The 60,948-nt window shown below is 45.8% G+C and overlaps 2 protein-coding genes and 1 long non-coding RNA gene across 4 annotated transcripts; 1 reads left to right on the top strand and 2 right to left on the bottom strand.

Moving 5' to 3' along the window:
* Nucleotides 1-4,439: 4,439 nt before the first annotated feature.
* On the bottom strand, nt 4,440-8,308 carry LOC307063949. 2 transcript variants are annotated; one of them, XR_013811260.1, is made up of 5 exons: nt 8,235-8,308; nt 7,426-7,535; nt 5,934-5,998; nt 5,529-5,609; nt 4,440-4,684 (listed from the first exon to the last, which is right to left on the bottom strand). It is a non-coding gene; the product is annotated as an uncharacterized lncRNA (long non-coding RNA). The 2 variants fall into 2 exon arrangements; XR_013811261.1 differs by lacking the exon at nt 8,235-8,308 and adding an exon at nt 7,889-8,011.
* A 2,257-nt stretch (nt 8,309-10,565) lies between these two features.
* On the top strand, nt 10,566-35,198 carry ZNFX1 (zinc finger NFX1-type containing 1; the record flags this gene model as incomplete). Its single annotated transcript, XM_079720195.1, has 13 exons — nt 10,566-10,644; nt 15,059-16,864; nt 21,249-21,380; nt 22,829-22,977; nt 23,507-23,656; nt 24,971-25,085; nt 26,161-26,411; nt 27,876-28,015; nt 29,029-29,183; nt 29,562-29,707; nt 31,130-31,240; nt 31,585-31,680; nt 32,760-35,198. The coding sequence occupies exons 1-13, from the start codon at nt 10,584-10,586 to the stop codon at nt 35,196-35,198; spliced, it is 5,751 nt and encodes a 1,916-aa protein (XP_079576321.1). The 5' UTR covers nt 10,566-10,583.
* A 3,622-nt stretch (nt 35,199-38,820) lies between these two features.
* Nucleotides 38,821-58,119, bottom strand: DDX27 (DEAD-box helicase 27; the record flags this gene model as incomplete). Its single annotated transcript, XM_079719581.1, has 20 exons — nt 58,003-58,119; nt 55,829-55,975; nt 54,607-54,666; nt 54,163-54,328; nt 53,052-53,095; nt 52,843-52,929; nt 52,085-52,190; nt 50,461-50,634; nt 49,638-49,788; nt 47,097-47,196; nt 46,836-46,977; nt 45,783-45,936; nt 44,701-44,782; nt 44,411-44,588; nt 42,797-42,903; nt 42,488-42,590; nt 40,811-40,905; nt 40,592-40,715; nt 39,981-40,068; nt 38,821-38,899 (listed from the first exon to the last, which is right to left on the bottom strand). Exons 1-20 carry the CDS (start codon nt 58,093-58,095, stop codon nt 38,821-38,823), a joined length of 2,280 nt encoding a protein of 759 aa, XP_079575707.1. The 5' UTR covers nt 58,096-58,119.
* Nucleotides 58,120-60,948: the final 2,829 nt, after the last annotated feature.

The following is a 60,948-nucleotide window of genomic DNA, read 5'->3' as shown; positions in this document are numbered from 1 at the left end:
CTGGTAGGCATTTGGGGCCACTTCTGACCTCAGAGGTGTCTCACCAACAAGGAAGTCAAAAGCATTGAACTGGACTTCCCTGGTGGCCCAGTGGTTGAGAATCCGCCTGCCAATGCAGGAGACACAGGTTCGATCCCTGGTCGGGGAAGATCCCACCTGCCGCAGAGCAACTAAACCCATGTGCCACAACTGCTGAAGCCTGAGCGCCTAGAGCCGTGCTCCACAACAAGAGAAGCTACCACAATGAGAAGCCCATGCACCGCAATGAAGAGTAGCCCCCTCTTGCCAAAACTAGAGAAAGCCCACGGGCAGCAACGAAGAGCCAACGCAACCAAAACATAAATAAATAAAATAATTAATAAATAAATAAAAGCATTTGAACTTTTCAGAACCGGAAACTGGCTCCCTCCTGTATCCGTCAGACTGCATTTCAGTAAGAGGCTGCAATTAAGCCAAGGGTTACAAACTCAAGAGCCAGACTGACAGGGTTCGAGTCCTGGCTCTACTACTTACTAACTGTGTGACTTTAGACAAGTCATTTTATCTCTCTGAGACTGTCCCTTCAACTGTCAAATGAGGTTAACAATACAATCTGCCTCATATGGTTGTTGGAAGAATAATGTTTTATTACATTTGAAGAACTGTAATTAACACACAGTAATGGCTCAATAAATGTTAGCCATTGTTAATATTATTACTACAGGGGCTGGTATATTAAAAGAGGGAAATACACCATTGTGGGGAACTAGAAAGCACATGACCTGCCTAAAAACACATACATACATACATATTAATACATATATGCAGGGGGCTTCCCTGGTGGCGCAGTGGTTGAGAGTCCACCTGCCGATGCAGGGGACATGGGTTCGAGCCCCGGTCCGGGAAGATCCCACATGCCGCGGAGTGGCTGGGCCCGTGAGCCATGGCCGCTGAGCCTGCGCGTCCGGAGCCTGTGCTCCGCAATGGGAGAAGCCACAACAGTGAGAGGCCCGAGTACTGCAAAAAAAACCCAAACAAACATATATGCATAAAACGTTATTCAGCCACAGCTAATTATCAGGCAGGAAAATGGGTCTACTATAATCAGATCTTCCAATTTTCCATAAGAAGCCACAGTGACCTCCTTTCTATGCTCCAAACACAAAACCCAACAAGCAGGTTTTTGCCTCAAAGCCTTTGCACTGGAGCGTTCATTTCCCACTGATACTCACACCACTCACTCCCTGATCTCGTTCAGCTCTGTACTCAAATGTCCACCTTTACATTTCCATTTCTTTTCCGTTTCTATTCCTTTTCCTCACTTTAGTTTTCTCCATTGCACTTATTAAATAACATATTACACTATATTATTTTTTATTGTTTCTCTCTCCACTAGCAATGTCATGTCCCATGTAGGCAAGAATGTTTTTTTTCACTATTGTATCCTCAGCACCTAGAACAGAGCCTGATACAAGGTAGATACTCGATAAATATTTATGGAATGAATCATGTCAATGCATTTTCTTTAAGAAACATTTTGTGGACTCAATATGTCTTCAGGTTACCAGGTTGAGTGCTGGTTCAAGGACTCATTTAGTCAGTTTTGCCTCTTTGAGCACCTACTACGTGCAAGGAACAGCTTTAGAAACTGCAGGGGATACAAAGAACTGAAAACACTTCTTGTTCTGGTAAAAGGCAGTTAAGTTGGAGAGAGAAAAGGAGTCAAATAAGTCAGAGTTTGTGACCTGATTCTGTCTCATATAGAGACTGAATTTCCTCATCCGTGCAATAAGAGTGAGAATCATGCTAGTTCTCACCTCACAAGGCTGTTGTGATGAGTAACAAAGTGTGCCAGTCAAGGGCTTCCCGGGCGGCACAGTGGTTAAGAATCCGCCTGCCAATGCAGGGGACATGGGTTCGAGCCCTGGTCTGGGAAGATCCCACATGCTGCAGAGCAACTAAGCCCATGCACCACAACTACTGAGCCCGCGTGCCACAACTGCTGAAGCCCGTGTGCCTAGAGCCTGTGCTCCACAAGAGAAGCCACTGCAGTGAGAAGCCCACGCACTGCAAGTAAAGCCCACACGCAGCAACGAAAACGCAAGAAAAAAAAAAAGAATAAAATAAATTTTCAAAAAAGGTGTGCCAGTCAAGTACCTTAGCAGTCCTGCCACAAGGCAAGTCTCTGATTCACTTTTTTTTTTTAAGTATTTATTTATTTTGCCGGATCTTAGTTGCGGCACACTGGATCTTTGTTGCAGCATGCAGGATCTTTAGTTGCGGGATCGCAGCATGCAGCCTTCTTCGTTGCGGCGTGCGGACTCTTAGCTGCAGCATGCATGTGGGGTCTAGTTCCCTGACCAGGGATCAAACCCGGGCCCCCTGCATTGGGAGCACGGGAGTCTTACCCACTAGACCACCAGGGAAGTCCCAGATTCATTCTTTCATTTAATATTTATTGAATGGCCTACCACGTGCCAGGATCTGTGCCGCGTGCCATGGAGGGGCCACAAAGGAGGGACAGCTGCTATCTACACTATCTATCTATCTCTTGTGGTATCTACCATGGAGTCATGGTCTAATGTAGGGAGACAGATGACAAGTATATATGCTACATAGACATACACATATAATGTATGTATACCGTATATGCATAGGCACTATTTATTAGGCAGTGAAAAATAATACGAAGAAAAATATAAGGAAATAGAAAGTGATGGGGAAGATTGTTTTAGATAGGTTCCCAGAGAAGGTGACATTTAAGTAAACCAAGGGAACCATGCAAAGATCTGGCGGGGCTAGGCCTGGTCATTCATTCCAGGTTGGAGTGCACCTAAAGTGATGGAGGACAGTTAGAACTGTGTGACTGAAAGAGAAGGGGGGAGATGAGGTCAGAGGTTAAGGGAGAGGAAGATGGTCCAGGCCATTGAGTCCAGCTTTTACTGTGTGAGGTGGGGAGACACAGGAGGGTTGAGCAGGACAGTGCTGTGATCTCTGGTTTTCAAGGGCACTCTGGCTGCATATATGAGAATTAGATCTCAGGGAGCAAAGGTGGAAGTACAGACCAGTAATCAAAGCTTAGATGATGGTGGCTTGGATCTGGAAGATGGTAGCAATGGAGGTGGGAAAAGGGCTGAATGTCAGGTGTATTTTAAAGGTAAACCGGGAATTCCCTGGGGGTCCAGTGGCTTCTGGGGTCTGGGTTCAATCCTTGGTTGGAGAACTAAAATCCCGCATGCTGCATGGCACAGCCAAAAAAAAAAAAAAAAAAAAAGGTAAACCAACATGGGGAATGGAGCAAAATGTCGAGGATAACTATTTCTGGCCTGAGCACCTAGAGTGACAGTGTTGTTGACACCTGGAATAGAAATGGTTGTGGGAGCTGCAGCCTTGGTGGGAGGGGGTCAGTTCAGGTTTAGACATGTTAAGTTGAATGCATGAAGGGAAGGAAAGAATGGAAATGTTGCATCCACACATAGAACTTTGAAGGTCCTGTCAAGAAATCACTGTTAGTGATGCTCAAGGTGTCAAGGTCATTATAGAGTGCTTTCGATTATGGTGTTTTGCATTATTTATTGCTGGGTAAATTACCACCAAAACTCAGTGACTTGAGGGAATTCCCTGGCGGTCCGGGGCCCCAGGTTCAATTCCTGGTCAGGGAAGTAAGGTCCCACAAGGCGTGCAGCAGGGCCAAAAAAAAAAAAAACTTAGTGACTAGAAACACACTTAACCTCATTTTCTGTAGTTCAGGAGCCCAGGCAGTTTAGGTGCGTCCCATTTCAGGGCCTCTCACAGGTATCATGGTGTCAGCAAGGTTTCTAGTCACCAAATACCAGGGAAGGATCTGCCCCCGAACTCAGTGGTTGGCAGGACTCAGTTCCCTGCACCATATTGGCTGGAAGACAATCTCAATTCCTCACTAGCTTGTTTCACTAAAGTGAGCAAGCCAAGGAATAAGACAGGAAGGGAACTAGGCAAGAGGATGTCAACAAGTCTTTTATAATCCAATATCAGAAGTAATACCCCTCTTGGACTTCCCTGGTGCAGCAGTGGTTAAGACTCCGAGCTTCCACTGCAGGGGTATCAGGCCGTGGTGTGTGGCAAAAAGAAAAAAAAAAAATACCCCTCTAGCTAGTTTTCTATTCACCGGATGCACTAGGTCCACACACTCAAGGGACCTGGAGTCAACATCAGGAATCAGATTAGAAAGCACAAAGTCAAAAAAAAACACAATGGAATCCTATCTTCCTAAGATTAGCCAGATCAAGTATCTGGGGACAGAGTAGGGAAGTTAAAGTGAAACCAGATTAGCCCTATGTCACTAGTCTGTTTGGAACTTTCCATGTTTAAACATTAAAATTTCAAGTTTAATATTAAAAGCTCTCTCTGCCCCTAGAGCTTTTTACCTCAAGCATCATTTGGTTCAAGGTCTCTATCTCCAATGACCAAATACAACAGTATTTTGATTCAAAGGATTTTATTTTCTTTCTCCAGATAGGAAGGGTACAAAGTTAGAAATTTTTACCTCAGTTTAATATAATACTTGATTCTTCAAAACAGCCAGAGGCTTTTCAGCTCTGGACACTCAGGTTACACAGCAACCTTATGAGACTGATTCAACTGGAACCTTCATGCTTTCTCGGTAAAGAACAGGGTCATCTTTTTCCAAGAGACCTTGCATTCCAACTCCACAGTTGAGAAACTCCTTAAAAGAAAAAAGATACATCACCATCAGGACTTCATTCTGATGTAAACTGATATAAACAGCTATGTGTTTGGGATGTGGGAGTATCTAGTCTTCAGGAACTAGGTGGATGTAGAGTCAAGTACCAGACCAAGGAGAGACTTCCAACCTCTTGAGTCTGGCACCTCACTGAAGTCTGTGTCAAAATGTTCATCATCGATCTACAGCTTTTCTAGGTACAGTAAATAGAGGTAAGGGAGACAAACCCAGGACCACACCAAAAGTTACGTTGATTCTAGAGGGACTTAACACAAATGAAGCTCATGCAAAAGTTACTTTAGGGACAAATGGGGGCATCTGAAATATAAAGTGGACAAGCAGACATTAGGGATACAAAGTGTTATTTGTTTAAAAAGAAAGGAGGCAGGAGATAGAGATCGCCTGTCTCCTTGGCTTGTTCACTGTGATGCAGCAAGCCATTGTGTTCCTTACCCACGGGGTAAGGAACTGAGGTTGGCCTCCAGCTAACAGTGTGAAGAATTCAACCTTTCAAAAAAAAATTACAACCAATTTCAATCTCAACTCAAAAGATGGCTTGGAGCTCCTCATCCTGTATTATCTGCCAAGGCAGAATTAACTTTTCATTTAATTTTCCCCCCTTTCTTAGGGAAAGACCTGGTAGTACCAATAGGTCAACAGTCCTGCCAAGGACACAATTTTCCCCTCCTGTTTTACCCAACTTGGAAATGGGTACTCAGGTTACTCCCAAGTGGGCAAACCCCACACCTCTCTATCCTGAGCACATTTAGTAATCATTTTACTAAGGAGGGGTTAACACCTAGGTAACAATTTGCAGAAACCTCACCTGTTACAGGACAGACTGAACCAAGCTGAGATCAGGCTGCAATCAACCTACTTACGCCCCGACGCACAAAGGGCTCCGGTCCTGTAGGAAGTTAACAGATGAAGCCAAGATAAATGACTTGAGTGATGGAAGAGGGAAAAAAACCCATAGGACAAGCCCAATTCCCACTAAAAAAAACCCCACAGAGAGTAGTCTGTTGGTGATTAACCAGAAAACAGATAAACAGAAGTTATCTTTGTGGCCAATGCATCAGACAAAACTGGCTAATAGTTCAGTTAGATCAACAGGGTCGATCTGACGGGGAAAAAAGTTAAGTCATCAGCTGCAATGGCCATGAGTCACAGGAAGTAGAAAGCAATGGGGATAACCTCTTTAAAAGAAAAGCAGTTAATGGACGTGACTTACCAATTCTCTCCCAGTCCTGGATCCATCATGGTCCATTCAAAGTCTGCTTTCTGCCAACAGTGAACCTGAGATGAAAACGGAAACATGACCGCCAGTCAGCTAGACACCCAAAGGAGTGCGGGACAGAGGAGATGCTCAAGCTGGCATATCAGACAGAAACTGGCTTAGAGAAGTTAGATCAACATGGTCGATCTGTCGGGGAAAAAAGTTCAGTCATCACTTATGCCAACAGGAAGCTTTTGGGCTCTACGGAAAGAACCCTGGGGCCTTCCCTGGTGGTGCAGTAGTTAAGAATCCGCCTGCCAATGCAGGGGACATGGGTTCGAGCCCTGGTTCGGGAAGATCCCACATGCCGCGGAGCAACTAAGCCCATGTGCCACAACTACCGAGCCTGTGCTCTAGAGCCCACGAGCCACAACTACTAAAGCCCACACGCCTAGAGCCTGAGCACCGCAACGAAGAGCAGCCCCCGCTAGCCCCAACTAGAGAAAGCCTGTGCGCAGCAATGAACACCCAATGAAAGGAGGAAAGGAGGAAAGGAGGGAAGGAGGGAGGGAGGGAGGGAGAAAAAAAGAAAGAACCCTGAACTAGGAATAAGATTTGGTTCGTCTGTTTCTCTACCTTCGACTTCATGCAGTTATTTCAGCACTTCTGTGTCCTGTTCTCGGCAGTAAGATAGTAGCTAAGACAAACACTTCTGCCTTCTGTGCTTACATTTGATAGAGGCCAGCGTGGCTGGCAAGAATTGTGGGGAAATGGCTGGCTTTTACTTAGGTGACTGCAGGGTTTTGACTATGTGTTAGGATGTTACACTTTAATGCAAGATGTCATCACTTAAAACGCGACTTAATACTCTGGGACAGCAAGGTTTAAGGAACACTTCGTCCAAGAAGTCCCACCCTTAAAGTGGCATTTCTGGACTCCGTTGAGTTAGGGAGTTGGGAATTAAAGCAAACAGGCCAACAGAAACACATTTGGCTTTCCTTAAAAATATCATCACACCTAAATAGGAAGGAAATCTAAAAAGAGGGGATATATGTATTCATGTAACTGATTCACTTTGCTGTACAGCAGAAACTAACACAACACTGTAAAGCAACTCTACACCAATAAAAATTTTTAAAAAATGTCATCACATTATCCATCCACTTGGAAGCTTAAGTATAAAAGAAAGCTGTTTATTAAGAAACAAGTGAAGGAATGGCATCTGAAAATGTGCCTTAAGGAGCATTACAAAGACATTTAAAAATTAACACCTATTCACTTTCAAGAGATAATTCACTTATTCCACTTTGTAATAAGTCTAATAGGTATGTTTCTGTGAATTATAATAAAACCAAGCACCCAGAACACCTCAAAGAAAACCTAGTAACTAAAATATGCTAATTGGCTGCCCTTAATCATCTTTTCTTTCCCTCCAAGCTCGCCTAGCAAACTAAGAGGTTGCTCAGAGCACGCGTTTCCTACAATAGGCCAAAAGACAAATGCTTACTCCAGAGGTCAGGAGATTGAAGGTTGTTCATGTCTACACGTGGTTTCCTTGAAGGCCCAGCAGGGACCCCTTCCTCCAAGGTCCATTCTGTACGCTGTGATCGCGCAAACCTGCGAACCAACAAAGAAAGGTCATCAAGCGCCATCTTCCCACAGTCGGAAGAGAACATGGCAGCGCCTTTTGAGGCCGGTGTCTCAGAACTAACTGGCAAGTATTCAAAGACATCAGCATTGTCGATCTGATGGGGAAAAAAGTGAAGTCATCATTTACACCAGCCGAGGACTCCTCAGGCCCGAGCACAAGGCGCGGGCTTTTCCAGCTCTAACTGATCTCCCTAAAGGCGCTGAGGCCTATTTAGAATCAGAGCAGAGACAGCCACGAGGAGAGGGGGCCACCGGTAGGGGCGACCGCACAAAAAAGGGAACAAGAGGCACAGAGATCTCGAAATGAGGTTTCCACTCACCACATACAGTAGTAAACCCTGGTTGCCGGGATGGGACGACACGGGAGGAGAAACAGAGGAGCTAAGCTGAAGAAGAGACAGCGCCGAAGACGCAAAAGAACAAGCAGCCCCAAAGCCACCCTTATATAACCAGAGGGGACTCACGCCTGCGCACTGGACCCGAGGCGCTTCCTTCCCCCCTCCCCGACCCGCGCCGCGCGAGGCCCTCTGGGAAATGTAGTCGCCGCGCCGCCTAGGCGGAGGAGGCCTAATGGTTGTCAAGGCCACAGTAGCCCCGCCCCTTCCCGGTACACACGAGGCCACCCGGGCTCGTCGGCCTCGCCGCCATGTCGCGCTTTACACGCACCAAGCTGTCCGCCTGGTCCCCGCTCCTTTGGGGACGGCTGAGGCCTGCAACGGCTTCGGGTGCCGTTAAGCCGCCCCCCGCATTCCCCTCCCCTCAGCGGCGCCGGCCCAAGCCCGCCTGCCCCGCCGCCGCCGCCGCGGGGAGCTGAGGCGACGCCCGCGGGTCCACCCGCCTCTGCCGGGCCTAAGGGCGGGGGCGCCGGCTGCGCCAGGGCCCGGCCCCCTCGCTCGCCGCCCCAGGCCCCCTCCTGCTCCCCTCCCTCCTCCTCCGGGCCGGCCCCTCGCCCCGCCCAGTGTCTGCGGGGAAAGGAAACCGAAAGTACGGTGCGCCGGGCGGGGCCGCTGACCTGCTTGGGCCCGAGTCCGAGCACCAGTCGGCGGCGGCGGCGGCAGAGAGAGGACGCGCCGGAGCCCGGTGAGCGACCCCCGCCCCGCGCCCCGGCCACGCATCTGCTCCCGCCCGCCGCGACCCCCGGCGGCCGCCCCTCCACTGCCACTTTTGCCCCGACGCCCGCCTCAGCGCCCCCGCCACCTCCTCAGCCCCCGCGCCCCCATCACCCGCTTCAGCACCCGTCACCGCCTCAGTACCCGTCACCTTCTCAGCGCCCCCATCACTCACCTGAGCCCCTGGCCCCTCTCCTCAGCGCCCCTCTTAGCCCCCTCAGCGCCTCCATCACCACCTCCGCCTCCAGCCTCATCACCTAGCTCGCCTCTGTCCCCCCATCTCCACCCTCATTTTCTGCCACAGCTCCCCCTTCGTCTTCCAGCGTCCTCACCTCCCATCATCACCTCATTCATCCCCATCCTCTACAACCACCCTCCGCACCTAGACTCCCCACTCCTACTTCCAGGCCCTCATCACTTTAGCAAACAGCCCCCAGCTGAGCTCCGCCCCACCCTCTCCTTGAGGCCCCCAAACCTCTTCCACCGTCCCCCACCTCCCCAGCGGCTCCCCGCTTCAGCTTTGCCCTGGCACCTTCTTCACGGCCGCACACAGCCCTGGCTCTCCCTTGGCCCTACAGTATCTCCATCAGGACCTGCTGGGCGCCTGGGTGCCAGGGACTCCTCCATCCTTTCTTATACTCTCTCAGGACCCTGGAGACTTCCCCCTGAAACCCAGCTCTAACCTCCTTCATCCCATCCTGGTAATTAATATTCCTCTCTAATTTAACCACTACAGCAGCTTGACCGTCACTGATTTTCTGCATCCTGCCCTTTTAGGCCTTGATTCCCAAAGAAACCCGCTCTATTCTGCTTTTGTGGTAGCATTTCCTGTTCCTCTCTGCTCCTCCCTTTCCTTGCCTTTCTTTTTTCTTTCTGTTTCTTTTATCCCAGAAAATTTGTGAGTTTCTGTTCAACAAGAGGAAGAAGGAATTTTCCTCTGAGCATTTTTTTCTAATTAAACAAACAAAAAACCCTCTAAATATTGAACCTGTGCCATGAGAGCTGGGTTTGATAAGATGAGGGATGAGATTCACCAAAAATATTCCCAGCAGGAAGGAAAGGGACTCCTTTCCTTCCTGCTGACTCCTTTCTCTGATGAGGGTAAAAGCTACTCCTCATGTAATGCCAGATCTATTCACAGTTTCCAACTATGAATGTTTTAAAACGCAGTGAAAGGGACAGTCGAAAAAGTCCCTTTGCTGAGGACTCTCAGCCACTCTTTCCCTAGCCCCTTACATCCTGTAGATGCTAAGCCACCTGGTTATTGAAACATGTAGTTTCTTTCTCTTGATTCAGTAGAGCGGAGGGCTTAATCAGTTTGGCTGTGTTCCAAGGAGTAGTATAGGGATAACTGCTCACTAATTATTTATGTACTATAGAGTACTGTAAGCTATAGAGTATTATATAGTATAAATGCTGGATGGAATGGTAAATACATGGTTTGGGGGTTAATAAAAATGTACTTCTTCCTGTCCTGGCAACAATATTTGTTTGCTTTATAGGAGAGGAAAATGAAACCTAGCAACTGATTAAGTATCTTGGCTAAAGGCATAAACCAAACAGGAGTTTTGAATGGGAATTGATGACACTCCCTTAACCCCAAGAAAGTACAAGGATAAAGGGAAGGGGGAATTTGATCCTTTGAAATTTGATCCTAAATTGTGAATTTAGTGTTTTGTATTGAGCATTCGCAGAGTTGAACACTTGTGCACATGATTAAAATCTATGTTTGACTCTTAATTTACGAATCATTAAGATGTAGAGGTAGAAAGGATTAGCTTGATACGATTTGGGGTTTTTTCCTACTGGATGCTGTATTTCAAAAGGCACTGCTAACTGTCAACCTGTGCAGACTTCCAGACAACTGAAAGTAACGTGAACGTGGAAGAAATCAGGTGACTCAGACATGGAGGACCGAAGACCTTGTCCGGAGGCCCGGCCCAGGAATCCTCATATTAACCACAGAGGTGAGCGAGGGTTTCTACCTTCAGATGATCCCAGACTGATGATGGTTCCACTTACGATTTTTTGACTTTACAAGATGGTCCAAAAGCAATATGCATTCAGTAGAAACCATACCTCAAATTTTGAATTTTGAACTTTTCCTGGGTAAGATACTGTCTTGTGATGTTGGGCAGCGGCAGTGAGCCGCAGCTCCCGGTCAGCCACTCTGCCCCAAGGATAAACAACTAATACACTTACAACCATTCTGTACCCAGACAACCATCCTGTTCTTTTAGTACATTAATCAGTAAATTACATGAGATATTCAACACTTTGTTACAAAATAAGCTTTGTGTTAGATGAGTTTGCCCAACGGTAGGCTAATGTAAGTGTTCTGCGCATATGTTAAGGTAGGCTTGGCTATGATGTTTGATAGATTAGGTTTATTAAATGCTTTCTTTTTTTTCTTTTTCTTTTTTTTTTTTTTTGCGGTACGCGGGCCTCTCACTGTTGTGGCCGCTCCCCTTGCGGAGCACAGGCTCCGGACGCACAGGCTCAGCGGCCACGGCTCACGGGCCCAGCCGCTCCGTGGCATGTGGGATCCTCCCGGACCGGGGCACGAACCCGTGTCCCCTGCATCGGCAAGTGGACTCTCAACCACTGCGCCACCAGGGAAGCCCTTAAATGCTTTTTCAACTTAATGTTTTCAACCTACAGTGGGTTTATTGGGAAGTAACCCAGTTGTAAGTTGAAGAAAATCTGTAATGGGAAGGAAATTGAGTTACTTATGAATGAGCAGGCCCACCAAAATAGATTGCATCTCTCAAGTAAAGAATGGTTTATTCCTGGGAATTCCCAGATGGCCCAGTGGTTAGGACTTGATGCTTTCGCTGCCATGGCCCAGGTTCAATCCCTGGTTGGGGAACTAAGGTCCTGCAAGCCGCACAGCATTGCCAAAAAAAAAAAAAAAAAGAATGGTTTATTCCCTAGCTACAACATGAATTACTCTGAGACTAGACGACCGTCCCCTTTCCTTAAGAGAGCTTCTAAATGGGTGCAGTTCACTTTAGCAAAGGTAGTGTTGAGGTGTCAGAAATGGAAATAACTGTTCTTTGGGTTTTTAAAATATTTATTTATTTGGCTGCGCCAGATCTTAGTTGCAGCATGTTGGATCTCGTTCCCTGACCAGGATCGAACCTGGGCCCCCTGCATTGGGAGCGCAGAGTCTTAGCCACTGGACCACCAGGGAAGTCCCTGGAAGTAACTGGTTTAGAGCAGCATTATCCAGTAGAAACATAATGCAAGCCAAAAACTTAATTTTTAATTTTCTAGTAGCATCATTAAAAACAAAAAGAAACAGGTGACATACATTTTAAAAACTTAATTTAATAAAATTTGGTATTTGTCTTATTTAAGCCAATATATCCAAATAATATCATTTTATTATAATTGAATATATTTTACTATTATAGTACTTTTCTTGGAGTTTTTTTTCTTTCCAGTTTTATTGAAATATAATTGACATACAGCACTGTGTAAGTTTAAGGTGTACAGCATAAATGATTTGACTTACATGTATCATGAAATGATTACTGAAATAAGTTTAGTGAACATCTGTCAACTCATATAGATACAAAATGAAAGAAATAGAAAAAAACTTTTTCCTTGTGATGAGAATTCTTAGGATTTACTCTCTCAACAACTTTCCTATATAATATATAATGGTGTTAATTACATTCATCAGGTTGTACCTTATATCCCTAGTACTTATCTATCTTATAACTGGAAATTTGTACCTTTTGACTCCTTCATCCATTTCCCCCTCCCCCAGCTCCTTGCCTCGGGAAACCACAAATCTGATCTCCTTTTCTATGACTTTGTTTTTGAAGTATAATTGACCTACAACATTATGTTAGTTCCTGTTACACAACATAATGATTCAGTATTTCTGTATATTTCAAAATAATCACAATAAGTGATTATTGTTACACAATCTGTTACCATACAAAGATATAACATAATTATTGACTATATGCCCCACACTGTACAATTCATACCCATGATGCATTTATTTTGCAACTGTAAGTTTGTACCTCTTAATTTGCCTCATCTATTTATCTTCTCCCCCTACCTCCCTCCCCTCTGGTAACCACCTATTTATTTTCTGTATCTATAACTCTGTTTCTGTTTTTTTGTGTTTGTTCATTTCTTTGGTTTTTTAGATTCCACATATAAGTAAAATCATACAGTATTTGTCTTTCTTTGTCTTATTTAGCATAATGCCCTCTAGGTCCATCCATGTTGTTGCAGGTGGTAAGATTTCATTCTTTTATGGATGAGTAGTATTCCGTTTTATATATATATGTATGTATATATGTATGTGTATATACGTGTGTGTGTGTGTTTGTGTACACCCCACATCTTCTTTATTCATTCCTCTGTTGATGGGCACTTAGGCTGCTTCTGTATCTTGGCTATTGTAAATAATGCCGCAGTGAACATAGGGGTGCACATACCTTTTCTAATTAGTGTTCATAGTACTTTAATAATTTTAATATTTGTATTGACTCCCACCAAATATTCAAATATTATCATTTTAAGATGTTATCAATATAAAAAAATTTAATGAGGTGTTTAACATTTTTTGCTGTTAAGTCTTTAAAATTCCATGTGTCATTTTACACATCTTAATTCAGACTAGTCATATTTAAGATGCTTAATAACTACACATAGCTAGTTGCCATGTATTTGATAGCACATGTCTAGAGTCCTAGGCACCAAAGGAAAGTTAGTTCTGAAAGTATCACTCTACTGTAGTGATTATTCTGTTTGCTCAGAACTTTCTAAAACGAAACTAAACTGAATGGATTCTTGCCTTTCCCTAAGTTTGCAACATGTCTTCTGAGTTTCAGTCATGGAACGAATGAGGAAGAACTGTCGAACTTTATTTTATGAGCTACGTGAATGTTGAAAGGATGAGAAATGATACAATTTTCCATTCTTCCAAAACACTGAGTCTTCTAATCAGATCAGATTATCAAAAGTAGGACTTTCTTATGATGTCTTGGGAGTTTGAAAAGTAAATATAAAAGTAACAATTATAAAAATTTAAAGCTCAGTATTACAGTATTTATATTTTACCAAATTTTCCTTTATCTTGTCACATTAAAATTTTCTCTACAATGTACAAAACAAGGAAACGTACATTAGTGGATTTAGGATCTGACGGCATGAAATGGTACAATCATCTTGAATATGGTGTGCATGTGAAACTTTCATAACATTTGTTATCATCCAATCATGGCGTACAGTCTTATTTTGTTTATTTGTTTTTAAAATCTCCAAGTCATTCTGCTAAGTGGGGTCAGCTCTAGAATCAGTTTTAGAGAAAAGGAAATTGAAAGAAAAAGAGCTTGGGTATGTTGGCCAAGGTCACTTATGAAATGTGTGGCAGATCAAGGAAGACAAATTCAGCTTCAGCCACAGGATGATGTTAGCTTTCCTTTGTGTGCTGGGTATGTCTCCTCCCTCTCCCCACACCTCCCTGTGTGAGGCTTGGGAATAGATAAGTACTAGGTCGATGAACTCGTGCTGCAGAAAGGAGGAAAAGTTATTTTTCATTTTTCAGCCTCCTGAATCAAAGTTTGAGTTTCATTTCTCAGTTTTCTGAAATAGAACTTGAGTTTTATTTTTCAGTTTCCTTCACAATCTATTATTTGGCTCAAAAACATCTTGGTAAAGGAAGCCCTACCTTCCCCCTTTGCCATCTGATGCTGAGGAATGTTCAAAAAGCATTTCCCTTTATGGTTTTATCCCATTTGACGTCTCTGTTGCCTATGACCTAATTGTTTAGGGGCAGAACCAATGGCCCTAGAAATCAATAGGGTATTCCCAATAAAAAATTATTAGTATTTCTGCTAGTAATTAACATTAATGAGAGCTTTTTATATGTCAGGTAGTATACTAAGCATTTTATAAACATTTAATCTTTACAGCAACCCAGATGGTGAAGCTTAGAGAAATTATGCAACTTAGCCAAGGTTATACAGTAAGGAAGTACCTAGACCAAGGTTTGAACCAGATCTGTTTAGCTGTGAAACTCATGCTCTCACTGTTTTTCGGCACTGGCAAGAGACTGAAAGCAATGAGATGACCTTTTTGAGCCTCTGAAATAATCCCAGCTTGTGAGGATTAAACGAGTAGTTATCCTCCATCATGTATTAGGCACTCAACAAATGTTTATTTTTTCTTTTGCGCCCTTTGAAAAAACAATATTTTCGTAATATATACAGCAAACATTATAAACTAGTTTATATTTATCACGACTTGGTCGGAAACCTTTTTTCTCTCCAAATAAAACCTAAGCTCCTTAGTTGTTTTGGAAAATGAAAGTATGTTCATATCATTGTGCTTACCCAAAATTCCCATTGTGTTTAGGGCCTATGGATGGAGAATTACCACCAAGAGCTAGAAATCAGGCCGATAATCCACCAGCCAGTGCTCTCAGAGGAGGAGCCAACCAGCCCGGAAGGCATCCTAGGGCCAACAACCATCCTGTTCCTCACTGGCAAAGAGAAGAGAGGTTTGGGGCTGTGGGCAGGAACCCACATCAGGGCAGGAGAAGCCAGGAGGGGCGTGCCAGTGATGAACCTAGAGGCCAAAGACATGGTCAGGAAAATGACACCAGGTGGAGAGGTGGCAACCAGGAGGGAAGGAACCGCAGACCACCACGATCTGATGAAAACTTTCAGCAGTGGCGGAGCCCCCACCAAAAGCCTGCAGAACAGCCACAGCAGGTGAAGAAACTGGGCTACAAGTTCCTAGAAAGTCTTCTGCAGAAAGATCCCTCTGAGGTGGTCATCACACTTGCCACAAGTTTAGGACTGAAGGAGCTCTTGTCTCATTCTTCTATGAAGTCCAACTTCCTTGAGCTCATCTGCCAAGTTCTTCGGAAGGCTTGCAGTTCCAAAATGGACCGCCACAGCATTCTCCATGTTCTGGGCATATTGAAGAATTCCAGATTCCTCAAAGTCTGCTTGCCGGTTTATGTGGTAGGGATGATCACTGAATCCAGCCCCCATGTTCGAAACCAGTATCCAGAACACATTAGCAACATCATCTCCCTCCTCCAGGACCTTGTAAGTGTCTTCCCTGCCAGCTCTGTGCAGGAAACTTCCATGCTCATTTCTCTCCTGCCAGCTTCTCTTAATGCTTTGAGAGCCTCTGGTGTTGACATAGAAGAGACAGAGAAGAACCTAGAAAAGGTCCAGACCATCATCGAACATCTGCAGGAAAAGAGACGAGAGGGCACTTTAAGAGTGGACACCTACACTCTTGTGCAGCCTGAGGCAGAAGACCATGTTGAGAGCTACCGGACCATGCCCATTTACCCCACTTACAATGAAGTGCACTTGGATGAGAGGCCATTCCTTCGCCCCAACATCATTTCTGGAAAATACGACAGCACTGCTATCTATCTGGATACCCACTTCCGACTCCTGCGAGAGGATTTTGTCAGACCCCTGCGAGAGGGCATTTTGGAACTTCTCCAAAGCTTTGAAGACCAAGGCCTGAGGAAGAGAAAGTTTGATGACATCCGAATTTACTTTGATACTAGGATTATCACCCCCGTGTGTTCGTCAACAGGCATTGTCTACAAGGTGCAATTTGACACAAAACCACTGAAGTTCGTTCGCTGGCAGAACTCCAAGCGATTGCTCTATGGGTCCTTGGTGTGCATGTCCAAGGACAACTTTGAGACATTTCTTTTTGCCACTGTGTCTAATCGGGAGCAGGAAGATCTCTGCCGAGGAATTGTCCAGCTCTGTTTCAATGAGCAGAGCCAACAGCTGCTAGCAGATGTCCAGCCCTCTGACTCTTTCCTCATGGTGGAGACAACCGCATACTTTGAGGCCTATAGGCACGTCCTGGAAGGACTCCAGGAAGTCCAAGAGGAAGACATCCCCTTCCAGAGGAACATCGTGGAGTGTGACTCTTATGTGAAGGAGCCAAGGTACTTACTAATGGGGGGCAGATACGATTTCACTCCCTTAATAAAGAATCCCTCTGCCACTGGGGAATCTCTGAGGAATACTGAGGGCTTGAGACATACCAGAGTTAATGTCTTAGACCCCAGCCAGTGGCCCTCAAAAGAAACCCTGAAGCTGGATGACTCCCAGATGGAAGCCTTGCAGTTTGCTCTCACAAGAGAACTGGCTATTATTCAAGGACCTCCTGGAACAGGTAAGAGAAAATTTTTCAGAGCGCATGACATTTGCCCTATGAGATAGGCAAGGGAGACTTGACTCTAGGTTTCTGGAATGTCTCAGTTTAAAACATTCCCCTGGAATGGGCATTGAACTTGTTTAAAAAGCAGCTCCTCGTAGTGATTTTCCAGTGAGGACCCATTGGTATGCGTAGTAAGACTGCTGAGGGGTCAGACTTAGGGAGATGCATTACTTCTGCTCCGTCGCAGGCTATATTAATTTGCTTGATCTTACATAAATTTAAGTTAAATAATATCAAGTATATAATAGCACTGGACACCAAATACTGCTGTATATGATTTGCATCTGTTAACTCATTGCAACTCTGTGAGGTAGAAACCATTCCATTTTATAGATGAAAAAAACTAAGGCAAAGAGAGGTTGAATAATATGTTGAAGCTCACACAGGTGACAAGTAACAGACCTAAGACTAGAACTCAGGCAGTCTAGAAGCCGGCTCCTGGCTTCTCTATCTACCACACTGAACTTGCTTCTCTTGGAAATATACCTCCCTACATCCTCCTCCCCGTGTGCCACTCTCTAATCCTCCTCTGAGATGATAGCTACTATTAGCAGTTTGACATGTGTCTTTCGAGATGTTTTTCAAAGTTAAAACTGATATATCTTTGTGTCTTTACGTGTATTTATATGTTTACATAGCACACTTTTCCTATTTTTTAAATAACAAAAACAAGATTTTGCTCTATATATTGGCCTACAATTTATATATATGTATATAACATGTTAGGGATATTTTTACATTCTTTACACTGCAGTCACATTTAGAAATATACCTCACTCTTTTTTACCATCCCTGCATTCATGGCATGAATGCACCAAGATTTTTTTTTTTTTTGGTTTCATAGACAGTGCTTAATAAGTATTCATAATCTATATCTGTGTGTGTTTATCTCTGAGTACTCTGCTTATTATTTCTGTAGTTTTTTTCCTAATGTGGGAATTCACGTTAATAGTTAGGGTAGGTACTGCTAAATTACCCTCCCAAAAGAATATTTAAAAAATAAAAAACAAAACAGGAAGAGGTTCTTTAAAAATAATGATAAAATAATGGCAACTCGTGATAAAAAATTAATGTAACAAAATGGAAAGTTCTTCCTGATAAGAAACACCCATATGATGGGAAAATCTGCATAATTAAAGTGATGCTTTCAGGGCTTTAGAAGAAGAAAAAGGATGTACCAGTTTGTACTGCCACCGAGAATGAATTAGTGTTCCCATTTCCTTATATACTTTCCAGCATTGTTGTATGTTATTAATCTTTGCTCATCAGCAGTTTTTGCTGATCTGAGAGGTTAAGAGTTTTTGGCTCATTATTAATTTTAACTTTATGTTTTAAAAAATGGTTCAAATATTTTAAAAATTCCACGTCTCTCTCCTCCCACCATCCCACTCAGTTCCTTTATCTAAAGCAAACAATGTTATTGTCTTCCTGTTTATCCTTCCCGAGATATTCTATGAATATTCAAGCAAATGCATACTTATATTTATTTCCCCCCACTTTTTTTGACTCACTATGCTAGAAAACACTTTGCATATGTTTTGCTTTGCTCACTTATAAAATATTCTTGGTGATCCTTTCATACTGGTGCATAAGTATTATCTCACTCCTGTTTGTGGCTGCATAATATTCCATTGTATAGATAGCTCATAATCTCTTTAACCAGTTCCCTATGAAAGATTTACTGATAAAAACAATAGGTCAGTGAACAACCTTGTTTGTGCGTCATTTCACACAGAAGCAGAATATATCCAGGAGAGAAATCCCTAACTGAATCAAAGAATATGTGAATTAGTAATTTTAATAGATAGTGCCAAATTGCCCTCTGGAAATGTGTATCACAGTGGTTAATTTGTATTTCTTTAATCAAGAGTGAGATTAGGGCTTCCCTGGTGGCACAGTGGTTGAGAGTCTCCCTGCCGATGCAGGGGACACTGGTTCGTGCCCCGGTCCGGGAAGATCCCACATGCCGCGGAGTGGCTGGGCCTGTGAGCCATGGCCGCTGAGCCTGTGCTCTGCAACGGGAGAGGCCACAACAGTGAGAGGCCCGTGTACCACAAAAAAAAAAAAAAAAAAAGGGGGGTTAAATATTTTTTCTTGTCTTTATTAGCTATTTATATAACTGTTTCTGTGGATTGCCTTTTCGTATTTGCCATATTTCTGTTGAATGGTTTCTTTTTCTTACTGATTTATAGGAGCTGTTTGTATATTCAAAATATGTATGTTGCAACTAATTTCCCCTAATGTTATCATTTGAATTGAGACTCTTTAGCTCCAAGTATAGTAATGTAATCATTTCACGCTAGGTTGACACACACACACACACACACACACACAGCTACTAAGAAACAGCCTACCTGTGAGTTTGAGAGGGATGTGACAACACGCTAGGTTGACACACACACACAGCTACTAAGAAACAGCCTACCTGTGAGTTTGAGAGGGATGTGACAAAGGGGGTCATTTTTGAGGTGGAAATCCCGAAAAGTATCCATTCTAAGGGGAAGGAAGCAGTAGGAGAGGATGGGGTAAATATTGAACTATAAAGATTTTCTTTCCTCCGAAGGACTCCTTAGCCATCCAGTCCTCCAAATTAGAAACATAGGAGTTATCCTTTTCTGTTCCCCACCCCAGCCAAACCATTATCAAGTTCCAATCAAGTTTACCTCTGAAACTTCTCCCCAGTCTGTGTACTTATCTCAACTGCTGGAGCCAGACCTTGTCCTCACTCACTGGAAGATGTCAGGAACCTCCCAACCAGTCCATCCCCATTCCCCCTTGCCCGTGCTTACTCAGTTATCACTTTCCCAGGGAAGCCTCTTCTAATCTCATTGAGTAGGCCAGAATCCCAATTATTTGTTTTCTTGCTACCATGTATTTCTCATTTCCCACATTTGTGATTTTTACATTTCTTTGTGTGATTAATTATCTTTCTCTTCTGCAAGTCTGTCAGGTCCAGGAAGATAAGAACCATGGCTGTTTTGCTCACCATTATATTTCTTGCACCTAACCCAGTGTCTAACACCTGTTTGACACTCAGTACATATTATTTGAAGAAAGAAAAGCAAGAAATTGTTATTTATCTATACTGAAAAGTATTCAGCTGTACTGAAATTTTATTTTCTTGTATTGCTCACTCAACACTGAGTATTTTTTAGGACAGTGGCTACCTTCTCAGCTTGACACAATGTAAGAATTTAGCTGTTTGTAAACAATTAATTATTGGCCATTTACTAATGAGCCCATAACTCTAACTCCAATGTTGACTTCTGTGAGTTTTTCACTCCTATCACAGAGGCAAGTCTACTGTGGTATATTAAAAGCATTTCTAGGGCTTCCCTGGTGGCGCAGTGGTTAAGAATCCACCTGCCAGTGCAGGGGACACAGTTCGAGCCCTGGTCCGGGAAGATCCCGCATGCCGCGGAGCAGCTAAGCCCATGTGCCACAACTACTGAGCCTGCGCTCTAGAGCCCGCGAGCCACAACTACTGAGCCCACGTGCCACAACTACTGAAGCCCGTGTGTCTAGAGCCCATGCTCCGCAACAAGAGAAGCCCTACAATGAGAAGCCTACACACCGCAACGAAGAGTAGCCCAGCCAAAAATAAATAAATTTATTTTTTAAAAAAAGCATTTCTAAATAACTTGCCATGTGAGATTGGAAACAATGTATATGTCCATCAACAGAAAACTGGCTAAAAAAATGCCTTACAGCCCTGAAAAACAAAAAGAGGATTCTTTTTATGTACTGATAGAGAACTACCTCCAAGATATATTAAGTGAAAAAATCAGGATATAGAACAGTGAAAATAGTCTGCTACTGTTTGTATTTTAAAAAGGAAGGTGGGGGGCTTCCCTGGCGGCGCAGTGGTTGAGAGTCCGCCTGCCGATGCAGGGGACACGGGTTCGTGCCCCGGTCTGGGAAGATCCCACATGCCGCGGAGCGACTAGGCCCGTGAGCCATGGCCGCTGAGGCTGCGCATCCGGAGCCTGTGCTCTGCAACGGGAGAGGCCACAACAGTGAGAGGCCCACGTAAAAAAAAAAAAAAAGAAGGGGGAAGGCTAGAAAAAGACTGTATATTCGTTTTTGTTTGTGCATAGAATGACTACCTCTGGAAAGTTACGCAAGAAACTAGTAACGCTGGTTGCTTCCAAGAGGAACTAGGTGGCTGGGGACAGAAGAGTGAGGAGGACATAATACACCCATTTGCGCTTCTAGGATTTTAAACCATCTCAATATATTACCTTAAATTTTTAAATAATAATAATAATTTGCTGTACATAATTACTCCTTTTAGAAAGTCTCTGAAGTTTTTTAACTCTCCCTTTTCCTTGTTTTTTAGGCAAAACCTATGTGGGTCTAAAAATTGTTCAGGCCCTTCTAACCAACGAGGCTGTTTGGCAAGTTAACCTCCAGAAGTTCCCCATCTTGGTTGTGTGTTATACTAATCATGCTTTGGACCAGTTTCTGGAAGGTAATATCTGTCGGCAAAATTGTTCTCTGTTGGGAGTTCCCTGGTGGCCTAGTGGTTAGAATTCTGGGCTTTCACTGCTGTGGCCTGGGTTCAGCCCCTGGTCAGGGAACTGAGATCCTGCAGGCTGTGTGGTGTGGCCAAAAAAAAAAGTTCTCTATTAAGACATTTGTAGTTGAACCGTCAGCAAGTTCAGTAACTTTCTATTGCTCTTTGGATAAAGTCCACAACCTGAAAGGCTGTGTGTGGTTTGCTCCAGCCTAATTCTGAACCTCATCTCCTACCTCTTCCCTTGTTCTCTCTAACTCCAGCAACCCTGACTGTCTTCAGTTTCTTGAGTTCTCCAGCTTCTCCCTTGGCCCATGCTGTTCCCTCTGCCTAGCATGTACTTTTTCTTTCTCCCGCTGTCTGCATCTTGATGCATCCAGCCTGGATGGCTCCAGCTGATTCCTCAGGTCTCACTTCACGTGGACCTGCCCTCTTGGCCCCAGACAAGGTTAAGACTCCTTTTGTATTTTTTTCTTCAAATACTTAATTAGCATATATGTACCAATTTATCTGTATGTGTCTCTACCCTAGACTATAAACACTAAGTAGATTGGTCCTGTTTCTTGCTGTATTCAGAGATCCTGGCACATACTAGACACTCAAACAATATTAATTGCATAAATGAATGAATAAGTATTTGTTTTTCCTTTGGAAAATAATGCTTAGACTATTATTTTCTACTCTTTCATATCCTCCTTTCACCTAGATTAAATCTTCCTTATTCCTAGAGTATCAGTTTAAATTAGATCCTCAAAAATCAGATCTCTACCCCACCCAAACTAGTTAAGGTCCCCTGTTATACACTTTTAGCATGTATTTATAGTATTAAGTTTTATTATGATAAAATGTTTAATATGTATCTTTTCTGGTAGACTGTGAGACATAAGAACAAATGAGGAACTGAGCCTGTGTTTTGACCACTGTATCTTCAGAAACTAACACATGCCTGTCACATAATAAGCAATCAGTAAATACCTGTAGAGTGAATAATAGAGAACATTTACTAATGCTTACTTTGGGCCAGGCCCTCCCTAGGAGCTATAAGGATACTCTCTCGTTTATCCAGACTATAGCCCTATAAGGAAAATATTACTGTCTTCAAATCACAGACAAAAGAAACTGAGGCTCAACTTAAGTAACCTGCCCCAGGTTACATAGCAGTAAGTGGTGCAGACGAGACTTGGGTCCCCAAGTGTCTGATTCTAAAGCCTTTACACTTTACTGCTCTGCAGGTCACATCATCTCTGGGGCCTTCTTGTTCACTGGTGGGGTAGGTTCCCTGTAAGTACCAGTTTGTACCCTAAGGGACCAGCTGCAACAACATCCCAAACATACACAGCTCTCACCTGAGAGAATCTAGCATAGCTCCTCTTAACTGTGCCATGCTCTACTTTGCTCCACAGGCATCTATAAATGTCAAGACACCAGCATTGTGCGGGTAGGTGGAAGGAGCAACAGTGAAATCCTGAAGCAGTTCACCCTGAGGGAGCTGAGGAACAAGCGGGAATTCCGCCGCAACCTCCCCATGCACCTCCGAAGGGCCTACATGAGTGTAAGTGCCAGCTTTGGAGATCTGAGGTAGCTCAAGGGAGAGCTAACCAAGATGGCAGTGGCTTTCTGGGTAGGCAGTCCAGGGGAGATAGGGAGGCTCCACAATGCTGTGAAGGACCCTGGTTCCTTCCAGCATTCCATTCGGGTAATCCTGCGGTGTGATCTTTGCCCTCATAATCCAAGATGGGGAAAGGACAGAAAAGGGCACACCACCCCTCCTAGCCCCTGCCAGGGCCTTAAAGCTACTTCCCCAAAACCACCCATAGCACTTTTACTTACAGCCTGTTGACCAGGTAAGTATCATCTTCTAGCTGGGCAGCATTGTGCCCAACCAAAACTTTGAGTTCTTATTACTAAGGAAAAAAGAGAAAGGTCTCTACCACAGTATATTTGGCCTGTTTTTCTGTTGTATTATTTGTTTCCTTTTCTTACTAGTTGGTAGGAGGTTTTTAGACATTTTAGATATTAATCCTTTGGTTTAAAGACTGGCTGTTCCTGTGTTAGCTTTGTTTTCCTTCTGTTCTTGATAGATCATGACACAAATGAAAGAGTCAGAGCAAGAGCTGCATGAAGGGGCCCAGACCCTGGAGTGCACCATGCGTGGCGTACTACGGGAACAGCATCTGGAGAAGTACATCTCCCTCCAACACTGGAAAAGCCTCATGAATGGACCAATACAGGTAGGGGTCATCTTGTGGGGCACAAGCATCTCTCTTGTCCCCATATTTGGCAGCAGAAGTAGCAGTCCAAAGCATTAGCTATAATCTGCTAAGATGCTGCTGTGATGTGAAAAGTTCCTTTTTGTGAGAAAAGGCAGCTGAATATACTAGTCAGAAACAAGACTCTGGCACCAGTCTGCTGGATGTGAATACTGATTTTGCTCTAGGCAAGTTACTTAATTTTCTTGTTCCTGTTTTGTCTTTATTTATAAAGTAGGGATAGGGACTTCCCTGGAGGTCCAGTGGTTAAGACTCCAAGCTTCCACTGCAGGGGACACGGGTTCGATCCCTGGTCGGGGAACTAAGATCCCGCAAGCCGTGAGGCGTGGCAAAAAAAAAAAAAGAAAAAAAAAGTGCACATAATAACATTAAGTTGAACTACATGAAATTGCCAATATTTTTAAATTTAACTTGCAAAAATGGCAGTTTCTTACAGATCAACTTAATTCTTATAGTATTGTTATTGAATAAACAAGTCAATATTTGTAAACCTCTTGATTTAATAAGTGTGCTCTAAGTGCTTGTTAAATTAAACAAAATCATAACGAGGCAACCTAGCACATATAGAGGGCCTGGGACTTGACAGTCTGGTCACACAGACTTGTGACTTGAGCCAGTGTGATCCTCAGGTCCCTCAGCAGTCAAGCAGGAATAATAATAATGCCTGTCTTCAAAGGATATTATAAGAAGTATCTGCTATCTGTGTATTTTTTTTTCTTTGTTGGCTCTACTGCGCGGCATGCGGGGATCATAGTTCCCCAACCAGGGATCGAACCCATGCCCCTTGAAGTGGAAGCTCAGAGTCTAAACCACTGGACCACCAGGGAAGTCCCTGACACAATCTCTGTTAAGTGGTTGGCCAGGAATCTAGTGAGATGGTAGCTCTACTATCAATGGGTTGGTGATTTCCAGGGTTTCAAGCCCCAAAGCCTAAAAGGGTCAGTCAGAGTCCTATAAAGGACTGAAGGAGGCCAAATGTGAGGCGTTGGGAAGTAGCAAGGACTGAGGCAAACTGGAAAAGGGGTGGCAGCAGCCCACTTCAGCCATTTGTTGCCATTTAGGAATGCAGGCTCATTGCTCCCATAGCTCCTGATTTTTTCAAAAGAGGCAGGAAATTTTTGTTTTTAAATCTATGCAAGTCATATTAAATGATCCAGTTGCCCAAATGTTGCATTTTTAAGAGAATTTTAAGGGAATTACCCCTTGATCCTTTGAGAAGACCTTTCCTCATGCTAGTTGTCACAAAATTCTCATGACTAATAATTCTTTCCTCAGAATAGCGAATGGATTTGCTTCCAGGGCAGGAAGCATTCCATGATGCTGGAGTGGCTGGGTCTGGGTATTGGTTCTTTCATCCAAAGTGTTGCTCCAGCAGGACCTGAAAATACAGGTAAGAGGTGCATGTCTACCTAGAATCACATCTTAAGGTGGAATATGGTAAAGACTAGAAGAGCAGGACTTAAAAGTAATGCCCAGAATTTATAAAGAGCTATAATCAATCAGAAAAAGACAAATAATAGCTTAATAGGAAAACAGATAAAAGACTTTTAATAAGCACGTCACAAAATAAATCCTCATGGTCAATAAACATGAAAAGTGCTCATTAGAAATGAGAGGAATTAAAACTACAATGATACACTATTACACACCTACTAGACTGGCAAAAATTAAAATGTTTGATATAATCCCACATTGAAAGAATGTGGAGCAGTGGGAACTCTGATATGAGGCTGATGGCGATATTAATTGACAAAACCACTTTATGATAATAGAAAAGCAGAAGGAACTCAAATATCCATCCATATTTGTACACCAGATGGATAAATTACAATCTATTTAGATAATGGATACAACTGTGAAAAGGATTGAATTACAGCATATACAGCAATATGTATGACTCTCAAAAACATGCTGAATGAAAAAAGCAAGTTATAGGAAAATATTGATCTATACAGTATGATTTTATTTATATAGAGCTCAGAAAAGTCAAAACTAGATGATGGTTGTTGTTTGAAGGTATATATACATTATATATGTGATAAAGTTAAAAGGGAGGAATGACTAATCTAGAATTCAGGTTAGTAGAGCCCACAAGGGTCTTCAAAGAAATTGGTAACTTTCTGCTTCTTAAGTTGGGTGGAAGGTACTTGGATGTTCATTTTATATACTTTTATAATCCTTTAAGTTGCACATTTACGTTGTATACTTTCCTTTGTATATGTATTTGACATAAGTAAAACCTTCCTTAAAAAGGCATACATTCATGTGATTTTTTAAATGTAACAAAAAGGTATGCAAGGAAACCTAAGTCTCTCTCCCCTCTCATTCCTCCCATTTCCCTACCCAGAGGTAACCACTTAAACCCCTTAAGAATGTCTTCATGCATCTAAGCTCTTATAGGTACCCTTTTTCGTCCTTTGGCTTCAAGCGTCTCCATCCCTGTCCTTCCTGCTTTCCTCTCTTAGCCAAGGCAGAAGGGGAGGAGGAGGAGGAAGAAGGGGAAGAGGAGGGTTCGCTGATTGAGATCGCAGAGGAGGCTGAACTGATTCAAGCAGACCGGATGATCGAGGAGGAAGAGGTGGTGAGGCCCCGGCGGCGGAAGAAGGAAGAGAATGGGGCAGTACAGGAGTTGGCTAAAGTGCTTCTGGCCATGAGGCTAGACAACTATGGCCCCGGGACAGCAGCCGGGCAGGAGCAGGCTGCAGGAGAGTGGGAGGTAAGCTCACTTCCTTGTGGCCCCTGCAAGTCCTAACAGAGCGGGAAATGGGAGTTCAGTTATTATTGCCAGGTGGGTGTGGGTAACTCTCCTGAAACAGGCCTGAGAGCATCTGTTCTGACCAGAACCACAGCCCCTGATTTCCACTCATTTCTGTTGCACTGTATTTACTTCATCCTCATAATTAGCTTAATTTACCCTTTTACAACCTAATCCTAGTATAAGATAGGTCCAGTTTCCAAGAGTATAAAAATTATGGCCTCTTAGAGGGGCCCTGGCAAGAAATGCTAACTTAGAAAGACAGGAAGCAGGTAGCCAAGTGCTTCTCTTGAACTTTTAGAGAAGCGCAGCACATATGAGTCAGATCAAACACTTACGGTCTCAGTGCTTGGTGCTTTCATGGATATTCTCTTTTCAACTACAAACAAGTCTGTGCATTAAGATTTTAGAGGATTCAAGTAAAACAGAATGAAGTAAGCTATGTAGACTGGATGGAATATTCATCCTTCAATCACTCTGAAATTTGATATTTCTCTTAGAGCCAGAATAGTATAAATGCCCAGACTTTCTGTCTGCTCCTTCCTTTGGTAGAACCCAGTGGTCTTCAGAATTTACCGTGTCTTACTCTGACAATAGAGCACTGAACCCCATTGATGATTTAAGGGACTTTAAGGGCAGCTTTGAATGCAGCTTTCTCCAGTCTGCTGGCTTTGAATCTGATCTCCTAGTTCAGTTCAACATCACTATGCGAGGGACAGAATCATGAGCCCAGTACTTGGAAGCATGGATTGGGCATCTCTGCCATGTGGCCTCCGGAGGAGTTGAACTGTTTGGTTTTGAAGCAGAGGGGGGTCCATAGTATTGTGACATCTATCTGGCATGCCAGTCCTTCTAAGGCTCATGCAGAGCCAGGGGGGAGCACTTTCTCCGAAATGGTGCCTTTACCCACTTGTTAAAGGTACTATCTTGATAGAACGGCATTAAGACCATCTTAGCAGGATCTGTATGGCATTTAACGAGAGAGACGCACCTCCACTACTGTCATGACATGTTTTAGGAATGAGAAGCAGACTGTGGTCAAAGATGTTCAGTAATAACTAGTGCCAGCACTCTTCTAAAGTGCTTTCCATGTATTTACTCCTTCAGTCAATCTAGCAACTCTGTGAAGAGGTACTATTATTATTACCATTTTATAGAAGGGGACGCTGAGGCACATAGAGGTTCAGGTTCAGTAGCTTATTCTAGGTCCCACAACAAATAAGAGGTAGATGGGACTTTGAACCCAGACAAACTGGCTCCAGAGCCCTCATTTAGCAATGAAGTATCTGTCGGGAGAGTGTGAGACACTTAGAGAAGTTCATCAGAGATGACAGCTCTTTTTTTAAATGTGCTCTGGCCCCCGCCTCGGGCTTAGAACCAGGCCCACCTCTACTCAGTGACTCTGACTGGTACTGATACCTACAGACCCAGCGCAGCCAGAAAAAGAAAATGAAGAAGAAAGTGAAGGTTGAACTTCGCAAGCTGAACACCATGACTGAGGCCGAGGCCAATGAAATCCAGGATGTTTGGCAGCTGGACCTGAATTCTCGCTGGCAGCTTTACAGGTACTGTGCCCGTCCCCCTCCCCCCCACCTACCCCCAGCGCCAGCCCGCCCATGTAATTTCCCCAGGGGGTTCCTTTCCTGTTCCTAGAATATAAGCCCTTCAGATCTTCAACATTAGTGTTAACCGACGATTGATTGAGCACCCCACTGAGCTGAGTGCTAGATGCAGCCATGGGATAGAATAGACACGCTTTGTTCTACCCTCACGGGGTTTAGAGGCTATCCGGGAAGGCAAATCCGTTAGTTCCACAAATAAAAAGTTACAAATAGGCATCAACACCAAGGAAGAAAAGAGCAAGGAGTGCTAAGAATATTAACATGGGAGCTGATCTAATCTGAGCTATCCAGGAAAGTGACATTGGAGGCAAGCTCTGGAAGATGAGTAGGCATTAGTGAGACCAGCTGGGAAGGGGGAACAGGTGAGCTTGCAGGGGCCACATGGGTAAAGGCCTCGAGGGGGGAGGGAGCGTGTTTGAGAAATTGAAAGAAGGCAGCCAGCATGGCTGTGTCTCAGACAAATGGAAAGTGAGGTCAGAGAGGTGGGCAGGGGCCAGACTGTGCAGGGCCTCTTAGGGCTGAAGAGTACCACTGGAAGGTTTTACAGCAGAGTGGTGACATGATCTGCTTTACTTGTGGAGAGTTACAAGTAATTCTCCACAATTACAGTTGTGAGGGGAGGAGTGGGGACTCGGGCAGGAATAGAGTAGGGACAGTTTGTGAGAAATTCTTGTTGAAGCTTTTAAAGTCCCTTGCTCTTGTCCAGTAGTTAACCTCTGTTCTTTATCCGCCTCCTTCCTTAGCTCCTGACCACTTATATACATCTCCCTGCACATCATTTTGTTGGCCATTTTGGACTCTCGGGTCCCTGCACGTCTGGGTCTCTCCTTTCCCTGTGGCTTGTAACTTCCTCTAGGGTGTAGGTTCCATTTCATGCACAGGGCACACTGAAGGGGCTTCCTCCACCTTCTCAAAAAGCACATGGCTTCCTCTCCTTGGTTCTTCACATTCTCCAGGCTGTGGCTACAGATGTACCAGGCTGACACCCGCCGAAAGATCCTCAACTATGAGCGTCAGTACCGCACGTCAGCAGAGAGAATGGCTGAGCTGAGACTCCAGGAAGACCTTCACATCTTGAAAGATGCCCAAGTTGTAGGAATGACAACAACAGGTAAGAAAGCATAGAGTTCACTACTGATGCCAAATGCCTATCAGATTATCTAGGACAGGTAAAGAGAAACTTCTTTAGTAGGTTAGAGGAAAATACCATGAAAAGCTATTGAAAGCAAGCTGTGTTTAGGGTTCTCTTCGTGAAATTCACCCACTTGCTTCTACTGCATTTAGAACCTCAGCAGTGACAACGTGGGGATGATGCTCTGGAGACCACCCAGCAGCACTCATTCTCATCCAGTGGTCACTGTGGCCCTGGGTGAATGTGAGGACTCGGTTGTAACAGACACAGGCTCAGGGGTCACCAATCCAGAAGCCCAGTGGCCCAGCGAGTCCAGGACATCCGCTCAGAGAAGTCTCTTTGTTCTCTTGACTCGAGGTGCTGCCAAATACCGCCAGATCCTGCAGAAGGTGGAGCCTCGGATCGTCATTGTGGAAGAGGCTGCTGAAGTCCTTGAGGCCCACACCATTGCCACCCTGAGCAAAGCTTGCCAGCACCTCATTCTGATTGGGGACCACCAGCAGGTAGGCCAGGGGCCCCTGGAAGATGGGCTGGCTCTCTGCAGGAGTGGAGTCAGGAATCAGACAGGAAGACCCTGGTCTCTGCTTTACCAGTCCTCAAGCTTATTAGTGGCTGTCTGTGATACCTCTTTTCCTCACCTCCCATGTTCAATCTAAGAGCAAGTGCTCTTAGATTTGGGGCGTGTTTCAGAGGTAGCATTATCCATTTCATCTGTTTCCTCTGCTACTTTTTAATCTACTGCGGCTTTTTTTTTTTTTTTTTTTTTTTTTTTGCGCTACGCAGGCCTCTCACTGTTGCGGCCTCTCCCGTTGTGGAGCACAAGCTCCGGACGCACAGGCTCAGCGGCCATGGCTCACAGGCCCAACCGCTCTGCGGCATGTGGGATCTTCCCGGACCGGGGCACGAACCCATGTCCCCTGCATTGGCAGGTGAACTCTGAACCACTGCGCCACCAGGGAAGCCCTACCGTGGCCTTTTAAGTGGACTGTTACAACAGCATGTTCCCCATCCCACTGCTTCCATTTTTGCCACCCTCTAATCCATTCATAAAGGAGTCAAAGTGAATCTTTTCAAAAAAGTAAATCAGGTCATGTTACTCCCCAGCTTAAAACCCTCCAGTGGTTTCCCATTGCACTTAAAATAAAAATCAAGCTCTTGGGCTTCCCTGGTGGCGCAGTGGTTAAGAATCCGCCTGCCAATGCAGGGGACACAGGTTCGAGCCCTAGGTCCGGGAAGATCTCACATGTCGTGGAGCAACTAAGCCCATGCGCCAGAACTACTGAGCCTGTGCTCTAGAGCCCGTGAGCCACAACTACTGAGCCTGCGTCCTGCAACTGCTGAAGCCCACGTGCCTAGAGCCCATGCTCCGCAACAAGAGAAGCCACCACAATGAGAAGCCCGTGCACCACAGTGAAGAGTAGCCCCACTTGCCGTAACTAGAGAAAGCCCGTGCACAGCAACGAAGACCCGACGCAGCCAAAAATAAATAAATAAATTAAAAAAAAAAATCAGGCTTCTTAAAGTGGCCTACAAAGGCCAGTATTCTCAGGGTTCAGCCTGCTTCTCTGACCTCACCTCATACCACCATCTATCTCATTTGCTCACTGTGTTCCCACCCTCTTCTTTCTGCTCCCTGTTATGGCTTGCTCTTTGAATGACTGGTGACTTCCTCCATGCTGGTGTCAGCTCAGATGTCACTGTTCAGAGAGGCCTATGTAAAGAACCTCCACCCCTGGGCATTCTGTCCCATCACCCTTATTTCTTGGCTTCATGGCCTTTGTCACTCTTTGTCCTTAGCCTGTTAACAACTAAAGCAGTGCCTGGAACACAGAAGCCACTTGAAAAACATTTGGTAGGTGGGTAGATGGATGGATGGTGAAAATACATTTTCAGTGGAGAATCCTCAGACGTGTTTCTCTTCTCAGCTGCGCCCCAGTGCCAATGTGTATGATCTGGCCAAGAATTTCAACCTTGAGGTGTCTCTCTTTGAACGGTTGGTGAAAGTAAACATTCCCTTTGTCCGTCTGAACTACCAGGTGAGAACCTAGACCTTTGTTACTACCAAATGTCCAAGAAAAGGCTCCTGGGAGCCTGCCAAATGCCAACAAGAAAGCTTGGCATTTTTATTTCATTAAAATAATGCTAGTTTAGTAATGAAATGACTGTCAGATTTATTTTGTTTTTTTGTTTTAAAATACCACAAGTTCAGCCTGTGTTGAGTTTGTGTCAGATGAAGGAGCTGTTTATATTCTGCTCTTTTCTCCCTATTATTCTTTTCAAATGTTACCTCCCCATATTTTCCACTAGCAACTTAGTCTTTAGAAAACTGTCCATTTTACTCTCTGCCCATGTTTTTAATGACATACATGTCTTGTTTCAGCACCGCATGTGCCCTGAAATTGCCCGGCTTTTGACACCCCACGTTTACCAGGATCTGGAAAACCATCCCTCTGTTCTCAAATATGAGAAGATTAAGGTGAATCTTCCCTACCTGATCTTTCTCTGATGCTGTCAGCAACCTAGGAGGTTATATTTTCCTCAGGACAAAAAAGGGCTTTCAGAAGGGAATACAGCCAGCTTTTTAAAAGGCTACCTAGGGCTTCCCTGGTGGCGCAGTGGTTGAGAGTCCGCCTGCCGATGCAGGGGACATGGGTTTGTGCCCCAGTCTGGGAAGATCCCACATGCCGCGGAGCGGCTGGGCCGGTGAGCCATGGCTGCTGAGCCTGCGTGTCCGGAGCCTGTGCTCCGCAACGGGAGAGGCCCCAGCAGTGAGAGGCCCGTGTACCGCAAAAAAAATAAAAATAAAAAAATTTTAAAAAAATTAAGGGCTTCCCTGGTGGCGCAGTGGTTGAGAGTCCGCCTGCCGGTGCAGGGGACACGGGTTCGTGCCCCGGTCCGGGAGGATCCCACATGCCGCGGAGCGGCTGGGCCCGTGGGCCATGGCCGCTGAGCCTGCGTGTCCGGAGCCTGTGCTCCGCAACGGGAGAGGCCACAGCGGTGAGAGGCCCGCGTACCGCAAAAAAAAAAAAAAAATTAAAAAAAAAAAGAAAAAGCTACCTATTGGGAATTCTCTGGTGGTCCAGTGGTTAGGACTTGGTGCTTTCACTGCTGGGGCCAGAATTCGATCTCTGGTTGGGAACTAAGATTCCCCAAGCCATGCAATGTGGCCAAAAACAAAAACAAAACACAAAACAGTAAAAAGCTAGTTATTAGGAAGAGGAATACTATATAAGTTGAGAATACAGGCCTGGGTTTTTGAATCCCAGCTCTGCCATTCAGTAGCTGTGTAACCTTTAGCAAATTGTATATCAATTCTGAGGGTCAGGGTCTTCTTTTGTACATGAGAGTAATGGTTGCTGCCTCGTAATATTATCGTATTGAAGGAGATAAGGTATATAAAGCATTCAGCACAGTAGAATGCTCATAAGTTAAAGATTATGGTACAGAGTATACAGAAGCCTTCTAAGGTCCCTCCCTGGAACAGGGTCAGTGGCCAACGCACATGAAGATAGAAAAAACTACCATGAATGTACCTTCTCTTCTTTTTCTTTCCAGGGGGTCTCTTCCAACCTTTTCTTTGTAGAACACAACTTTCCTGAACAGGAAATCCAAGAAGGCAAAAGCCACCAGAACCAGCACGAGGCTCGCTTTGTGGTGGAGCTGTGCAAGTACTTCCTGTGCCAGGAATACCTGCCCTCCCAGATCACCATCCTCACCACCTATACTGGGCAGCTCTTCTGCCTGCGCAAACTGATGCCTGCCAAGACATTTGCTGGTGTCAGGGTCCATGTGGTGGACAAATACCAAGGGGAGGAGAATGACATCGTCCTCCTCTCACTAGTGCGCAGCAACCAGGAAGGCAAGGTGGGTTTTCTCCAGATATCCAACCGCATCTGCGTGGCCTTGTCCCGCGCCAAGAAGGGAATGTATTGCATTGGAAACATGCAGATGCTGGCCAAGGTGCCCTTGTGGAGCAAGATCATCCATACCCTTCGAGAGAACAATCAAATAGGCTGTGCCCTCCGGCTGTGCTGCCAGAACCACCCTGTTACCCACACTTTAGTATCCAAAGCTTCTGACTTCCAAAAAGTGCCCGAAGGAGGCTGCAGCCTACCCTGTGAGTTCCGGCTGGGCTGTGGGCACGTCTGCACCCGTGCCTGCCACCCCTATGACTCTTTGCACAAGGAGTTCCAGTGCATGAAGCCATGCCAGAAGGTCATCTGCCAAGATGGGCATCGGTGCCCCCTTGTTTGCTTTCAGGAGTGTCAGCCTTGTCAGGTGAAGGTGTCCAAAGTCATTCTCCGGTGCGGCCATGAACAAATGGTCCCTTGTTCCATGCCTGAGTCAGATTTCTGCTGTCAAGAGCCTTGCCCCAAAGTCCTGAAATGTGGGCACAGGTGCAGCCACCTATGTGGTGAAGACTGTGTGCGGTTGTGTTCAGAAAAGGTCACCGTGAAACTCAAGTGTGGGCACAGCCAAAAGGTGAAGTGTGGCCATGTGGAGGACCTCAGGTATGACCTGCAAGTCAAATGCACCACCAAGTGTGGCACCATCTTGGACTGTGGGCATCCATGTCCCGGCTCCTGCCACAGCTGCTTCAAAGGGCGCTTCCATGAGCGCTGTCAACAGCCCTGCAATCGCCTGCTCATCTGTTCACACAAGTGCCAGGAGCCGTGCATTGGCGAGTGCCCGCCCTGCCAGCGGACCTGTCAGAACCGCTGCGTCCACAGCCAGTGCAAGAAGAAGTGTGGGGAACTGTGCAGTCCCTGTGTGGAACCCTGTAACTGGCGGTGCCAGCACTACCAGTGCACCAGACTCTGCTCTGAGCCCTGTGACCGACCCCCATGCTACGTGCCTTGTACTAAGCTGCTGGCTTGTGGCCACCCCTGCATTGGTTTGTGTGGGGAACCATGCCCCAAGAAGTGCCGTGTCTGCCACCAGGAAGAAGTCACCCAAATCTTCTTTGGCTTTGAGGATGAGCCAGATGCCCGCTTTGTACAGCTGGAAGACTGCAGCCACATCTTTGAGGTGCAAGCCCTGGACCGCTACATGAACGAGAAGGATGACGAAGTTGCCATCAAGTTGAAGGTCTGCCCTATCTGCCAGGTGCCCATCCGCAAAAATCTGAGGTATGGAACCAGCATCAAACAGCGGCTGGAAGAGATTGAAGTTGTCAAGGAAAAGATCTTGGGCTCAGCAGGGGAAATCGCAGTCAGCCAGGAACAACTTAAGGCCCTACTGGAGAGGAAGAATCTCTTCTACCAGCTGCTCCCTGAAGACTTCCTGATGTTGAAAGAGAAGCTGGCCCAGAAAAATCTGTCAGTGAAGGACCTGGGCCTTGTTGAGAATTATATCAGCTTCTATGACCACCTGGCTGGCCTATATGATTCCCTGAAAAAAGTGCACATCTTAGAACAGAAGCAAGTGAGGACTCGATTAGACCAGGTCCATGAGTGGCTGGCCAAGAAGCGTTTGAGCTTCACCAGCCAGGAATTGGATGACATCCAAAGTGAAATCCAGAGGCTCACATACCTGGTGAACCTGCTGACCCGCTGCAAGATAGCAGAGGGGAAGGTGAGAGGCAGCGTAGCAGAAGAGGTCTCCAGAGTCCGGAAGATCCTCGAGGGGACATGTAAGTTCACCCGGGAGGATGAACGGCTTGTGCAGAGAAAGATGGAGGCTCTGAAAGCCACCCTTCCCTGCTCTGGCCTGGGCATCTCAGAGGAAGAACGAGTGCAGATCGTCAAAGCCATAGGTTACCCTCGTGGCCACTGGTTCAAGTGCCCCAATGGCCACATCTATCTGATTAGTGATTGTGGGGGAGCCATGCAGAGGGGCACGTGTCCTGACTGTAAGGAGGTGATTGGGGGCGTGAACCATACTCTGGAAAGAAGCAATCAGCTTGCTTCGGAGATGGATGGGGCCCAGCACCCTGCCTGGTCTGACACGGCCAACAACCTGATGAACTTTGAGGAGATCCGGAGGATGATGTAGGAAGATGACATACCGCTCGCTGCCTTTTGTCCCGGCCACCATATGGCTGGGGCCGGCTCCCCCATGAAAGAATCGAAGTTCGTTTTTTATTACTGTCCTTTTAGTCTTAGCACCTATTTAAGGATCCACTTTTAGGGCTTGCCCACATTTGTTTCTAGATTTACCCCTGCTCTAGAGTAAGCACTTTACCTCCAGAACTGAGAGCAAAGTTAACAGGTCTCTCCTCTTGTCTTTTCTGCAAGTTAGTGGACGGACTGCCTGAAGCACGTTTGGGGCTTCCACCTAGGCTACCTAGTAGTGTCTCTGGATCCTGACTCAGTCACATGTTTTATTCCGCAGTGCTCCAGAGCCAGATAGGAGCTCAGTGAAGCAGACTCATTCTAAATTGCCAGGACCTAACTTGCAGACTCACTTCCACTCTAGTAAACAGAGGCCCAGAGGAGTTGTTTATGAACTGCTTATCCTTTCAAGGAGCACAAGAATCCCTCCTACCCTCCTCCTTGGGCACCTTCATTCCAGGAGATGGAGGCACGTGATAAGACAAAGACTTCACTGACAAATCCTGACGTTACATATTCACTGAGAGTGGGGGAAAGTGTGATAGACCACAGCTGGGGGTTTGTGCAGCAGGCCCAGGCCAACTAAGGCGTGATCCCTGTACCCTTCCTGTGACTTGCACTTTGGGATGGTTGAGGTTTTTTTCCCCCTGCAATAGGAGAGGCTCAGTAGCTGTGCTGGTTCCCCAGGGCCTTGAAACGACTAAACTCTCATTTAGTACCAGCAGCGCCCATCCAAAGTGTGACCCTTTTGTCCCAACACCCTCTATTGCAGCTTTTGCCTGGGCAGGGTTAGCATGCCAGCAGCTTCTGTAGGTCCCAGGTCCATACCAGAAGCCAGCCCCCAGGCCTGCTGCCTGCATACATATTCCCTCAGTCCAGTGTTCCCTAGAACTGACACTTAGGCATCTCAGGTCTTTCTAATGTTGGCGAGAAAACATTCCTTTGCTATGTACACATTTCCTTTTTTGTCTTTACTATGCACTTTAGCCTATAAAGCCTATTAATAAAAACAATGATTTGAGAAAATCAGTGGTCTGTGTTTGTCCTCAACTGTTAAAAGCAGCTCAAGCAGCTTGAGACAGTGAGGATGGGAATGGAGGCAGTGCCTACGAGGAGGCCATACTTCTGTGTCTGTGGTATGGGTTTTTTTCTTTTGGCTGATAAGTCATTTTTACTCTTGGTGAAAAGAAAACTCTTCAACCTGTACCAAAAGGTATACTTGAAGTTTCCTTCCCCAGAGGCACTCCTATTAACAGTTTCATGAGTCCTCCCCAGAGAAAATCGATCAATCTGTGCATATGCAATATCTAACCCTTAAAAAAGTACATAGTTCTGCACTTGGCCTAACGATCTAGCTTGGGGATCTTTCTGTAAGCACGTAAAAACAGTGAGTCTGGGCTTCCCTGGTGGCGCAGTGGTTGAGAGTCCGCCTGTCGATGCAGGGGACACGGGTTCGTGCCCCGGTCCGGGAAGATCCCACATGCCGCGGAGTGGCTGGGCCCGTGATCCATGGCCGCTGAGTCTGCGCGTCTGGAGCCTGTGCTCCGCAACGGGAGAGGCCACAACGGTGAGAGGCCCGTGTACCACAAAAAACAAACGGTGAGTCTGGGACTGCCCTGGCGGTCCAGTGGTTAAGACTCCGTGCTTCCACCCCATGGGGCACGGGGTCAATCCCTGGTCTCCATCTTGTGTGTGTGCCATTATTTACTGAACGGGAACCCTCTGTTGGCAACATTTAGGTACAGCCTAAATGAATAGCGTTAAACATACTCTAATCTTGAGGGTATGTGCTATTGGATCATAATTTTTGAGCTGAAGGAAAAAGGTCTGTGTACTGCTTGAAATTATATATGACATAAACTACAATCACAATTTTCCCAAGGAGTGTCCTCTGGCTTTCAATCTAATTGTCAAAGGGACCTGTGATACAGAAAAGGATGAGAACCACCATTCTACAGGGTACAACCCGTTTTTGTGCAACAAAGAGCTAATTTATCTGGTACCCTTTCTGGGTTGTTTTTTTGGCCGCGCCGCATGGCATACGGGATCTTAGTTCCCCTGCTGGGGATCAAACCTGTGCCCCCTGCAGTGGAAGCGCAGAGTCTTAGCCACTGGACCACCAGGTAAGCCCCTATGTGGTACCCTTTCTGTCCCCTTTGAACTTCCATCTCTCCAGTAGCACTTCCACACCACAGTAAAGAGTCAGGGTATAGGTTGAGATATACCGTGATTTCAAAAACTTGAATTCCCAACTGTGCCATTTTGGAAAGTTACTCCATCTTTCTAAGCCTCTGTTTCTTTATCTGCCTCATAGGGCTGTAGTGAACTGAATGAAACAGTGCTCAGTACACAGAAATGTCTGGCGCACGCTGGTGCTCAATAAATGACAGCTTTTTGTTCTGGGACATTGACAGAACTTCTAGCATGAATATCCTTACTCCACATCCAGCTCCTCTACAAGCACAGAGATGCATACCAAGTATATGTGGCAGTGCCAAGCTAGCAGACGACGCAGACTGTGCTATGGAGGGAAGAGACAGAAGGGTAAGGTACACAATGAGACCGGTCTCTTCAGCCTCCCAGAAATACCTCTTCCATCTGGTATTTTCTTTTTTTAATTTATTTTTGGCTGCGTTGGGTCTTCATTGCTGCGTGCGGGCTTTCTCTAGTTGCGGCGAGCGGGGGCTACTCTTTGTTGTCGCACGTGGCTCCTCATTGTGGTGGCTTCTCTTGTTGTGGCGCACGGGCTCTAGGCGTGCGGGCTTCAGTAGTTGTGGCATGCGGGCTCAGTAGTTGTGGCTTGCGGGTTCTAAAGCGTAGGCTCAGTAGTTGTGGCGCACAGGCTTAGTTGCTCCACGGCATGTGGGATCTTCCTGGACCAGGGCCTGAACCTGTGTCCCCTGCACTGGCAGGCAGATTCTTAGCCACTGCGCCACCAGGGAAGTCCCTAGTATTTTTTTATTTTTATTTTTTTGCGGTACACGGGCCTCTCACTGTTGTGGCCTCTCCCGTTGTGGAGCACAGGCTCCGGACGCGCAGGCTCAGCGGCCATGGCTCACGGGCCTAGCCGCTCCGCGGCATATGGGATCTTCCCGGACCAGGGCACGAACCTGTGTCCCATGCATTGGCAGGCGGACTCTCAACCACTGCGCCACCAGGGAAGCCCCCTAGTATTTTCTTTACGTGAAAGCTAATCAAGAAAGGAGCCTTGGCTGACAAGGATGCTTAGGAAACAGCATCCTTAGGAAACACACCCCCCCCCAACTTTTCCGTTTCTTTAATGTACAAATGACAAAGATGTATTAAAGTTTTAAAGAATTTTTTTTACAAACAGAGAAAAGAGAGACCAAACCAGGATGACTTCCCACAAAGAAGGGATCTAAGAGCCGCCCCATGAACTTCTTCAGGCCACCACGGCTACTTCCTCCTCTTGTACCTATGAAGAAAATGAGCAGGGTAAAGACCAACGCCAAGACCAGAAAGAGGAAGGAGAAGCTCCTTTCCCAGGAAAGCTTTCCTCTCCAACCCCACTCATAGCCTCTGGTCCTCCAGAACTGTAAACATTACCTGGATTTAGATTTAAAGTTTCCTCCTCGTCTCTGGTGGGGCAAGCCCAATTGTTTTCTTTCTTCAAAGGAGGGGCTGTGAATGAGAGAAGATGGCAAAATGTTGGACAAGCAGGCAAGGTTTCACCCCCCATCCTACCAGCTCCCATACAAAGCAGCAGCACCACAGATGCGTCATTTTCAGGGCCTGAGGTTCTAAGTCTGTGTTCTTCTACCTGATAATATGGGTTTATGGAAGTCAGGGCCCAGCACTAAAATAAGACTGGAAGAGGCTCTTCCTTCTTGTGTATATAATAAAACTGCTTGCGTAACTTAGTTTACCCCAGCCCGGAGGATGTGCGGAGGAACAGCACATTCCCAAGAGCACACCAGAATCCTTTCTTTGGGGTTCTATCACTCCCCTGAGAGAAAGCTCTATTTCTGAACCAAAAATGTGCTATTTCACCTCCAAGGCAGGAGGGCCTTAACACTTCTCTTGCTCTCACCCTGGGAATCCACAGATGGGCTGGCGGGGGAGGGGGCAGACAGGAGCCCTTGAAATTATATACAGGCAGACCTCAAAGATATTGAGGGTTTGGCTCCAGACCACTGCAATAAAGTGAGTATCACAATAAAGCAAGTCACACGGATTTTTTGGTTTCCCAATGCATGTAACGGTTACGTTTACACTATGCTCTAGTGTCTTAATAAAGTGTGCAATAGCATTATATCTAAAAAGAAAAACAATGCACATATCTTAATTTAAAAATACTCTATTGCTGGGAACTCCCTGGCGGTCCAGTGGCTAGGACTCTGCACTTTCACTGCTGGGACCCGGGTTCGATCCCTGGTCAGGGAACTAAGATCCTGCAAGTGCGTGGCATGGCCAGAAAAATAAATAAATAAAAATTTAAAAAATCAAAATACTCTATTGCTAAAAAAAAAGGCCAACCATCATCTGACAATGCAGGGTTGCCACAAACCTTCAATTTGTAAAAACTGCAATATCTGCAAAGTGCAATAAAGCGAAGTGCAATAAAGCAAAATACAATAAAACAAGGCATACCTGCATTATAAAGCTGTAGGTATATGAGAATTGGGAGTGGGGAAGGAAGGAGGGAGATGATTCATAGCTTTCATTAGAATACCAAGAGCTCCATGATGACTTAAAACCCTACCCAGCTCGATACTGTTTCAGGGCCTTCTTGCTTGTGTTGGTGAGTTCTTCATCAAATACAGATTTCTTCACCTGCTTTTGCTTCTTTGCTGTGCACAGAGAGAATGGGTTAGATATGGCCTTTTTGTCCCAAGCTCCTAAATCCCCTTAAGCTCAAGGTAATGGTTCCAAATTCAGTGGATGCTCTGGCTTGATGTTTTATTGACATGGAAGTAAGACATCAGATGCCAGCAGAAAAGAGATAAGGAATCATAAGTACCAGGTGTGAAGAACCACTCCAAAGGATGCCTGCAGAGTCCAAAGGTGGAATGGACTACCTAAACATAAAATGGGCTGAAAACATCTTCCCCTCATTCTACCCTGACCCACTCCTCCAAGCAGCAGCTGGTAAGGATTTAGGCTCCAGAATCAGAAAGGCTTGAGTTCAAATCCTACTAAACACAGGGTCGCTTCACCCCTTGGAGCCAATAAAGGACAGCTGTACACACCTACATACTCATTACTCAAAAAGCGTGGGCTCTTATCATCATCCCTCCCTTTTGTCCCTGACCACAAGCCCAGGTTTCAGGCAGAACCTTCCTACCAGCTCCTTCAGGCTCCCCATCTGCCTACCAGGGCCCCTCGCTGGCTCCTCCTCGGGTATTGCTCGGGCCCGCTTGGCTCTGCGGTTCCTCTTGGCCAGCCGCTCAGCAAACATCTGTGCCTTGAGGATTTCAAACTGGGACCTTTCGTCTGCCTGGGGACAGGATGACATGTAAGTGTGGAACAGACCTGGCAGCCTTGACCCACATCCCCAGGCAGGGACCCAACTCCAAAGGGGAGGCTACTCACTGTCATCTCCCCCTTTTTCTTGACATCCTTCATAAACTTCTTCCTTTTCTTCTTTCCCCTTATGGCTAAGTCAAACTCCTGCAGAGCCTTGGCAACTGGGATGAGAAGAGAGCGTGAGAGTTCAGGTACCATTTTATAAAATCTTTTTTTAAACTTACAATAAGTGTATATATTTGGGCTTCCCTGGTGGCACAGTGGCTGGGAGTCCGCCTGCCGATGCAGGGGATGCGGGTTCGTGCCCCGGTCCGGGAAGATCCCACATGCTGCGGAGTGGCTAGGCCCGTGAGCCATGGCCACTGAGCCTGCGTGTCCGGAGCCTGTGCTCCGCAACGGGAGAGGCCACAACAGTGAGAGGCCCGCGTACCGCAAAAAACAAAAAAAACCCCAAAAAACCCAAAAGTGTACATATTTAAAAGTGATATATTTAAGGGCTTAAAATGAAAAGCAGCAGTCACTTCCTCTCCTGGCGGTTACCTCCATCTCACTAAATAACCTGCTGGTTCCACTATTTCTTAATTAATCCACTTGAGACATTCATTATATATCTGCCTCGTATTATGAAAGATACACTTCCCACCCCTTCCCACAATATAGTTATAACTCTATTTATAACACAGAAACTTTACATACACCTTAATTTTTTGTCCCATCAAATACAGATAGTATTTCTTAAATGCTGGTACTACCTCTTTGGAGGGTAATTTTGCGATCCCTAACAAAATAATAAATACACATAGCCTCTGACCTACAGTTTCACTTTTTGGAACTTACCTTGTAAATCAAATATGCTTGCTTAATTGTGAAAGGGCATCTGTATAGCTATCCACTACATCACTTGTTTATAATAGCAAAAGATTGGAAACAACCTCAATGTCCCTCAGTGGGGAACTAATTAAAATAAACTATAATCCACCTATGTGATGGAAGACCACATAGCCACTGAAAAAAAGAAAAGGCAGCTATATATGTGCCTATACAAAATGATCTCCAAACTACAAAATTCATTGAAAAAAGCAAGGTGTAGACAATGTGAATTTGTTTGTTTATTTTTTAAAGGGAGAGAAAAGGGATATATATCTAAATATCTTTCTGACTTTTTTTAAATTGTGGCAAAATATATATAACATAAAGTTTGCCATTTTACCCATTCATTAGTGTACAATTCAATAGCATTAATGACATTCACAATATTGTACAATCATCACCATTATCTGTTTCTAAAACTTTTTCATCATCCCAAACAGAAGCTCTATTACCATTAGGTAACAACTCCTTCCCCACGGCTCCTGGTAATCTCTAGTCTACTTTCTGTGTCTATGTATTTGCCTATCTAGGTACCTCATATAAATGGAATCATAAAGATTTGTCCCTTTGTCTGGATTATTTCACTTAGCATGTTTCCAAGGTTCATCCTTATGGCATGTACCAGAACTTCATTATGGCTGAATTAATATCCCATTGTATGTACCTACCACATTCTGTGTATCCATTCATCTGCTGATGGACATGGTTGTTCCCACCCTTTGGCTATTGTGAATAATGCTTCAATGAACACTGGCATACAAGTATTTGTTTGAGTCCCTGCTTTCTGTTCTTTGGGGTATAGACCTAGGAGTGGAATTGCTGGGCCTGATGGTAATTCTGTGTTTAGCTTTTTGAGGAACCTCCCCAACATACTTTTTTCCTTCTTCCTCTCTTCTTTGGTCTGGAACCAGCTCCTTTCAGGTTCAGGGTTTGGTGCCCCCTTCCCTTTCTCCAGGAGCCGCTGTGCTGTGTTGATCTGTGGGGACAGCAAAAGGATGCCTGCCATGAAACCTACATCTGATAATACAGAAGATGGCGGCTGCAGGAAGCCACTGCCTGTAAATACTTGGGGCTCTGATGATACGTTTGGCAGACACAGCATATCAGAAGGCAGACCAGCCGGGGCCCATGCAGTCTGCTTACTAAGCAGCATATGGACCAGAGCGTTCCTCACAGCCTCACCTGGGCTTCTGACTTTTGCATCTCTTTTTCTTCAGCCTCTAACTGCAGAACTGCATACACATCCTTCTCCATTTTCTCAATCTTGTCCCGGAATTTGAGGATGACATCTCAGGGGAAAAGAATGAAAAAGATTTTAAAAATAAGGATGAATATGGCGTAGCTGATGCAAACAACACAGATGGCTATTTTTTTTTAATTAATTCATTTATTTTTGGCTGTGTTGGGTCTTCGTTGCTGTGTGTGGGCTTCTCATTGTGGTGGCTTCTCTTGCTGCGGAGCACGGGTTCTAGGCGCACAGGCTTCAGTAGTCCTGGCATGTGGACTCAGTAGTTGTGGCTCGCGGGGTCTAGAGCACAGGCTCAGTAGTTGTGGCGCATGAGCTTAGTTGCTCTGCGGCATGTGGGGTCTTCCCTGACCAGGGCTCGAACCCGTGTCCCCTGCATTGGCAGGCAGATTCTTAACCACTGCGCTACCAGGAAAGCCCTCAGATGGGTATTTAGTGACACAGAAAACTGTTTTTTTTTTTTTTTTTTTTATGTGTGGCTGCTCTGCTTAACACCTCCCCAAAGGCTTCCTGATGGAATAAATTCCAAACTCCTCAGCGTGGCCCCTGCCTACCTCTCTGACCTCTGCCTACCCCTTGCTCACAGGCCTCGGGCCTCTGGCCCTCCCTGTCTTCTACTCCCACATCAAGTGTGTTCCTGTCTCTGAGGCTTTGCCCTGGTTTTCCCTGCTTGGCACACACTGTCCCCAGACCACCCACAGCCATCTCATTCTTGTCATCCGGGACTCGGCTCAAATGCCATCTGTCAGAGGCCTTTTCTCAGCAGCTTTTCTAAAGTAGGCACTTCTCCTGTCATTCTCAATCACACCTACAATTAGGTTATTTATTGTTTTTTTTCCCAACAGTGTCAGCTGTTTTGTTTCCTGCTGTATCCCCAATACTTAGAATATAATAAATAGCAATAGATTGAATGAATTAAATGAAAATTTTTTAAATGAAAGGAAAAAAAAAAGACCTATGAATGGAGAAAAAGGTCTTGAAGAGATGTGTATCTAAATGCTATGAGTGGTGAGCTCTTTCACATACAATTACATTTTTACTCTTATTTGATTTACTTTTTTCCAACACTGAATACATATCACTTTTGTAACTTAAAAAAAAATTTTTTTTAACGATGTGCTTTATATGACCGCTACAGATGAGTAAAAAAGGAATGAAAGATATACAAAAAGAATAAGTACTGACCTCCTTCCCATCCTGGGCCCCCACCAAGAGGAAGTAGGGAAGGGGGTGGTGGGGGTGGTGCCTTAAGAAGAGGCCTTCTCTTCCCAAAGGCTGGCGAATACCTACGACTAAGCACTTGGGGCACAAGTCTCTCCTCAGTCCCTTTCACACACAGAGAGAATGAAGCCCAGAGAGGCAAGGGGAGACCTGCCCGGGGGCCCTGAGCAAGGAAGTGGCAGAGCTGGGATTCAAATCTGGCTCCTAACTGCAAAGCGCCTGCTCTCACCCGTTACCCTCTGCCCGCTGCCCCGTCCTTCGGGGTCTGAGCTAGGATGCTCCCCCACCCACCCGAACTGCCCTGAGCCGCGGCACTGACGCCTGCTCACCCTGGGGCGGCGTCCGGGCCTTCACGGGGGCCTTGGCGGCCTTCACGATCTCCTTCAGCATCTTCCGCTCCTCCTCTCCCACCAGAGAGACTGAGCGCCCGGCCCGGCCGGCACGAGCTGTTCGCCCCACGCGGTGGACATAATGCTTGATGGTGTTGGGCATCGTGAAGTTGATGACCTGGAAGGCCAAAGTGAAGCATCAGTCAGACCTGGGAGTCGGCGGGGAGAGGGGGACGTGAGGAGGCCAAAGGACTCCCAGCAAAAGGTCAAGGAAGATGGGGCCCGCTCACCGTTTTGACCCCATCGATGTCAAGTCCACGGGCTGCTACATCTGTGGCCACGAGGATGTCAATCTGTTCATCCTTAAAGCGCCTGGAAACAGCCACAAACATGTTCCTCTGAATACCTGACCCCAGTCAATACTCTGCAGAAGCCTGAGCCAGCGAAGAGAACACAAACCCTTCTGGGGTCAGGCAGCAGAGTACAGACCATCACAGTGGAGACAGATCCTAAATGTCAGCCTAATGACACTTACATGCCCCCCAAACATCCCACAACATAGAGGAAATGTGGTTTTGTGTATACCACTTTAAACAGCAATTCCCATAAATAGAGAAGCTTGGGGAACCACAGAGCTAGACTATAACACGGAGCAGAGGCAAGTGCCTCAGCATTCAAAACAGCCTTTAAGAAACAACTCTCAGGGGCTTCCCCGGTGGCGCAGTGGTTGAGAGTCCGCCTGCCGATGCAGGGGACATGGGTTCGTGCCCCGGTCCGGGAAAATCCCACATGCCGCGGAGCGGCTGGGCCCGTGAGCCATGGCTGCTGGGCCTGCGGGTCCGACCACAAAAAAAAAAAAAAAAAGAAAACTCTCAGCTGCCTGTGTGAATAAGGATCAGTGGAGAGTCCTAAAGGGTTCCTCCTTGCCTACCAAGCTGACTCGATTCTGCGAGAGTTAAACAAGAAATCACGTGGAAAAGCACAGGGCCTGGCAAAGTAAGTGCTCAAGAAATACGAATGAATTTGCTTCAGGATCTCATTCTAGCAGACCTGGGTATGTCCCCTGCTCTGGAAAGGCTGCAGAGATCCGAATGTGTGCTGCATCATCCCAAGTCAATTTCCTGCTGTGATCCCGCTCAGCAGCTCCCACGCTCAAATCCTGGGGCAAGAGTATCATTTTCTACAAAGTCAAAGTTCTGAATATATCTAAGACATGACCTTAGAATGGTTAAGCTAAAATTTTTGAAGTGGGGAACTGTACTGTATCCCCTGGTATCGCTCAAACATGACCTCTGGATGGTACTTTGCGACTTTGGAATGAAGAGAGCCCTCTCTGAAGGATGGGTGGGAGCCTCAGCCCCCGAAACTTTACCGGAGGGCCTCCAACCGCTGCGTCTGTGACAGGTTGCCGTGGAGCTCGCCCACCTGCAGCCCCATCAGCCCCAGGAGGATGTGCATGCGGTGGGCCTGCTTCTTGGTCTGGGTGAACAGCATCACGTGGTCGGTGAAAGTTCTCATCAACAGAGCTGCCAGGGAGAGAAGAGTGAGCGGGTGGCCGCCTCCAGCACGTCCTCCCTCCTCCCCTGCAAAGCGGCTGCTGTGCCTGGTTCGGGGGTGGCAGGTGAGGCCCCTGCCTTGTGGAGCTCCCACTCCAGGGCAGAGATGGAGAGGCCGAGTCCCAATTCTCAAGGGCGGTAAATGCCGTGAGAGAATGAAGAGAAGATGCGGCAGCTTCAGAGCTGGCCTGAGGAGGTGACATTAGGCTGAATGACAAAACAGTCTCATCCACGAGAAGATTTGGGGGAAGATTCCAGGCAGAGGAAAGAGCAAAAGCTTGGGGGGTTTGAGAAAGCGAAAGCAGGCGGGTGTGGCTGGAGCACCATGAGCTAAGGCGCCAAGGCCGGGGGCTCCGGGCAGGCAGGGGGCTCCGGGCAGGCCAGGGCAGGTCCAGGGGTCTTAGAGGACTCGCTAGGGAGCATGGATTTCAGTCTAAGAGCAATGGAAGACACCAGAGGGTTTAAACAGCGAAGGAACAGGAGCGAATGCTTGTTTGTAAATCATCCTTTTAAATGGTCTGCAGTATGGAGAAGGCACTTCCACAGGACAGGGTGGAAGCAGACGGCAAGGTCAGAGGCCGCTGCAGCAATCCAGGTGACACAGTAGTGGCCTGGACGAAAGGCCAGAGGGGGGCAGCTGGAGGGAAGTGGCTAGGAGTTCAGCAGGACATAAAGAGGACTGGATGGTGGAAGGGAGGTGAAGCGACGAAAGAAAGGGAGGAAGAACTCGTGGTGAAAGCACGGAGCAGAGGAAGAGCAGTACCACACACTGGGGCATGGAGGGGTCGCCGGGGAAAAACCAACACTTCGGTGTGAAGCTCAGCGGAGTTGAGCAGCCCTCCCTGCTCAGTCCCACCCTGGGCTTTCACCTGCCACGATGGCTTCCCGGTCCCCTTCCCGGTTTGGCCGGATCCGGATGAACTCCTGCCGCAAGAAGGGGGCCACGTCCGTGTTGCTGTTCACAAATATCCGGATGGGATTCTTCAGGGAGACAGAAGCCAGATCTTTCACCTGCCAGGCACAAAGGCAGGGATGCTGACCAGCCTGTCAGGAGGCAGGGAGGGAGGCAAGCCGGTGCTCCAGCTCAGCCCGGGGTCCTCTGCGCTGCCCCTCTGTTCCCTACAGCCCACCTCATCCGTCATCGTGGCTGAGAAAAGCATGGTCTGGCGGTGGTGGGAACACATTCGGATGATCTCCTTCATCTGCTCCTCGAAGTACTCGTCCAGCATCCTGGCAAGCGGGGGAGGGGAGGAGCCAAGAGAAATGGGCTGAGCTTTGCATCTGTATCGATGAAGGACAGAAAACACTGCACAGCTGATGTTTCGATACTGTCATTGGTTATGTTTCAGGCTCATTTATTTACTTATTTTATTAGTGTTATTTTACCCTTTTTCCAAGATTCACCAAGAATTATCATTTGCCCATATTTGCTTAGTCTTTTTTCTTTTGCTGAATCATATGCTATTAAGTTGCAGACATCATGACACCAGACCCCTAAATATTTCAGCACACATTCCCTAAGAACGGTGACTTTCTCCTACATAAACACAATGTCATTTCACACCTGAGAAATTCAAGTGTCCGAATGATATCTAAAGTAAAGTACAATGTATATTCAGTTTTCCCTAACTGTCCCCAAAATGTCATTCTATAGCTTTTAGTCCAGGAATGACAGTTCCTACGTTGTACTTGGTTGTCACATCTCTTTAGTCTCCCTTAGTCTAGAAAGTCCTCTCATCCTTTTTCACACTCTGAATATGTCTAATTATTCCCCAGTGACTGGATTCAACAATCATTGCTGGGGGCGGGGTGGGGGGCAGCCGTACACCTCACTCTCACTCCATCCGGAGACAGACGGTCAGTTTGTTCCAGCATTGCAGTTTGGTCACTTGGTTGAAGTGGTGTCTACCAGCTCTCTCCACTAGGAAAGGAACCTCTTTCTCTTTGCAGGTAACAGTCATCTGTGAGATTACTGTGACTCCAATTTTTTCAACCCACCCAATCCTTCACAGTATTGCTCGCCCAGCTCAGGCTGCAGTCGAGGGACAGGTATCACCTTTAGTTGTCGTGTCTCTTTGGTCTCAGTCTGAAACTTCCAGAGCCTTTCTTGGTCTTTTGAGACATTGATATTTTTGATATTTAAAACCTAAATCAGATCATGTTCCCTTGGCTTAGAACGATCTCCTTTACCTCCTTCAGGCCTCAAGAATGCTCGGGGGACGGAGTCGACCAGTTATTCAACACCTACTGTGCACCTGCTAGATTCTAGACACGGCCCTGGCACTGGGATATGGCAGCAGGCAACACAAACACAAAGCCGGCCCTTCTCGAACAGGAAGTTCTGGGGAGAAGAGGGACACAGCCACCACACGAGCATTCAGGTAACAATGCAGGAGGTCAAGGAGGTGTAGCACCTCAGAGAACATAAGGCAGGAAGGGAAGGACGAGGCGGGGGTGTTGGGGGAAGGCAGGAACTGTTTTTTTTGTTTGTTTTTTAAAAAATATTTCATTAAAACAAAATGTCATTTATTTATTTTGGGGGGCTGCATTGGGTCTTCGTTGCTGCACACAGGCTTTTCTCTCTAGTTGCAGTGAACGGTGGCTACTCTTCATTGCGGTGCGTGGGCTTCTCATCGTGGTGGCTTCTCTTGTTGCAGAGCACAGGCTCTAGGCACACGGGCTTCAGTAGTTGTGGCTCGCGGGCTCTAGAGTGCAGACTCAGTAGTTGTGGCGCACGGGCTTAGTTGCTCCGCGGCACGTGGGATCTTCCCGGACCAGGGATCGAACCCGTGTCCCCTGCATTGGCAGGTGGATTCTTAACCACCGGACCACCAGGGAAGTCCCAGGAACTGTTATAGAGTTGCCAGCAAAGTGACAGCTGGAGCAGAAACCTGAGGAGGTAAAGGAGGTCATTCCAAGCTGAGGGAACGACGATGCAGAAGAGAAGCCCCAAAGTGGAAGTGTGTGGATGGGATTTACCAATGGATATCCTGGGGGGGTGAGAAAATGAGGAGACAAGAATGGCACTGAGAATATGGCCTGAACAACTAGAAGGACGGAGTTGCTCAGTGGGATGGGAAGCGGGAGAGGGGCACAGAGGATGAGAAACTTGGTTAAGGACCTGGTTAGTCTGGAGATGCTTCAGTCTGAGAGTAAACTTGAACAGCCTCCTTACCCTGCCACCTCCGCAGCAGTCCAGTTCATTAAGAGTTCATTCTGTTGAGTCACGAAGGAAAGAGGTGAGCAGATGGGACACGAATGAGAGAAAGGAAGGAAGAGAGGGAGCGAGGGCAGAGGAGGAAGGGGGGAAGGAGGGGGAGCCTGCATCACGGTAAGCGAGGCTGTTGGTTGAATCCTCTCTGTGCACTGGCACTTTACTGGCGTTACGCCTTGAATCCTCAACACCATGAGGTGGGTACTTATCCCCCACTTACAAACAAGACAAGATTTGCTTTGAGACGTTTCCCAATCTCAGGAAGCGGTAGAACCAGCATTTACCTTGCCTTCCCTGTTAACCATCACATTACAGAAAAAGAGCAGGATAATCTGGGCTAAGATGGACAAAGGCTCACACATGGACAGCTGAACTGGTCAGAGCCATGCAGGACCAGGCAGAGTGCAGGTTCCCGCCGCAGGGTGTGGCCCTGGGGACCCCACCATTTCAGGTGTACCTGTCAGCCTCGTCCAGGATGAGCACCTCGATGCTGCTCAGGTGGAAGCAGGGGCAGTTGTGGAGGTGATCGATGAGCCGGCCCGGGGTGGCGATGAGGATGTCGGGCGCTGCCCGGAGGGCTGCTTCCTGAGACTTCACGTCCAGGCCGCCTGCGAAAAGAAAAGCCCGCCAGGCAGCCAGCTGAGTCACTCACCAGTACGGACTGAGCCCTGCTACCTGCCAGCTCCCACGGCAGATGCCGAGCAGACGGCAGAGCACGAGACTGACAGAGGCCCCACTTGCGCAGATTTTACAATATGGTGGGAGAGACAGATGATTTAATTACAATTGTGCTAAGTGCAAAAATCAAAAACCATGATGACACAAAGCCACTTCAGAATACAACAATTCAACCATCCACCAACTGAGAGATGCAGCTGAGAAACGGATAATCTTTCTAAATCACCTACAATTTCCTACCGCCTAAGGAGGGTAAAATGAAGGTTAGATAACACCATCATATAACATCATCAGAAAGATTCTGCCCCAATAAATATTTGATTCATTACTCATGCAAGACAAAATTATATCCTAAATTTGTTCAGTATCAAGAAAAACTTTGTTTCATAATTTTGAAGTTTCATTTTGCAAGGCTGGTGAAGCCTCAGTCAAACCCCTCCCCATCGCCCTCACTATCTACTGTGAAAACGTCATCTGGTTTTTAAGTGGTTTCACTCACATGAAGGCTTTCCTGCACCCGTCACCCTCAGACAGTGGCGCACGTCCCCCCTCCACCGCGCCACACTCTCTCAGAGGCAGCCAGCCCTCAGCCAGACACTCACCCACAGCCAGGCAGGTGGTGATGGTGCAGAACTGGGCCAGCTGCTTGGTGACGGAGTGCACCTGGATGCCCAGTTCCCGGGTGGGAACCAGCACCAGCACACGGGTCACTGGAGCCTGGCGGGGTTTGTAGATCAGACGCTCCAAGACGGGCAGGGCAAAAGCTGCAGTTTTACCTGGAGGGAAGGCCAGCAGGAAAGCAGAATGAGAGAAGCGTCTGTCCTTCCTGGGTCCAGGTTTTCACCTGCACACAGAAAACCTACATATCTACTCAGAGGGAAGTGAAGCAACTTATTTTTCATAAAACTTTTTTTCTGGTTTTAAATCACATGGTCAGGGCTTCCCTGGTGGCACAGTGGTTAAGAATCCACCTGCCAATGCAGAGGACACAGGTTCGAGCCCTGGTCTGGGAAGATCCCACATGCCGCGGAGCAACTAAGCCCATGTGCCACAACTACTGAGCCTGCACTCTACAGCCTGCGAGCCACAACTACTGAGCCCACGTGCCACAACTACTGAAGCCCTCATGGCTAGAGCCTGTGCTCTGCAATAAGAGAAGCCACCGCAGTGAGAAACCTGTGCGCCGCAACAAAGAGTAGCCCCCACTCGCCGCAACTAGAGAAAGCCCGCACGCAGCAATGAAGAACCAACATAGCCAAAAATAAATAAATAAAATAAATTTAAAAAATCAATCAATTGGGACTCCCTGGTGGCGCAGTGGTTGAGAGTCCGCCTGTCGATGCAGGGGACATGGGTTCATGCCCCGGTCCGGGAAGATCCCATATGCTGTGGAGTGGCTGGGCCCGTGAGCCATGGCTGCAGAGCCTGTGCTCCGCAGCGGGAGAGGCCGCAACAGTGAGAGGCCTGCGCACCGCAAAAAAAAAAAAAAAAAAAAAAAAAAAAAATCGAGCAATCAATCACATGGTCAATGTAAAAAATCTGGGGAAAGAAAAAAAAAAAAAGAAAGCAATAAAAATCACCCACAGTTCAGCCAACCAGAGGTAAGCATTACCAAAACAGTATCTATATTACCAATCTTTTTATTAATGGACAAAAATACAAAAATATTAATTTTAATGCAATAACACTATATATTGTTTAGTAACTTCCCTTTAAAAAAACATACATTTTCCTATTTCTTTAAGTACTCTACTTTTTTTAAATAGTTGCATCGTATTTTATTACATGACTATTTCTATTCTATTCTATTACATGACTATATAATTAACTGCACTAATACGCAATGTTGTGATAAACATCCCTTTTATAAAATCTTTACTCCTATGACAGGGGCTTATCATGGGAGTGACAGGAGGTCATGGTCACAGAGACACCCTGATAGGATTAAATAAAAATGACCTTCACCAGACCACCTGAAACCTGTAACCTGTGACTACCCTATTTAAAAAAAGTAGAGTATTTTAAAAAAAACAGAAAAATATATATACATATTTTTTAAAAGGGAAGTTACTACACAGAATATATAATGTTATTGCATTAAAATTTATATTTGCATATTTAGCAAAGTGGGCTTTTGGTAAGTCAACCCAGAGCCTATTCTATGCGGCACATCCTTCTTCTTCCTCCTCCTCTCCCTCGCCCCGCCCAAGTCCCTATCCTTTTTACCTGTCCCAGTGGCTGCACAGGCACAGATGTCCTTCCCCAGCAGACCCACAGGTATGCATGCCTTCTGGATCGGTGTGGGCTCCTTGAAGCCCATGGCTGTGATGGCCTGAAGAGAAAGAAAAGATAGGGTCAGAGAGGAGAGGAGGGGGAGTCTCAGCACAAAACAAACAAGGCAGGTTTCCAAACAGGTTTCAATCCCTCCCAGTCATTCAATCCACCTACTGTGTGTCACTTTTCTAGGCCCTGAGGATATAGTAATAAACAAAAGGAACGACCCTGCCCTTAGAATCTGGTAGAAAAAACAGCCCGAAAACAAACAGGTGTCATATGAAGATAAATGCTATGGAGAAAGCTACAGCAGTCAAGGGGGAGGGGATGAACGCAATTTACAGAAGGGCTGTCGGGGAAGGTCTCATTGAGCAGGGGCTACTGAGGAGAATCCTGAAAGAGGCGAAGACCACCCCAGCCACATTTCTGGAACGATCTTCCAGGCAGTGGGAATAGCAAGCACAAAGGCCCTGAGGAAGAAGATGCCTGGCCTGTGTGAGGGCCAGTGAGGCCAGTGTGGCCAGAGCAGAATGGCTGCTGAGAGGCAGCATCAGAGGGGCCCAGAAGGGGCAGGGCCGTACAGGCCAAGATGGAAATCTTTGTGTAAGAGGGTTCCCTGGCAGCTGTGTGGACAACAGAGTTCAGGGAGGCCACGAGCCCAGTTACGGGGCGACTGCAAGAATCCCATGGTTGACAAAAGAAGCCACTACCTTCAGAAGAGGGCGGGAAAGGTTCATGTCCTGGAATGAGAGGTTTTCATCGTACTGAGATGCATCTTCAAAAAATCCTCCTGCTTCCTACATCAAAAAATCAAAAGACAGAATGAGAATTCAGCAAAAAGGGAATTAAATGACCTTTTAATTAAATTCTTTCAGGTTGTAAAAACAAGCTGCACACTGTTGTCCAAGCCCACGCTCACCTGTCCTTTCTTCTTCTTCTTCTGCGCCTTTACTTTGAGTGTATCTATGGAGAAAAAGCGAGCTGATAATCAGGGCTCATGCTTCCTGAGCACTCAGTCTGCTAGGCACTGTCCTAAGTGCATTACGTGGATGGACACCTCACTGAATCCATGCAACAACCTGAGGGAGCTCCTGTCACCAGCGTCGCCTCACAGAAGAGGAGGCTGTGCAGCCGTGCAGGTAAGTCACTCACCTGAGGTCAGACAGGAAGCAAACCTGGCAGGTTCCAGAGACAAGGCTCCCAACCACTGTGCTATATAAGGATGCTTTAGCACTCATTTCTGCAAGAAATATTAATGGAGCACCTACTACGTGGCTGGACTCATCTGAGGTGGGGGACCTATCACCCCAAATAAGTTTGAGTCATAGAAGTGCCAACAGCTGTGTGGGGTTGGAGATGAGGAAAAGAGTGAACATGGGAATTCCCTGGCAGTCCAGTGGCTAGGACTTGGCGCTTTCACTGCTGGTGCCTGGGTTTGATCCTTGCTCGGGGAGCTAAGATGCCGCAAGCCTCGTGGCATGACCAAAAAAAAAGGGAAAAAGAAAAAGAGTGAACCCTGACTGCAAAGTACAACAACCCTAACAAAATCCCAAGGAAAAAGAGAAGCTAAAAGAAAAGAAGTCGGGACTTCCCTGGTGGCCCAGTGGTTAAGAATCTGCCTGCCAATGCAGGGGACACAGGTTCGAACCCTGGTCCGGGAAGATCCCACGTGCCACTGAACAGCTAAGCCTGTATGCCACAACTACCGAGCCTGCGCGCCACAACTACTGAAGCTCTAGGGCCTGTGTTCCGCAACAAGAGAAGCCACCGCAATGAGAAGCCCACGCACCACAGCGAAGAGCAGCCCCCGCTCACCGCAACTAGAGAAAGCCCCTGCACAGCAATGAAGACCCAACGCAGCCAATAAATAAACTAATTAATTTTTTTTAAAAATTAAAAAAAAAAAGAAAGAAAGAAAGAAGGTCAACCCGGAGATCTTAAATTTAACTGTGTCGAAGAGCATAGGATAACCTACAAAGTAAAAGCGAACACTCCAATTTCCTGTCCCCATTTCTGACAGTATCGCCTACCTGCTTTGGTGAGGATGTTCTCGTCAGCTGACGAGTAGTCAGTCTCTGATTCTTCATCTTCTGGGGCTTCCTCATCTTTCCCTTCAAAGTCTTCCTGCTCCTCTGGTTCAGAGCCCTCCTTTGCTTCTTTCTCCTTCTCCAACTTCCCAGACTTGGCTTCTTTATCCTAGGAAAAGAAACTGTAATAAAGCAAGGTGACTACAAACTTCAGGAAATCCAGAACCTGTGAAGGGAAAGGGAAGGGAAGGAAGGGAAAAATATTACACTCCCAGGCCTGGGAGAAAACTATGAGGATTCTTAGTGACTATTAACCACAGACACAGAGAGAAAGCCTGCCTGCACCAGCCGTACTGCAACCTAGGCTCCAAGAGAAACGGTGTGGTCACACTGAAAGTAAAGCTCAGGGCTCACCTACAAAGAGAAGTAACTGCTTTGCTTACTCACCTCTGTTTTCCTTTTCTTTCGAACTTTCTCAATCTTCTCATCTAATGTCGTGGCTGCCCTCTACAGATTAAAATAAAGAGATGAAAAAGAAACATACGTGTGGGAAAGAGATAAAGCAAAGGGCTTCTTAAGGTAGGGTCTCAGATGTCAAATATAGAAAAAGCTCCTCTGTACTTGGACAGGTTAATCAATCCGTAGATTATTCACAACAAAACAAACAAGCAAACAAAAAACCATTAAATAAATGGTCTTTTTGTGAAAAATCTTCAAATTACCTGGAACCGGTAAGAACACCCACATTGTAGAAGGTGTTTACTATTGAGAATGATACAGTTGCCGAGAGATGTCACATTGTATCTGAATGCTACTGGGAAAAACTCTTCTCCTTGCCCATCGGACATAATTTAGCCTATCAAACTGTTGAAAGGCGAGCAAATTCAGGTAACGCTGGATCTTGCTAAAACTTTCCAAAGGTGAGGTAATGGCAGGCCCCCTTGATGCACGCTCAAAGCACCCTGAACCGCTATAGCGCTTACCACAGCCATAAGGAACGGCTTAATTGTTTGTCTAGTCATTTTCTACCCTGCTAGAATGTAAGCGTTATAAGACCAAGTCGGTGACTACATGAAGTACACGTGAAAAGGAAAAAAAAAACCCACTCAAGATGACTTTGAAAAGGCAATGCTGTTTTATTTGAAACAGAACAAGGACCAGCAGGGTCTGGATTACACTGCCCTGAGCAGGCAGTATTTCCCTCGGAAGCACGTGAAATGGAAAACAACTTTTAAGCACCTTCTAGCTTGTTAACCAGATTCAAAGAAAAGCACAGGGTCTTGGCAAAGAAGCAGATGACAGTGACATTCATGGCAGTTTTGGCTGTGATGTGTGGGAACCAGGGACCCTAAACAGAAAGGCCACATGAGATCACATGGCAAGTGACAGAAAGTGATAGTATCTGTGGGGCAGAGTCAAGCCTTCAAAAACACCACTACCAAGGGTGCCTGCTAGATTGTTCTCTGTTACAAAACAACATAAAAATGGTTTCTTTCTAATACTCAAAACAAGGATCGAATACCTAGAAAAGAGATGATTGTAACATAGCTATGTCCATTTTTTAAGCAATTTATATGTAACATTTGGCATTCCTAAACCATTGGGCCCTGAAGCCCACTGTCCAACCCTAACAGCCCATGGCCTGGAACTGCCTATCTGTGTGTCTCACCTTCTTCTTGAGCTGGCTCATGACGTCAGCCATGGCCCAGCTGCCATCGTACATCCCCTCCTTCTCAGTGAAAACAAAGTCAGGGTTGAAATCGGCACTGCGGTTCTTCTGCAAGGCTTTCTGCTTTCTGCCCAGCACAATGGGCCCCTGGGAAGAGGGAGAAGCAGGATGACTATGGGACTGAGATGAAAGAACACTGGAAAAAGAAGGAGGAAATGAGGGTACCCAATAAGAGAACAGAAATAGACAGGGCAAAAGCTGACAGATGACAAGAAGTAGAATAATCTACAATTGTCCTGGGAGAGTTTAACACATCTCAATAATTGACAGATCAAGCACACACAAAAAATGAGTAAGTCCGTAGAAAATTTGGACAGCACAATTAATAACCTTTATTCCAATGAACAAATAGAGAACACTGCACTAGAGCATGTACATTCTTTCTAAGCACACGTGGAATAGTTGCAAAAACTGATCACATAGTATTCCTTTTAAGCAAATCTTCAATAAGTTCAAAAAAATCAATATTATACAGACTCTGTTCTTTGACCACAATTCAATTAAGTTAGAAATAAATAACAACAACAACAAAAATTTTTTTTAACTCATACATTTGGAAATGGGAAAGGAAGGAGAACTGGCTGAACTATGGCTGCAGGAGGATAAACAGAAGAAAAAACCCTGAGAACTAAAAAGTGCTATACTGATTTTTTTTTCTTACTTGAGTTAAACAATTTCATAAGAACTCTGACCCTAAACTTTATTATTAGTAATGATTATATCTCATTTCTCCAGTACCTAGTTTAAATTGGTAATTGTATAGCACTTCAAGCTAAACTTGAAGTTTAGCATCATTTGCCATATTTCCTTCAGTCCTTTTCTATGACAATTTTTAAAAAAAATTTTATTGAAGTATGGTTGATTTACAATGTTGTGTTTAATTTCTGCTGTACAGCAAAGTGACTCAGTTATACATATATATTCTTCTTCATATTCTTTCCCATTATGGTTTATCACAGGGCATTGAATATAGTTCCCTGTGCTATACAGTAGGACCTTGTTGTTTATCCATCCTATACATAATAGTTTGCATCTGCTAACCCCACACTCCCAGTCTTTCCCTCCCCCCACCCCCCCTTGGCAACCACAAGTCTGTTCACTATATTTGTGAGTCTGTTTTTGTTCCCGTAGATATGTTTATTTGTGTCGTATTTTAGATTCCACATATAAGTGATAATTTTTCTGTGATAGTTTTCCATTCAAGAAACAAAACGATTCTGGCTGCTACGTGGAAAATACACTTGGGGGGGGGGGCGACAAGAGAAACAGTTAGAGACCAGGTATGTTAGGATTGTAGGTATCCAGGTACAAGATGGCAGTGTGTCCTGGACTAGGGTGGAAGCAGTGTGGACTGAGCGGGGGAAGAAGCTTAAGAGAGATTTCTGAGGTAGCCTGCAGAACACTGGAGGGGAAAGAGGCTGGATAACTCCAAGGTTTCTGGCTTGAGATAAAGCAGGTTGGGAGGGTGAGGGAGACCAGAGTTCAGCTTTGGAAAAGCTGAATTTGTAGAGGCCGAGGGACGCCCAAACCAGAGGTGTCAGTAAGCAGATGAGGCCACAGAGGGGAAAACACTTGAGCTGGAGCTTTAACGGATGAGCACCTTTTCATGATACCGGTCCCTTTTTAACTGCCGTGCTGTTTAATGTCTCTAACTCCCCACCACAACATAAGCTTCAGGAGAGCGGTGTTTCTTGCCCTTCTTGTTCACTGCTGTGTCCTGAATGCTTAACACTAGGTGTAGCACATATAAATAGTCAATGAATACTGACTTAATGAACGCATGGATAACCATGGCTCCTTGACGAGGAACCAGGACTGACTCTGTCTCTGGATCTCTATGACACAGCGCCTGGATTAAATATCAGTTCAGTGAATGGGTACTGAGTTTACCAAGGCGACACAGAATAGCACAAGCACAGGCGCGGAGGTGAGGAAAAGCTAGTGGCGAGCAAACTGAGGAAGATCTGGGGGTCCGGGTGAGACCCAGGGACACTTGCCGGCCTGGCAGAGGATGCTGAGCCCTTGGGGGCAGGGACCTGAGGCACCACGGGGAAGGGAAGCAGTCAAGGACATCGGCTGCCCGCCGCCGCGCTCCCACCCCGATCGGCTCATACCTCCTCCTCCTGGTCTTCGGAGTCAGTCTCTGGCTCCACCGGCACCTCATCATCTTCGCCTATGGTCCCGATTAAACCCAGCTCCGCAAGCATGTCGTCTCAGCAGCCACTTCCGGAAACCAGCACGGCGCGCTAGGCGGCTCTCCTGTTTTCGCGACCTCCGCGTCGTCACTGCGCTTGTGCTTATGTCACTTCCTCTTGGAGGCCGCCCTCGCCCGCCCCCTCTCTCAAAGTCTCGCGGCGCGCGAGCGGCAACCTGGGGCGTGGTTTGTGTGACGAAGGCAAGGCACGGCGTTTGTGTTAAAATCCGTTCTCTTGGTGCTCAGAAAACGGTGCGACGGTTGGAGACGCGTGCGAGTTGCGGAGGAGAAAGTCTAAAGAGGTGCGTGGATGAGCTCCGTATATTTATGTACAAAAAAATTGTGGAAGAAAATACAACAAACACTTAGAAGTGATTGTCTCTGGGTGGTAGAATTTTAAGCGATTTTTAGTTTCGTCTTAGGTTTTTTTCCACAGTAAACATTTATTTTCATAAAAATAGAAAAAGTTAAAAATAGGAATAGCTGGGACTTCCCTGGCGGTCCAGTGGTTAGGACTCTGCACTTTCACTGCCCAGGGCGCTGGTTCGATCCCTGGTCGGGGAACTAAGATTCCTCAAGCCACCGCTGTGAGGCCAAAAATTAAGAATAGCTAACACTTATATAACATTTACTCTGTGCCAAGTACTGATCTAAGCACTTATACATGTATTAACTAATTTAATCCTTACGGCAACCCTAGCAGAAGGTATCATTACTCTGTCGCCATTTTACAGGTAAAGAAACTAAGGCAATGGGGCTTCCCTGGTGGCTCAGTGGTTGAGAGTCCGCCTGCCAATGCAGGGGACACGGGTTCGTGCCCCGGTCCGGGAAGATCCCACATGCCGCGGAGCGGCTAGGCCCGTGAGCCATGGCCGCTGAGCCTGCGCGTCCGGAGCCTGTGTTCCGCAACGGGAGAGGCCACAACAGTTGAGAGGCCTGCGTACCGCAAAAAAAAAAAAAAAAAAAAGAAAGAAACTAAGGCGCAGAGAGGTTCCCAGGGTTACAGAGCCAGTTAATTACAGAGCCAAGATTATAACTGAGGCAGTGGCTCCAAGGTCCTTAAGGAAAGTAGATCTCACAGCTTACCAGGAAGTTTTCATCTCTTCTCTGCTTGTGGAAATCTCACTGAATCTTAACTTCCTAAACACCACCTCCTACATGAAGTCTTCGTGGACTACCCATCCTCCTTCATAGCTGTTTGCTCCTTCCGTGTTAACACTTTGTACTTGCAGCAGAGTTGCAGTTGTGTCATAAAAGTAGGTTCAGTTGTCTTTTTTTTGGTGCTATTTTAACTATTTTTAAGTGTACAATTCATTGGCATTAATTATATTTACAGTGTTGTGCAACCATCACTGCTATGTGTTTCCAAAACTTTTTCATGAGCTTAAGGCAAAGCCGTGTAACCATTAAGGAATAGCTAACTCCCAATTCTTGTTTCTCCCCAGTCCTGGTAAACCTCTAAACTACTTTATGTCTCTATGAATTTGCATGTTCTAAATATTTCATGTAAGTTGAATTATACAATATTTGTCCTTTTGTGTCTGGCTTATTATACTTAGCACAGTGTTTTCAAGGTTCATCCATGTTGTAGCATGTGTCCAGTTCATTATGGCTGAATAATCTTCTCTTGTATGGATATACCACGTTTTGTTTATCCATCTGTCAATAGACACTTGGGTTGTTTCCACCTTTTGCCTATTGTGAATAATGCTGCAATGAACATTGGCATATGAGGATCTATTTGAGTCCCTATTTTCAATTCTTTCAGGTGTATACCTAGGAGTGAAATTGCTGTGTCATATGGTAATTCTGTGTTTAGCTTTTTGAGGAACCACCAAAATATTTTCCACAGCGGCTATACTTTTTTTACATCAGTAATATATGAGTGTTCCAATTACTCCACTTTCTATCCTGTTCACAGCTGTATCCCTAGTGCTTAGTATATAGTAGGCATTCAGTAATTACTAGATGAATAAATGAGTGAATGAATGTCCTTATGTGTTTTTGAATCATTTTCAGATGTCTGTCAAGTCTATATGTCAATGTTTGCTCAATTCATATAGGCCTTATGTCAACTCTGGCTCCCTCCACTCTTCTTCCCTGAGCTCTGGAGGGCCGGAACCATGTCCAAGTCATCCTTGTACCTTGGAGCACTTGTACCTGCAAGTGCACAATCTATATTGAAGGACCAGCATTTTAAATTACCAATCCATTGCAAACTGGTACTTCTGTAAAATACAGTAAAAATGTGTGGCAAGATCAGCTTGCTAGAAAACTTTCTGAAAGCTTATTCTCAATTTCTATATTTATAGTGTCCTGAGCAGGTAATGAACAGTTTACAGTTTAAGTCACACTGTCCATATTTTGAGTCACACCGCCTTGAGCTCTTCAAAAACCAAGACAGCATCACATGGGATTAAAGACAAAGATGGAGGTGAACAGACTTTGTTTACTACAAAACATCAGATAAATGCCAATTGTTAGATTAATACTGTCCATTGGAACTTTTTGCAGCATGAAAATGTTTTATATCTGTGGTATCCAATATGATGGCCACTAGCCACAAGTGGCTATTGAGCACTTGTAATGTAGCAAGTTGAGGAATTGAATTTTCTGTTTTTATTTTAATTAAAATAGCCACGTGATGGCGGGGGGAATAATTAGGAGTTTTGGATTAACATATACACACTTCTATATATAAAATACATGGGGAATTCCCTGGTGGTCCAGTGGTTAGGACTCGGTGCTTTCACAGTGCGGCTGAATAAATAAAATAATAAAAAGATTTATTCTCTTAGCAACTTTCAAATATACAATACAGTATTATTATCTGTTGTCACCATGCTATACGTTACATCTCCATGAC

Source organism: Hyperoodon ampullatus, assembly GCF_949752795.1.
Source record: "Hyperoodon ampullatus genome assembly, chromosome: 14".
In the NCBI taxonomy this organism is placed as follows: Eukaryota; Metazoa; Chordata; class Mammalia; order Artiodactyla; family Ziphiidae; genus Hyperoodon; species Hyperoodon ampullatus.
The sequence above is the reverse complement of the archived record's forward strand: the minus strand, read 5'-3'. Positions and strand labels throughout refer to the sequence as shown.